Source organism: Notamacropus eugenii, chromosome 4, assembly GCF_028372415.1.
Source record: "Notamacropus eugenii isolate mMacEug1 chromosome 4, mMacEug1.pri_v2, whole genome shotgun sequence".
Taxonomy (NCBI): Eukaryota; Metazoa; Chordata; class Mammalia; order Diprotodontia; family Macropodidae; genus Notamacropus; species Notamacropus eugenii.
The window spans coordinates 102858402-102930490 of NC_092875.1; the positions used below are offsets into that span (position 1 = coordinate 102858402).

General features: G+C 38.7%; 1 protein-coding gene, 1 long non-coding RNA gene and 1 pseudogene across 3 annotated transcripts; 2 read left to right on the top strand and 1 right to left on the bottom strand.

The window, feature by feature from the left end:
• Positions 1–22685: 22685 nt before the first annotated feature.
• Positions 22686–34174, bottom strand: LOC140500424 (uncharacterized). The gene is made up of 3 exons (XR_011965731.1): positions 34076–34174; positions 31011–31132; positions 22686–23016 (listed from the first exon to the last, which is right to left on the bottom strand). It is a non-coding gene; the product is annotated as an uncharacterized lncRNA (long non-coding RNA).
• Positions 34175–34391: 217 nt separating this feature from the next.
• On the top strand, positions 34392–40914 carry LOC140500422 (histone-lysine N-methyltransferase SETDB1-like). 2 transcript variants are annotated; one of them, XM_072602994.1, is made up of 2 exons: positions 34392–35065; positions 35268–35442. In XM_072602994.1, exons 1-2 carry the CDS (start codon positions 34392–34394, stop codon positions 35344–35346), a joined length of 753 nt encoding a protein of 250 aa, XP_072459095.1. In that variant the 3' UTR covers positions 35347–35442. The 2 variants fall into 2 exon arrangements, with proteins under 2 accessions (XP_072459095.1, XP_072459094.1); XM_072602993.1 differs by having other exon boundaries at positions 34392–40914.
• Positions 39615–40914, top strand: LOC140500423 (protein cornichon homolog 1 pseudogene; annotated as a pseudogene).
• Positions 40915–72089: the final 31175 nt, after the last annotated feature.

Consider the following 72089-nt stretch of genomic DNA (forward strand, 5'->3'; position numbering starts at 1 on the left):
GTACCACAATTCTGTTGGAGGTACAGGATTACATATGTGGCAAAACAATGATATGGATCAGCTGTCACTAGATGGGAAGTGGTATTCCCTCAATTCTAAAGGACTGCTCTGCTAGGCACACAGTAGCCCCAATCCTCAGAGGAAGTACATGATAAAATTAGTTTTGAAATGAAACAAGCAAACAACAACAACAAAACCTTCCCTGTAGAAATTACTTCAAAACTCAATTGACAAAAACATGTAAGATTACTAGGATAGCTGCCCCACCCCCACCAAATGGAACCCACATTTCATTTGACAAACATCAAAAGCTTAACATATATGAGAACAAATGTCTGTCTATTAGGTAGAAAAGTAGCCATAGAGTGTTGTTCAAATGTCTTTAATAACTACTTCCTCTACTAGAATCCTCCTCTGATTCCTCATCATGGTTTGGGGATTACTCTGGATTCTCGAAGGCTGGGCCAGCAGAGTATGGGCACTGTCAGGTCCCATTGATCTGGAAAGATTCCTGATGTGGGCTGGACCATAGATGATATTTCTCTCTGAGGACCGACCTAGTTAAGTGAAGAGAGGCTCATCACCAAAAGACTGACTGCCAAGTGATGAATATATTTGGACACATTATTAGAAGTCTATTGGACTAGCTACTCTTGGCGAAATAACTATTATCAATTGATATTCTGGTACATTCTAGTCCCTTGAAATGGAGGTATATAAATGCAGAATCTGTGGCTTGGAAAGAAAAACTTCTCTATCCCCAGTTCACCTTTAGTGAGAACAATGAGTCTGAAAGAAAAAAATAGAGTTAACAATAAGTCTTGTGATGGGTTGAGCAGGAGGCTTTCTATTGTTAACAAGTCTGTACCTCTTTTATTTAAAATTGAATTGGTCTTAATAAAAGGTTATAGAAAAGTATATGGTAACTCCACATGAAGGAAATGAGATATATAGCCTATCACAGAAATGGTGGGATAGAATTAAAAACCTTCTGCCCTTACTTTTCTAAGTTCTCTATGTCTGGTGGGCAGAACAACTGGTTAGTAATGTCTGTATTCCTGCTTCTCTGGTTGGTAAAGAAGAGGAAGGTAGCCCTCCTCATTTCATACCTTCAATCCTTCTCTCTCTGACAGATTCTCTCTCACATAGCTTCTTTATTTCTCTTCCTTCTTTCTCTCAGTAGTTTGGAACTATGTCAAAATAAGCTTCATTGGGCTTGGGAGAAGTGATCTGAGTCTATCCTTTTATCAGGAATTCTTGTGTGGCTATGCTTCTGAGATTACTGTTAAGAATTATTATCTCCATTTTAGAGAAGCAATTTTGATGCATTTGCATGTTTGTGCTGAGCTAGAAAATTCCCCCAAAGTTTGTGTGCATAGCAATCCCCAATAAATATTTCTCTCGCTCTTTTTCTCTTCAAATGATTGTTGCTATTTCTTTAGTGGAATTCATACAGTTCAGCATGATATTATCCATTGCCCACTCGAAGAATTGCTGGCTAAGGAGGGGAGAGGATCAGTCATGTGTGCCCCCAAATCCCTTCCCCGTACAAGGTTGTTAGCAATTCCAAATCATAAAGACTGTCTAATAAGGCATGGAAAGATAGTGTTTTGGGTCGGTGGAGGGCATTTCCCCACACTGATGAAATTACATATCCTTGAAGTTGAAGTGTTGAAGTAACAATTACTTGCCTTGTAAAGAAACCACTTTCTCTAAAACACCTTATAAAGTTTCTTTCTGAACAACCTTCATACATCTATAAATCACCTCTTTTTCACTCCCTCATGGGTCTCTGGAGGAAGAGAAAGTACAGTTATAATAGAGATACAAAGATGATGGGAATTCACTGGATTTTCTGACTAACCAGCAAACCCCACTCTGCCAATATGCTTAGTGTCAAAGCTTTCACTGTACTTATCTTTGGGAGGAGGGGGAAAAAAGGAGGTAGAAGCTAATGACCCACATCATACTGTGGCAGAGTTGGTAAGTGAAAATAGCTCATCTGATTGTCAGTGCTGGGCTCTGTCTTTTCTGACTTGCTCACAACTTCTCTCTTCAGCTCTATGTAAGACAGCTCCCTTCAGGGTGTCTTTGGTTTGTCTAGCTGCGTTAGAGGAGTAGTGATTCTTCCACCATTTCCCTTGGCAGATGCAGTTTTTATCTCCAATCTCAGAATCCACTATCTAAAAATATACCTGAGTCTGAAGTCACAGAGCTCCATCCAGGAATTCTTTCCCAGGTAGCTTAATTTGTTTTTCTTACTTTCCCTTGAAAGACAAGGACAACCTTTCAACAGCTCTGTGGAAGAGAAAAGTAAGGATAACTTAGGAGGGGCATGATTGCCTGCCTTCACATATGTAAAGAGCTGTCAGGAACTTGTTCTGCTTGTCTCCAGAGAATGAAATTAGGACCTATGGGTAGAAGTTACAAGAGAGGCAAATTTGAGCTCAGTATACTAAACATCCTAATAATAAGATCTTCTGAAAAATGGAAAGGGGCTATCTCAGTGTTGAGTGAGGTCCACATCACTGAAAATCTCGAAGTGTATGCTGGAACACAATCCTGTTAGGGATATTATAAAGAGGTGAATCATCTTGATTCAAGTATGGGCTGATCTAAATGACCTCTGAAAAACCTAATGAGGTAACAGATTATGACGTATAGAGTCTTGGACTTGGAGTCAAGAAGACATGTTCAAATCTCCCTCTCCCTACATTTACCAGTTGTGTGATCTTGAGGAAGTAACTTATCATTTGGGGCCTCAGTTTATTCATTTGTAAAATTAGACAATAAACTCCAAGTTATCAAGGGATTTCCTCCCAGTTCTTATACTTATGATCCATTCCATCTATAGATTCTATGATTATCTAAGTAGAAATTGACCAAACTATAGCACAAATGACTAAAAGTAGATAATGAGCCAGTTATGATTGATTGATTCTATGAAATAAAGATACACAAACTAGATTTGTATCATATATTTACAGTCTGCCCCGTCTAGGAACTGGTTGTGATTATTTGTATAGGTTTCCTTCCTAATGATTCAAGGAAAATCAGGAAAACAACATTACAAAATAACAAGGTTTCTTGGGAAGAGTTAAATAACCTTAAGGGACATTTCTACCAATTCAGGGCAATAATAATTGCTTATTTTTTATGTGCACATTTTTATGGGCAGCACATAATCAATCAATTAATAAACATTTATTAAATGTCAATTCTGTGTCAGGCACTGAGTGCTAGATATCACGTTGCTTCAATGTTTTGAAGTAGATAAATGTTAGTACTCCCATGCTACAGATGAGAAAATCAAGGCTTAGAGAGATAAAGTCAAAATCAAATAACTTTTAAGTGGCAGAATCAGGACTGGAACCCAATTCTCCCAAGGCCAGATCCACTGTTTTCTATTGTTCTACATTGCCACATTGCCACTTAACAAAAGCCATCCTTTAAAATGTTCTTACTAGTTTTCCAGAATCAGAGTTCCCCCTCCCACTTCCCAATGGTAATGGAGCAAAACTGATAAGGTTTTACTATTTGGTTCTCCTTCTTCAAGATCCTATCAAACTTATCTCTTATGAATAGGAAAATAGTGGAACATTTTTTCTATAACCCAAAAATCTCCAAAGAAGGAATCATGTACCAGATATAATGTAACTAAAGCAGAATTCACTTTTTATGGAAGCAAATAACTGGTGACAAAGTAGACATCTGTCAAATCAATGCTAAGTGCATTGTGCTATGTAAATGTAATGAAATATTGTTCTACAAGAAATTATAAATATGAAGACATCAGAGAAACATGGAAGTTATTTACATGAACTGATACAGAGAGAAGTAAGCAGATCTAGGAAGATATAATTCAAAAGTATAAAAAAAGAGATGAAATGGAACAATGCAATGGAACAAGCTTAGCTTCAGAGAGAAATTGAGAAAATATATTCTCTTCTCTTATTTGCAGATATTTGCAGAGGTTTATGGGGAACCATGAGGATGGAGCACTGTATTTCAGTTAGACTCAGGGAATGTGTTAGTTTTGCTTGACTTTATTTTCTCTTTCTTTTTTATTATTTGTTTAACAAACTAGATGAGTATTAAAGGTGAGAGATATATTTGGAAAGGGCTATTGAAAAAAATCTATAATATCTTTGTATTTCCAGTTCCTGGAAAAACAAGAAAAGGACAAAAAAATATATTTGCCTTCCTTCTCGGCTGTAAGTGAAACACCATGGTATGAAATATTTAATATGCCATCAGACCTGGTTGATGTGTTGATTGGTTTTGCTAAACTCCTTCTTTTCAAATTTTTGTTAGATGAGGTGCCTCCTGGGGTGAAGGCATCAGAAAAGATACATTTGGAAATGATGTGATTCAATACCAAAAGCTATCACTTAAAAAAAAAAGATAGCAGACTTTTTTTATAAAATTACCTCACAACAGACATAGTACAGTTAGATGACAGCTGAAGGAAGACAAGTCACTTATCCTCCCAAAGCCTCAGTTTCCCCATTTGAAATATAGAGATAATTATAATAATAGTCTTCCAAGGCTTCTGGAAGAAGAATGCTTTTGCACGTACGTTTTTGCTCATGGGATGTCCACCCCAAGCATGTGAAGATTTCCCCCAGTGGAATGAGCAGATTGGAACAATTCATTCCAATGCACATGAAAGAAGCAGGCACTGTGGAGCACTTAGTGTATTTTATTTTATGCAATTAAAAATATGATTCTGAGAAGGGGTTCTATAGCTTTCATTAGACTTCCAAAGTCACCAAATTCATCCCAGGCCATTGCCAGTCATTTTGACTCTTTTCTTGCCACTAAACTTTGATGATTCTGAAAGAGAGAAGGAGTCTGAAGACTGTGCAGTTCTATCTCACTTAAATCCAATTCACACCAATGAAGACATCACCTGTGAGGTCATTGGTCCTCTTCACAAACAAAGAATGAACAACAACAACAGCTTTTGCAGGCCTTAATGCCCACCAAAGGAAACCACTATCCTATACCTACATGAGGATAATGGACTCCAGGATGCTATGGTAATTTGTAACTGAACTTATCCCAAGCAGAGTTCATTTTAACCACAGTAACATCCAAACTATTAGGCTCTGCATTAAACCTCCCTCTATGTCAAGTATGGATAATATCTTGGGTCATTACCCTTGGATTCTATGCAAAATGCAGCTGATCCTGGGAGAAGAGCGCTACAACATGGCCTTTTTGCCAGGTTCCTGTGTTGACCACATAGTGTAATACAGTCTGGGTGTCTCAGCTTAACAGAGAGCTCTTTAAGAGGGAAGGAGCCCCCAGAAATAGACTCCTGTGAGTAATGTGGCAGAATTGCAGCCATGCTAAACCAAAGGATAAATTCATTTTCCATTTTCAAAATTGTCCTTTTTCCCTAGTGGGCTCTTTAGGAGACTTTGAAATTGAAAGAGGGAGAGAGGCACAGTGGGCTTTAAAAGGTCAACGATATTAAAAAATGTGGAATCTTCTTACATTAATGTTCTAATTGTTTTTATTGCTGGGTTCTCACTCAAACGTCAAACTTAATCTCTATGCTTTCTCTCTCCCAGGTCATAGATGTTTAATATTCCTGACTAAGACATAATGAACCTTTTTATTTCTCTATAATATTTGGGCTCTTTTAAACACGATTAGCTTCATCTCTTGTGGAATGGAAGGGTGACTAGGCATTCTGATGATGGGTTTCCATTAGGCATTATTGCAAAGCCAAGTTGGATGGGAGATTAAACCTGGGTGCAGAGTTCATTGATCATGAATAGTGCTGCCAGTCCTTCTTAGATATTCTAGAAATCTAATCATGAAAGAATTGAAAAAAAGAAATCCACAGAGTCTGAACTCTTCTGGGTCTCTTTGTTCAGGTCTGGTTTTCAAAGAAAGGCCATTTCATAGTGGTGACCCTCCAACTGGATACTTTTGAACACCTTGAACAGAAGCAATGCTAAGCTGATGATAAAAAGCTTGTCACATAATATTATTTCTGGGTTGGAAAGAAATGAGGAAGTCATCAAATCTTACCCCTTTCCTCATAGTCTGAATCCTACCTATCATATACCCAGTCAACTTTCCAGAAGAGAAGTCTATACAACTTATTTTAATTTAAAGTTCAGAGTTCAAATCCCTGTTAAGGTAGAACATGGTTTGTTTTTATTTTATTGGTCATGAAGAATTTTTGTTGTCATTTGGATCAGACTTATAATTTTATTGAGAGTTTCCTCTGAGGAAACTCCCTCCACTAATGCTAATATGCTAATATGCTTATTTTGTAACTATATTCTTAGAGCAGGAATGTTTAACCTTGAGTCCATTGACTTGTGTTTTTTTTAATACACTGATAACTGTATTCCAACATAATTGGTTTCCTTTGTATTTATGTGTATTTCATTTTATGCAATTAAAAATATGATTCTAAGAAGGGGTTCTATAGCTTTCATTAGACTTCCAAAGCGATCTATGACTAAAAACAGATTAAGAACCCCATCTTAGAAGTGTCTAGAGCACTGAGATTGTCAATTGTATGATGTCACACAGCTATTATGTGCCAGAGGCAAAATTGGAACCTTGACTCAGAGGTCAGCCTTCTAGACACAATGCAAGCCTGATTCTCAGGTAGAAAATAAAAAAGAAATTAATAAACAACACATTATGAATGACTTTCTAATAAAATCCAAATTCTTTAAGAGGATATATATATATATGTATATTATACATAATATACATGTGTATATACATTATAATATAATGCAATATAATACTATATTATTGTATGAATATGTATCTCCAGCACTCCAGTCAGTGCCTAGCAAACAGTAGGTGCTTAAAAAATGTATATAGAACTGAAATGAATCCTTCTAGGTCTCTGCAACTTGGTATAATGGAAAGTGAAGTGTATCTAGAGCTGGAAAACATGCATTCCTCATCCTAACTCTGCCACACACCTAGGCTTGAAGGAAACAAACTGAGATGGATAAAGGACCATTCTCTACCATCTTCTATAATGACAGAGGACACACCTAACATCAGTTCTTCCAGTTAGTCACTCACTCATTTATTCCACAAGCTGTTATTATTCATTCAAATCATTCACAATAATGATAACTTACATTAATATAATATTTTAAGATGCCTGAAGTTCTTTACATACATTAGCTCATATGATCATCGAAACAGTCCTGAAATATAGGTGCTTTATTATTCCTATTTTATATATGGGGAAACTGAGGCTGGTAGAAATTAAAAATGATTTGCCCAGGGTTACATACCTAGTTCAAAATGTTTGTGGCAAGATTTGAACCCAGGTTTTCCTCACTGAGAATCACCTTACCACATACACTGCCTCTCAGGAAGTTCTGTTTCTTAGAATCTATAAATTTAAAAGTCTGGATCCTACTACAGCCATTTCATTCCAAAATCAAGTTCTCTCCTTTGCCCCAGCTTCCAGTGCCCATCTGTTGAGCCTAGAAGAGTCTTTGTACAAAACTATTTAGAGAACTGGGATATTTTAGCAGTCCACAGTAGGGTTTTGAATGAGAAAATTTCCTTAAACACCACTGTCCTTTTGTGAAATCTCTATGTTGGGACTCTGGCCTTCCAGAGCCAGTGAATTCGAAACTAATTATCTAAGAGCTGACAAAAAGTTTCCAGGGTGAACCATGGGGAACTGGGGGAGGTGAGAAGCACAGGTCACCTTGATATGTAATTGCACGGAGGCAGGGTTGGAAACCAGCGACACATGGAGAATGGAAGGGGGCCTGAGCGAGCGTCGATATAAAGATACGCCAAAGTCCATGCTTGGCTAGTTTCTGACCTTCCTGCAACAGGAGACAGTGAAGCAGGATCTTTGATTTAACAACAAGGCAAAATGAGGGGTGGGGGCAAGAGAAAAGAGGGGAAGTCAGATGGTTTGGGACCTGTTTGTTTAGAGAGAGAAAATGAACCATAATTAAAATCCCTGAATAGCATTTGTAGATACATGGACATTTTATCGATGTTCATTCATGCTCTATGAAAACGCATTAAGCTATAGTTTTAGCTCCTGTATAATAATAATTCTTCTTGTTGTTCCAGTTCAATGATTTCACTGATGCAGAGAAGGACAGATAAAGAGACTTTCTCTGCCCACGTAGATCTGTAATTGTTCTACATCTTAGAACTTTAGAGAGATGCCAATTAATAGCATGAACTTAAGTTACTGCAGGAAGGTTATCTACTTAATGTGTGTTAGGGTTAAGACTTGAACTCAGGTCTTACTAACTCTGAAGATGATTCTTGATAATAATTATAATTAAACTAATAACTCTGATTAATAAATCACTTTCTGCCTTGTAAAGAATTTTATTTGAAGTTCTTGCATTCTGTATTCATGATAACCTTGGATAAATCACCTGACCCTCATAAGACTCTGCTTCCATATTTACATAAAGAGGAAACTGAACTAGATGATTATTAAGGTGTCTTCTCATTTTAAGGTTCTGAAATTCTGTGAATCGTCCTGCAAGGCAAGCAGAGCTATGGTCAAACGGTAAACTTTTTAAGCCACAGTTTTCCAATCCCTCAGATGGCGTGAATACTAATAAGAGCTCACATTTATATAGCCTTTTAGAGTTTCCAAATTCCTTTCTTCACAACAACCCAATAAGATAGGTTATTATCCTAATTTTAATTCAAGGCCGTAGAAAAAGATTAGAAAATTCATTAATTATCCCCTATGACTTTTGCCCTCATCTCCTCTATTATTATCTTCCTGTAAGGCTGAAGGATGATGATTTAGGGGGAGAATGACTGGTAAGGTGGTTTGTGATGATCTTCATACACAGACACACACACAGACACAGACACACACAGACACACACAGATACACACACACACACACACACACACACACTGCCCAAACTAGTTGCTCTCCACCTGACAATGGGAATTTGGGACTTGGGAAATACATGCTCAAAAAGACAGGAAGCTGGGGAGGAGCCAAGATGGCGGAGTAGAAAGATACACATATGCTAGCTCCGAATCCACAGCCCATAAAATACCTGTAAAGAAGAACTCCCAACAAATTCTGGAGCAGCAGAAGCCACAGAACAATGGAGCAGAGGAGATTTCTGTTCCAGAGAGCCCTGAAAAACTGACCTGTAAGGTCCGTCCTGCAGTGAACCCAGAGCAGAGCCCAGCCCTGCCTTGGTCAAGCACTGTGAAAAGCAGATCTGAGCAGGCTTCAGGGATGGAATCTCCAGCAGCAGCACAGGTCCTTCCACCCACAGGCGCAAAGGTCAGTGAGAGAGTCTTTTTGGCTTGCCAAGAGGGGAGTGTGATGTCCCCATAACTCAGGCCCCCTCCAGAGACAGCTGCAGAGGCAGCAGTGGAGGCAGCAGCAGACAGGGGTTCCCAAAGCAGGCAGGAGCCAGGATCCATTGTTGAAGGTCTCCGCATAAACCCCCTGAGGGTACTGAGCCTTGTGAGGTGGCCCTGCCCCCACCTGAGCATCTGAACTTAATCTCACACTGAATAGTTGCCCTGTCCCCACCAAAGCCCTAAGGCTGGGAAGCAGCATTTGAACCTCAGACCCCAAGCCCTGGCTGGGTGGATCTGGAGGAGAGGTGGGTGTGGAGAGGATACTCAGAAGTCAAGTCACTGGCTGGGAAAATGCCCAGAAAAGGGAAAAAAAATAAGACCATGAAAGGCTACTTTCTTGGTGAACAGAAATCTCGTCCCTTCCTTTCAGAGAAGGAAGAACAATGCTTACCATCAGGGAAAGACATAGAAATCAAGGCTTCTGTATCCCAAACATCCAAAATAAATATTCAATGGGCTCAGGCCATGGAAGAGCTCAAAAAGGATTTTGAAAATCAAGTTAGAGAGGTGGAGGAAAAACTGGGAAGAGAAATGAGAGAGATGCAAGAAAAGCATGAAAAGCAGGTCAACCCCTTGCTAAAGGAGACCCAAAAAATGCTGAAGAAAATAACACCTTGAAAAATAGGCTAACTCGACTGGCAAAAGAGGTTCAAAAAGCCAATGAGGAGAAGAATGCTTTCAAAAGCAGAATTAGCCAAATGGAAAAGGAGGTTCAAAAGCTCACTGAAGAAAATAGTTCTTTCAAAATTAGAATGGAACAGATGGAGGCTAATGACTTTAGGAGAAACCAAGAAATCACAAAACAAAACCAAAAGAATGAAAAAATGGAAGATAATGTGAAATATCTCATTGGAAAAACAACAGACCTGGAAAATAGATCCAGGACAGACAATTTAAAAATTATGGGACTACCTGAAAGCCATGATCAAAAAAAGAGCCTAGACATCATCTTTCATGAAATTATCAAGGAAAACTGCCCTGAGATTCTAGAACCAGAGGGCAAAACAAGTATTCAAGGAATCCACAGAACACCCCCTGAAAGAGATCCAAAAAGAGAAACTCCTGGGAACATTGTGGCCAAATTCCAGAGTTCCCTGGTCAAGGAGAAAATATTGCAAGAAGCTAGAAAGAAACAATTCAAGGATTGTGGAAATACAATCAGGATAACACAAGATCTAGCAGCTTCTACATTAAGGGCGTGGAATATGATATTCCAGAAGTCAAAGGAACTAGGACTAAAACCAAGAATCACCTACCCAGCAAAACTGAGTATAATACGTCAGGGGAAAAAATGGTTTTTCAATGAAATCGAGGACTTTCAAGCATTCTTGATGAAAAGATCAGAGATGAAAAGAAAATTTGACTTTCAAACACAAGATTGAATAGAAGTATGAAAAGGTAAACAGCAAAGAGAAGTCATAAGGGACTTTACTAAAGTTGAACTGTTTACATTCCTACATGGAAAGACAATATTTGTAACTCTTGAAACTTTTCAGTATCTGGGTAGTGGGTGGGATTACATACACACACACGCACACACACACAGACACACACACACACAGACCGAGAGCACAGAGTAAATTAAATAAGATGGGATCATATCTTAAAAAATGAAATTAAGCAGTGAGAGAGAAATATATTGGGAGGAGAAAGGGAGAAATGGAATGAGGCAAATTATCTCTCATAAAAGAGGCAGGCAAAAGACTTTGTAGTGGAGGGAAAAAGAGGGGAGGTGAGAGAAAAACATGAAGTTTACTCTCATCACATATGACTCAAGGAACGAATAAATGCACACTCATTTTGGTATGAAAACCTATCTTACAATATAGGAAAGTGGGGGAGAAGGGGATAAGTGGGGGGGATGATGGAAAGGAGGGCAGTGGGAGGAGGGAGTAATTTGAAGTCAACATTTGAAGAGGGACAGGATCAAAAGAGAGAATAGAAGCAATGGGAGGCAGGATAGGATGGAGGGAAATATAGTTAGTCTTACACAACACGACTATTATGGAAGTCATTTGCAAAATTACACAGATATGGCCTATATTGAATTGCTTGCCTCCCCAAAGGGAATGGGTGGGGAGGGAGGGACGAAGAGAAGTTGGAAATCAAAGTTTTAAGAACAACTGTCGAGTACTGTTCTTGCCACTAGGAAATAAGAAATACAGGTAATGGGGTATAGAAAGTTATCTGGCCCTACAGGACAAAAGAGAAGATGGGGACAAGAGAAGGGAGGGATGATAGAAGAGAGGGCAGATTGGTGATAGGGTCAATCAGAATGCTCAGTGTTTTCGGGTGGGGGAGGGGATAAATGGGGAGAAAATTTGGAAACCAAAATTTTGTGAAAATGAATGTTAAAAGTTAAATAAATAAATTTTTTAAAAAAGAGGGGGGAAAAAGGAAACAAGATATTCCACCAACTTTCCTTACCAATGCAAAACCTATCCTGGTACAAAATAGCCCTGCCTCCCAGCTCCTATACTGACTATGGAAAAGATTCTTCAGTATGGGGATGTCATCCCCAAGACATCAGAAACTTAGCTCTCTGCTGGGAAAGGGACCTATTTTGCAACTTGAAGTTAATAAATTATTTGTGGAACTCAAAAAAAACCAAAAAAAAAAAAAAAAACAGGAAGCTGTGACATAGGATTAGAGGACCTGAGAGCAGTACCTGGGTGTTCAGAACTAGCTGCCTCTTTTTCCTTCAAAAATCTCTGAGCTTCAGATTTTCTGGTTGCCATGGGAGGAACAGGACCCACCCATCCCCTATTGACACTACTGGCAGTAGCCTGAGATTCAATCACCCATTGACAAAGACCAGCTGAGATTAGTTCAGAGCAGATAATGATCTGGTAGCTGGGACACAGATGAGAGAGCCCAGGAGGGGGAATCCAAGGCACTGAGGCTTCCAGAAGTTATAATTTGAGTTGGATTGGTAAACTGAGAAAGGGAGAGTGATTTCCAGTATTGTCTCTCCTGCTTTACTTTTTTTGTTTGTTAACTAGGGATGGGGTTACACACACACACACACCCTTTCTTTTTTCATATTTAGTATTTGATTTTTCCCCAATTACATGTAAAAACAATTTTCAAAATTCATTTTTAAAATTGAACTCCATATTCCCTCTCTCCTCAACTTCTTTATTGAGAAGGCAAGCAATCTGATCTAAGTTATAAATGCACGCACCCTTTCTTAGTAGTGGTCTGGGAATTTCTTCCTGCCACCCTAGACATCAAGAAGGAAAAATAGATAGAGGATTATGAGATGGTTGGTGGAGGACTGAGTCATATAGAATCAGCTATTGCTTTCTATTGTATTTCTATTTTCAATAAAGGTAATGATAACAATCAATATGTTGTAACCAAGTCCTGTGGATGAGGGAGGAGTTGCAAAGAGACATAAGCAGAATAAGACAGGTGAAGTGGACAGTCTAAAGATGTATACAACAGAGTAGAGATTTTATCCAAAGTTCAGATAGAAACAAGCAAGGCAGCTTTGAATGTAACTGAATGAACATAGGAATGATTTGAGGGTGGTGCAGTGGACAGGGTTCTGGGACTGGAGTCAGGAAGACTTGAATTCAAATCTTGCTTCAGACATTTGATATCTGAGCATTACTGAGCAAGTTGCTTAACCTCTGTCTGCCTCAGTTTCTCAGCTACAAAAGGGGGATAATCTACCTCATAGGGTTACTGTAAGGCTCAAATGAGATAACATTTGGGAAGCATTTAGCACAGTCTGGCACATAGTAGGTGTTTAATAAATGTTAGTTTCCTTCCTTACATTTGGGATTTATCATCTTTTGCTTACTGGGAGATTTTGTATGAATTTTTTATATTTTAATTAACTATTATTTCAATTAAAAATATTTATTCTCTACTCCTTTTTACTTTTCTCCCCAAGTAAACAAAAGGAAAACAAGAAAAGAAAGAAGAAAAACCAACCCCTTATAACAAAAATAGTCAAGCGAAAGAGATTGCAAGAGATTCAGAGTTTCATTTTCTGTTCTGTTTTACACAAAATAAGGTCCTCTTACAGAGGGTCACTAAATTCAAAATTTTTAAATATATTATAAACTACTATGGCTATAAGGGGAATGGACTGCCTTTCCTTCATAGAAGCTCTTAATTTCAAGGCTGACTGATCCCCTAACAGTTACATTGTAGTGGGGACTTTTGTTTCAGGTATAATCTGAACTAGATGGCCCCTGTGATCTGGCCTGGCTCTAAAATATTGCAATCCTATGACACATTTTTCCAGAATAAAAACATTGCCCACAAGTCACATATGCTCATATGACTACTTTTCAAGTCCTTTCATAATTTTGGTGGCTCAAAGTTACACACCTCACTAGTGAATGAAGTGAAACTAGAATAATAATGGCTAACATTTATATCATGCCTTAACATTTGCAAATCATGGGGTGTGTGATTTCTTTTTCTTCTCTGAAAACAAAGCTAAGGAATATTACTAGACTTGTCCAGAGTAATCAAGCTAAGAAGTGTCTAAGGCAGAATTTGAACTCAAATCTTCCCTAATTCCACATTCAGCTCTCTTCCCCAGTTTACCACCTTGCTACCTGGAATCTCTAAACTGCAAGTCTTGCTCATTTTCCACATAAAAGCTAGTTCATATCTGTCCTCATGCACTTACTAGCTATGTGACCCTAGTCAAGTTACTTAACTTCTGTTTTTCTTAGTTCCATCATCTATAAAATAGGGATAATATCACCTCCATCTCAAGATTGTTATGAGGATCAAATTGAGATAATATTTGTAAAACGCTTTACAAACCTTAAAGAGTTATGTAAATGCTAGTCATAAATAATAACAAAGCTATTGTTATTATTAAGCTGCTGGACTTTCATGGTGTCATAGCTAGCTACCACAGAGTAAAGAATTGCTTTAGCAAGCAAGATTTTTTTTTTCCTGTTCTTCTTTTCAAGATGCCATAATTAGTTAAATAGAAAAGGTGACCAAGGTACTCTGTTATACATGATTTTCCCTTGTGGTGAATGCATCTTTGAGAGCTGAGCGTCATATCTCTTTCCTAAGAGTCATATCCCATCATTCAGACAGAAACACTAATGACTTAAAGGACTACACATTAACTGATCAATAAATTCGATTCTTGGCATCACTGCTGCTGTTGTTGAAGATCTGGGGCTAGTTAACCCTACTGCTTTTAGCATCATGATCCCAGAATCAAAAGGATGCTCTGGCCTGTGAACAAGTCAAGATACTAGAAAACTAGTGAGGAGAAATTTCCCAAGGGATTATGTACTGAGGAGAGAATTTCTCTCCCCTCCCTTCTCACGTGTACTGCACCAAATGGATTAGTTGGAAGGAAAGCACTATTTGAAATTACTACCAAAATTTTACCAACATCAAAACCAGCATTTCATAGCATTGCAGACATTTTCCAGGTGCTCATTTTTTCCTTATCGAGGCAAGTAGAGTAAGGAGGAAGAAAAGGGTGTTTTCTTCTACAAGAAAAATCATAACATCTTACCATCGACTCTCAGAGGCTATCTAAGCCAATCTCTCATCCATTACAGGAGTTTCTGATAAAAGATCTACAACATAGAATCAGTTTGATGGAAACAGATATTGAGATTATGCTATATGTGGATTCTTTGAAAGACCAGTGTTGAAAGAAAAACTGGAAAAAAAGAAGCCTCCAGGAGATCACTAAAACTGCCTTTATTCATTTAAAGGGCTCTCATGTGCAAGAGAGATTAGGCTTATTTTTCTTGACCACAGGAGTAAACAAGCTGAGTTACCAAGCCTTTATTAAGTGCTAAGCACTACAGTTACAAAGTCCCTGCCTTCAAATAGAAGGTAATGACTGTAGGAGGCATCAAGAAACAGAGAAACAGAATCTAAAGAATGAGAAAGTAGAAGAAAATGTAAAATATCTAACTGGAAAAACAACTGACCTGGAAAATATATCCAGAAAAGAAAATCTAAGAATTATTGGTCTACCAGAAAGCCATGATGAAAAATGAACCTGGACAATATCTTCCAAGAAATCATTAAGCAAAACTTCCCTGAGGTCCTAGATCCAGAAGGAAAAATAGTCATCAAAAGAATCCACTGATCACCTCCTGAAAGAGATCCCAAACTGAAAACACCAAGGAATATTGTTGCCAAATTTTAAAACTATTAAGTGAAGGAGAAAATACTGCAAGTAGCCAGAAAGAAACAATTTAAATATCAAGGAACTACAGTCTGGATCATACAGGACCTTGCAGCTTCTACATTAAAAAATTAGAGGGAATGGAATATGATATTCTGTAAGGCAAAGGAACTTGGGCTGCCGTCAAAGATCAATTACCCAGCAAAATTGACTATAATATTTCAGGCAAGAAGAAGGACATTCAAAGAAATCAGAGATTTCCAAACATTCCTGATAAAAAGGCCATAGCTCAATAGAAAATCTGATCTCTAAATACATGTCTCAAGAGAGGCATAAAAAGGTAAATGGGGAAAAAAGACAACTTGTTATTCTATATAAGCAAACTCTTTACATTCCTATAAGAATATGATACTTGTTAATCTTGAGAATTGTATATTTACTATTATATTTAAAAGGGATATACATAGATGGAGGAAGTGGGTATAAATTATATGATGTGATGATAAAAATGTGATTTAAGGGTGCAAAGGAATTGTAACAGGAAACGTGAAGAGGAGGAGGCAGAAGAAAGTAAATTACATCATAAGGAAGAGGCACAAAATCATGTTACAATAGAGGGAAAGAAGAAAGAGAGATGACCACTGTTTGAGATTTCCTCTCATCTGATTTGGTTCAAGGAGGGAACAACAAATTCAATTTAGTATGGAAATCTAACTAGCCCTGCAGACAGTAGGAGGAGAAAGGGGATAGAAAAAGGAGGGGAGGCTAAAGGGAGGGAAGAAGTAGTAAGGGAAAAGGGGAAATAAACGGAGTGGGGCTGATAGAATGGAGGGAAGACTGAGGGAGGTGGTGGTCAAAAATTAAAACTATTGTGGAGGGGATAGGAGAAGGGAGAACTAAAAGCATTAATGGGGAGAAATAGGATGGAGGGAAAGACACAGATAGTAATCACAGCTGTGAATGTGAATGGGATTAACTCTCCCACAAAGCAGAAGCAGATAGCAGAATGGATTAAAAACCATAATCTGACAATATGTTGTCTACAAGAAACACATCTGAAACAAGGAGATACACACAGGGAAAAGGGAAAAGGTTGGAGCAGAATATATTATGCTTCAGCTGATGTAAAAAAAAGCTGATGTATCAATCCCAATCTCAGACAAAGCAAAAACAGAAATAGATCTAATCAAAAGAGAAAAGGAAGGAAACTATTTCCTTGCTAAAAGGCACCACAGACAATGAAGCAATATCATTACTAAACATATATGCACAAAGTGATATAGCATCCAAATTCTTAGAGGAGAAGTTAAGACTGGAGTTACAGGAAGAAATAGACAGCAAAACCATACTAGTGGGAAAACTCAACCTCCCCCTCTCTGAACTTGACAAATTTTACCTCAAAAAAAAAAAAAAGTCAAGAAGGTGAATCGAACTCTGGATAAGGTAGATATGATAGATCTCTGGAGAAAACTGAATTGGGATAGAAAGGAATATACCTTTTTCTCAGTGGTACCTGGCACGCAAAATTGACCATGTACTTTGGCATAAAAACCTCACAATACAGTGCAGAAAGGCAGAGATAGTCAATGCATCCTTCTCAGATCATAATGCAATAAAAATTACATGTAACAAAAGGCCATGAAAAGATAGACCAAAAATTAATTGGAAATTAAATAATCTAATTCTAAAGAATGAGTGAGTTAAACAACAAATCATACAAACAATCAAAAACATCATTCAAGAGAAGGACAATTATAAGAAAACCTACCAAAACTTATGGGATGCTGCAAAAGCAATTCTTAGGAGAAGTGTTATATCATTGAATGCCTACATGAATAAAATAGAGAAAGAGGAGATTAATGAATTGGGCATGCAGCTGAAAAAGCTAGAAAAAGAACAAATTGAAAATCCTCAAGTAAATACCAAATTAGAAATACTGAAAACCCCAAAGGAGAGACTAATAAAATTGAAATTAAGAAAACTATTAATCTAATAAATAAAACTAAGAGTTGGTTTTATGAAAAAAATAAAATCGATAAACCTTTGGTCAATTTGATTTTTAAAAAAAAGAAAGAAGAAAACCAAATTACCACTATCGAAAATGAAAAGGGAGAACTCACCTCCAATGAGGAAGAAATTAAAAAAATAATTAGAAATTACTTTGTCCCACTTTACACCCATAAATTTGACAATCTAAAAGAGATGGATGAATATTTTAAAAATATAAATTGCCCAGATTAACAGAAGAGAAAGCTGAATACTTAAATAGCCCCTTCTCAGAAGAAGAAATTGAACAAGCCATCAATGAACGCCCAAGGCAAAAATCTCTAGGGCCAGATGGATGTACAAGTGAATTCTATCAAACATTTAAAGAACACTTAATTCCAATACTATATAGACCATTTGGGAAAACTAGTGAAGAAGGAGTCCTACCAAATTCTTTTTATGATACAAATATGGTTCTGATACCTAAACCAGGAAGAGCCAAAACAGAGAAAGAAAATTATAGACCAATTTCTCTAATGAATATAGATGCAAAAATTTTAAATGAGACATTATCAATAAGAATATAGCAACTTATCCTGAGAATAATACATTATGATCACACAGGATTTATAAAAAGAATTCAGGGCTGATTCAATATTGGGAAAACTATCAGCATTATTGATCATATCAACAATAAAACTAACATAAACCTTATTATTATCTCAATAGATGTAGAAAAAGCTTTTGAGAAAATACAAAACCCATTCCTCTGGAAAACACTAGAGAGCACAGAAATAAATAGAGCCTTCCATAAAAGAATAAGCAGTACCTACTTACCACTGTCAAGCATTATATATAATGGGGATAAGCTAGATCCATTTGTAATAAGATCAGGGGTGATGATCAAGGATGTCCATTATCACCACTGTTATTCAATATGGTACTAGAAATGTTAGCTTTAAGAATAAGAGAAGAAAAAGAAACTGAATGAATTAAAATAGGCAAAGAAGAAACTAAATTATCACCCTTTGCAGATGATATGATGATATACTTAGAGAATCCTAGAGAATCAAGTAGAAAACTTCTTGAAAAAATAAACAACTTTGGCAAAGTTGCAGACTACAAAATAAATCCAGATAAATCATCTGCATTTCTATATATTATTAAGTCCAACAGCAAGAGATAGAAAGAGAAATCCCATTTAAAGCTAGGGTAGACACTATAAAATATCTGGGAGACTACCTGCCAAGAGAAACTCAGAGACTATATGAATAGAATTGCAAAACACTTTTTTCACAAATAAAGTCAGATCTAAATAAATGAAAAAACATCAGTTGCTCATGGGCAGTCCAAACTAATATAATAAAAATGAAAATTCTACCTAAATTAATTTACTTATTAAATGTCATACCAATCAAACCACCAGAAAAATATTTTCTAGAGTTAGAAAAAATAATATGAAATTTCATCTGAAGGAACAAAATGTCCAGAATATCAAGGGAATTAATGAAAATAAATGCTAGGGAAGGTGGCCTATCCTTACCAGATCTCAAATTGTATTATAAAGCAGCAATCATCAAAACCACTTGGTACTAGTTAAGAAATAGAGTGGTGGATCAGTGAATGGTGGATCAGTGAAATAGGTTAGGTACTCAAGACACAGTCATGTATGAATATAGTAATCTACTGTTCAATAAACCCAAGGACCCCAGCTTCTAGGGGAAGAAATCACTGTTTGACAAAAATTTCTAGGAAAACTGGATAACTGTGTGGCAGAAACTGGGCATAGAACAATGCCTGACACTGTACACAAGAATAAAGTCCAAACAAATACATGATCTAAGTATGAAGACTAACACTATAAACAAATTAGGAGAGCAAGGAATACTATATTTCTTAGATTTATGGAGAATGGAGACATTTATGAGCAACCAAGAGATGAAGAACATTATGAAGTGCAAAATGCATAATTTTGATTACATTAAATTGAACAGTTTTGCACAAACAAACTCAATGCAACCAATATTAGGAGGGAAACAGAAAACTGGGAAAGAAGTTTTGCAAGTAGTAGCTGTGATAAAGGCCTCATTTCTAAAGTATATAGAAAACTGAATCAAATTTACAAGAATACAAGTCAATCCCCAATCCAAAGATATGAACAGGCAGCTTTCAGAGGAAGAAATTAAAGCTATCTATAGTCATATGAAAAAATGTTCTAAAATCCTATTGATTGGAGAGATGCAAATCAAAACAACTCTGAGGTACCACATCACACCTATTAGATTGGCTAACATGACAAAACAGGAAAATGATAATTGTTTGAGAAGATGTGGGAGAATTTGAACACTGATTTATTGTTGGTGAGGATGCAAGCTAATCCAATCATTCCAGAGAGCAATTTGTAACTATGCCCAAAGGGCTACAAAAATGTGCATACCCTTTGATCCAGCAGTATTGCTTCTAGGACTGTATCCCAAAGAAATCATAAAAATGGAAGGGGCCCCACATATACAAAAATGTTTATATCAGCTCTCTTTGTGGCAGACAGGAACTGGAAAACAAGGAAATGACCATCAATTGTGGAATGGCTGAAGACATTGCCAGAGCTAACTCAGTGTTTAGGAGGCTCTGAAGAAAAGTTTGGGAGAGAAGAGGCATTAGACTGACTACTAAAATGAAGATCTACAGAACCATTGTGCTGGCCTCATTGTTGTGTGCCTGTGAAAAAAGGATAGTCTACCAGCACCATGCCAGGAAACTGAATCGCTTCCATTTGAACTGTCTTAGGAAGATTCTGAGGATCACCTGGGAGGGTAACTGGCAGCTGAACTGCCAAGCATTCAAACTATGCTTCAGAGAGCAAAACTCCAATGGGCTGGCCATGTTGTTCGAATGCAAAATGAACATTTGCCCAAAAGACTATTTCATGAAGAATTCGCATGAGGCAGATGATCACATGGCGATCAGAATAAGCGATACAAGGACACTCTCAAGGTCTCTCTAAAGAACTTTGGGTTTGACTGTGCAACATGGGAGACACTGGCACAGGACTGCTCAGCATGGAGTGCCCACATCAGAAAGGGTGCTGTGCTCTATGAGCAAAGCAGAATTAAGACAGCATAAAGTAAACAGAGGATGTGCAAATTTGGAGTATCCACCCCAAATATTCACATGGACTACCTGTGCCCAACCTGTGGTAGAGCATTCCAAGCTCATATTAGTCTGATCAGCCACAGTCATACACCGTGAAATTTCACTTTATCTTGGTGATGTCATTTTGGTCTTCTTCAAGAATGAAGGATGACAATCATATGAATGAAATGGAATACTATTGTGTTATAAGAAATGATGAACAGGAACACTTCAGAGAGCCCTGGAGGGATTTATATGAACTAATGCTGAGTAAAAGGAGCAGAACCAGAAGATCATTGTACACAGTAACACCCACATTGTATGAGCAATTTTTCTGATAGACTTAGCCTTTCTCCACAATGCAAGGACCTAAAACATTCCCAAAGGACTCTTGAGGCAAAATTCCATCCATGTTCAGAGAAAGAACTATGGAATCTGAATGCAGAATGAAATAGAATATTTTCTCTTCTGTTATTTTTGTTTTGTTTGTATTTTCCTCATGATTTCTCCCATTCATTTTAATTCTTCTAGGCCATATGACTAATGTGAAAATGTGAGTAATAAAAATATATGTGTAGAACCCATATAAGATTACATGCTGTCTTGGCAAGGGAAGGGGGAGGGAGGGGAAAAAAATCTAAGAGTTATGGAAGTGATTGTAGAAAACTGAAAACAAATAAAATAACAACAACAATAATAAAAATGTTACTTGCATAAAAAAATAAATAAAACTTCAAGGATCCACAAAAATAATTATCCCTGCCCTCAAGGAACTCACAGTCTAATGAGGAAGATCCCATGCAACCAATTATGTACAAGCAAGCTATAGATAAAATAAAATGGAGATAATCTTTGATGGAAGGCACTTGGATTATTGAAGATGCAGAAAGATTTCTTAGGGAAGATGGAATTTTAGCTGAGACCAAAAGGAAGCCAAGAAAACCAAAAATTGAGATGAGAAGAGAAGGCATTTTAGGTATGGGAGACAGTCAGTAAAAATGCCCAGTCAGAATTAGGCTTCTATTAATGAAGCCTAGGATTAGACTGTTATGTTGTTTTTTTTAACCTGCCTTGACAAGCTTGTTGGCTATATTAATCAGAGGGACTTGAGGCCACTGAAAATCTCTGCATGATACAAATTTCAAAAAGTCTATCTAAAAAAGAAGTATGTGACAAAAACAATGCTCATATCTCATATGATTTCCAAAAGGAAATGGACATATTTATGCTGGAATTTCAAAAAGCCCTTTTGAGTATAATGGCATGGATCCAACTAGTAATCCAAGTACATCAAAACAGAGAAATTCCAAAATGCTCCCATTTGTTTTCTCATTTTTTAATTTATTTTCATTATGAACCTCACACATACCAAATGAAACAGGCATTTCCATAAACACAGAAGAGAACAGAGATTTTTACATGAAGCCTTGAATCTCTACTAATAAGCAACTTGTTTTTCTTTTTTAAATATATAATCAATTCAACATCTACTTTCTCTTTTGTGGTATCATATTTCTTTTGCAATTCAGTTTCATTTTATTTTTATTTCTAAATTATCTTCTTCTCCTGCCCATTTAAAAAGAAAAAAAATTAAAACCAATTACAAATATATTTATTAATGAAAAACCAATTCCTGTAGTAGAGACAGAGAGAGAGAGAGAGAGAGAGAGGGAGGGAGAGAGAGAGAGAGATGCATTAATTTGCATTCTGGGTCCATTGATTCTCTTCCTAGAAGCAGATGGCTTGCTTTACCATAAAACTTTTAGGATTGTGGTGTTGATGCTTGTGTTGATCAAAATTACTAAGTTGTTGAAAGTTGACTATCTTTACAATATTGCTGTTATTATATTTATTATATAATATATAACATTACATAATATATTATAATATTATATTATAACATATATTACATAATATAATGTTATATTATAACATATTATATTACATAATATATTATAATGTTATATTATATTACATATTATAATGTTATATTATATTATCTTGCATAATATATTATAATGTTATAACACAATATATTATATATAATAAATATATATTCATTATATAAATTGTTCTTCTGGTTTTGCTCACTTTACTTTCCATCAGTTCATACAAATCTTCCAAAGTTTTTCTGAAACAATTCTCTTCATCATTTCTTACAGTATAATGGTATTCCATCACATTCATATACTATAACTTATTCAGCCACTCCCCAATTGATAGACATCACGTCTGTTTAAAACTGTTCTACTCATCTGTGTTCCTTTGTGGCCTCCTTCTGTTCTCTTCCGTGCATTTAAAAAAAAAAACATTTCAATGACTTTTTATTTCTTTTAATTTCATCTTTCTTTTACTCTCTTATCCTAGCCTTCTTCTTCTCACTCCTGCCAAAATAAAAAAAAAATAAAAATAAAAAAATGCAAATAAACTTTTTTAACAAATTTACATAGTCAAAGGAAACAAATTCTCACATTAGCTATGCCTCCCAAAAATATTTCTGATTCTGCATTTTGAATCCATTATCTCTCTGTCAGGAACTGGATAGCATGTTTTATCATCAGTTCTCTGGAAGCATGGCTGGTCATTGTAATGACTAGAATTCCTAAGAAAACTGACATTTGTTATAACCATTATGAATGAACACTTGTTCCTATGATATGTCACAATGCATAGAAATGTTTCAGAACTTGTGCCTAACAGTACATGCAGTGTGATCTTTGACACAGTAAGAACCATTACAGGAAAGATGGAATTAACCAGAAATGTACTTAATTACAGATGCCAAAAACCATCATGACAGAACTAATACAGGTTTTGAAAATTACAACAATATCTAGCTGTTACATGTTGTATAAAACATGAATGCCACATCTCCAAATTTAAGGACAATAAAGCAAGGAAAACTTGAGTCCAGAAAACAAAAATCTATTGAAAATATCCATTAAAACATAAGTAAAAATGTTAAGATGATAAGGAGTCAAACCAATGCAAGAAATCAAATGAACATCAATTTTAAAAAAAATTATTGTAGACCCTTTAGGAGCAAGCAAACAAGAGAGATACAGACAGAAAATCTCCAAAGAAGGAGAATTTCTGGTTATCTTTTTATCTCTTTGGTTGTAAGAAGTCAAACACAATAAAAACAGTGGTTAGATCAAATGAGAAACAGAAAGACTGTGTCCTGTTAACATAGTGATCAACAAAACAATTACATCAGAGAGACGTCTGAAACTCAAGGTTTTCTATAAATCTCTATAAAGGGGAAGAGCTGGATAAATTCTATAACTATTAGCTCAAATAATTTAAGGTGTCATGTAGATTGCAAGCAAAGTGCTTTACCAGCTTCCTCTCAGAAGCAACTCTGATCCCATCATTCTTTATATTTTTATTTTTTTTTCATTAACAAGCATCTCTTTTTTCTCCCTTCTCTCCTCTCCCCAATGGAAAAAATAAAATGGAAACAAAGTACGTGTAACAAATATTTAAATATATATTATATATATATGTATTATATATATATGTGTGTGTATATATGTATATATACACTAATGTATGCATATATAACAAATATATGTATGTGGATATGAGGGATATATACATATGTGTGTATAGTTAAGCAAAACAAATTCCCCACATTAGTCTTGTCCAACCTGCCTCATTCTTCATATTGAATTTATCACATCTCTGTCAAGAAGCAAGTCAAATTCTTCATTTTCAGTTCTCTGGAATCATGGCTAGTTATTGTGTAATAAAAGTTCTTAAATCACAAAAATGTTAATTTTTACAATGTTGTTATAGCATAATTACTTCTCCTGTTTCTGCTTACTTTACTACATTAATTCACAAAAGTCTTCCCACGTTTCTCTGAAATTATCTTTTTTGTTATGTCTGATGGCAAGTATTATTCCAATACATTTATATACCTTCATATGCTTAGCCATTCCCCATGGTCCCATCATTCTTAACATAGCACATCTACTATCAAATAATGTGTATACCAGTGATTCTTCCAAATAGAAACTAGTTATGCATTTATGTATACTTTATACAATGCATCCATGGTTTTTATCTCCCCAAAATTACAAACACAAGAAAATAATATTTTGGCTGAGGAGAATAGAAATGAAGGGTGAACCAAAATACCCAGTGACTAAAAGGACAACTTTTAACCAACTCAGTGATTATTGAATGCCATAATGTCATTTATCAGTTACCAAAGGTTACAACTAACTACATATCTCCACATTATAAATACAAACCTAAAAATAACCTTCAGAATTCACTGGAAAACTACCCTGAAACCAGACCATTTCCACAATTTGAACTATTACCCATAACCACTTAGATTTGATATTAATCTATAAAAATTTCAGAATAATAATTTTAAAAGATGTTAGCATACCAATTACTGATAATCTCCAAGCTACATGAAGCAAAAAACTTTAAAACTATAGAGACCAAGTGGAAGAAATCAAGATCATTTAGGAACAACATTTGGCACATATCACTCCTGTCAGGCTGTATGCCATGGTAATGGGAATGAGTATCTTTTGATTAAACGTATAAAAAAGTTTTCATTTTAACACTTTTATTCAGTTACAATAGATGTCATTTAATTTACCTGTGCAATAGTATTCAAAATATTAAATATAAAAGAAAATATTAATATCATACTTTGCCCCAAGATAATTTTTATCTAAATTCTATAGAAAAAGGGGAGAATGGCATCTTATTAATAATGATAAAGATAATAATAATAATCTACCTTGCCAGGCCTAGAGGCCTGTGTGGGCTACCCGAGTCTTCTTACCTCACCTCCGAGGTCTTCGGTTGGCCAAAACCGGATGCTCATATGAGAGAAAGGACGTTCCAGAGTCGAACAAGGGTTGAGCTTTATTTCAGGGTCTCGGTTACAAGTGCAGGGGGGTCTTCCTTAGGAGGAAGAGGGGGAGATTTCCTAAGGAGGCTAAGATCTTAAGGGATTGGAAGTAGAAGTACAAGCGGGGAGAGAGGGGGAGGGGAGAGAGAAGAGAAGCGGAGCCTACTGTCCTCTTGGCTCCTCACGTGCTAAGACAGCTTTCAGGCTTCCTCAATCCTACTTAACCTTCAGCCGCATAGTTTGCATCTGAATACCGTGCTGTTAGGTAACTAGGTGTGCCCAGATCCGGGACAATCTCGAGGGCGGGGAGATCTCTCTCCCATCACGTTTCTCACGGGAAGAGGCGGAATTACTCGAAATAGCTCGGTTCACCTCGATTCCCTGCCGTTTCCTGGGGGGGTCTCGTGAGAGCTCTAAGATTTAGAAGCTCCCACCTTTACCCGCCCGAGACTGTCCACACGGAATTGAGCTTCCAATCCCAACACTACCTTACAAGGATATTCCAAGGTTGAAATGAGATGATGAATTTAAAGCATTTTTGTGTACTTTGTTGCCAAGTGGTATCAAAACCAGCTAAGATAAACTGTACACTATCTTTCTCAAGAATTTTGAAATTTCTTTTTAAATTTCCTCATAATAACCTTATGAGGAAGGCGGTTACTCATATGATTATCCCTCCTTTTACAAGTTGGAGAAACTAATATCCATAGAGATGAAATGAGTTGCCCAATACTACACAACTAGAAAATATTAATGCTAGGATATGAACCCATTTTTTTTCAAATATGAATTTGATTCAATCAAACCTTAGGAAGCAATATGCCAGACTCTGAGCTAGGCTCTGGGGGATACAAAACCAACAATAGTCTGTGCTCTCCAGAAGCTAACGTTCTACTGGAATCCAAGGATGGAAGTATTCTGCATCAATGTTTTATATGTAGAAAGAGTACTCGTCTTGAAACAAGAAGATCTGAGCTCAAATTTGAACCCTGCTACCTACATCTTGCGTAATCATGTAAGAAAGGTACTTCTCCTTTCTAGAGCTCTGTTTTATCCTCAATTAAAAAAAGAGGGCAGAAGGGAATTGAAGTAGATGATTTTAAGATCTTGTCCAGTTCTGCATCTTATGAACCTATGACCCTATATCAAGCCACCTTCCAAGGGGCTCAAGAAGCTATTACTAAATAAGCCTTGAAAAACTGAATACATCTTTTCTAGTGAGCCTCCTTAGGGAATGAGGGTAGCTACCAACTGTGCCATGGTGGAGTGAGATATGAGGCCAAAGGTCCAGGCATGATGACACACAATTGCAATTCCTGCTTTTGGAAAGGCTGAAGCTTGTGGATCATTTTATGTTAGGTATTTGAACTGTAGTATGAGTAAACCCAAGTGTTAGTTCTAAGTCTGTCTCCACTATAATGAGCAAAGAGCCACCAGGTAGCCTAAGGATGGGCAAATGGGCCTCTGTTGGAAAAATGGAGTAAGAGAAAGCTTTTAGGTTGATCAGTATTGAATCATCACTGCATGTCCAGCCTGGGAGAGATGAGAATAATTTCAAAAACAGAACAAACTTAAACAGAAAAATAAAATAAGACTAAAGACCATAGGGATTGGGAAGGGGGTCATTTTTGCTTTTTCCCAAATAAATGCTATTCTGCACAAAAAGGCCTTGCCACATCAGTACTTCTGACAATTGGCTTTGCAATGGTATGCAGCCCATGGGAAAGTATTTCTTGAAGTACAATCATTCTTCAAATAGCCAGTCAGCATGTGTAGGAAAGATATCCAGTTACTGTAATTTAGTGCCTACAAAACACAAAGCACTGAAAAGCTAGTCAATAAGAATATTTAATAAACAAAAGGCAAGTGGAGAGAGTACATTATATTATTGCTGGCTTGTTATTCTTGGAAGTCCTGTCTAATTTCCCCACCTTAAAAACTAATTTCAGAAATTAAGAGTTTGAAGAGATCTTAGAGAATGACTAGCCCACCCTCCCCATTTCACTTTACAAATGAGAAAACTGAGGCCCAGAGAAAGAAGAGATTTGTTTAAGGTTGCAGAGGCAGTAAAGGGCCAAGTTGCATTTCAAATCCAGGTCTTCTGATTCTAACTTGAGTATTCTTGTAACCACCCACTTAATTTTAGTGAGGCATTCAACTTTCCCTCTCAAGCCCATCAACTTCCCAGGTATAAATGAAATAGGAGAGGAGAAACAAAAGCACCTAAGCAGGAAAGGGATTCTAAGAAGGTAATATAGTCTGTTCAAAAGAGCATGGAAATGGGAGAGGAAAATAGCATCAATCCCACTGTTGTCATTCTCTGAGTAAACTTGTAACAGTCACTTCAATTTTCAGGATGTCCATTTCTTTGCTTTCAAAAGGTAAGGGTTAGGTTAGATGACTTTAATATTCCTTCTAGCTCTAACATTCTGACATTCATTCAGCAAACATGCTGAGACTACTATATGATAGACTTTATAGTAAGTGGTAAGGTGAAGATGAACATAAAACATGATACTGCTTTTTTGTCACCATAGAAATTTAGAACTGGTCATAGACTCAAAATGCCAATTGAAAAATGAAGTCCCTGTGCAAAATTCCCCCAGTGTGGTCACCTAGACTCTGCTTGAACATCTTCAGCTATGGAGAACTTACTATCTCTTAAGGTAGCACATTCCACAGTTGAATCACCTGTATTTTAACGAACAATTTTTTAAAATTATTCTGTCCTGTGTGCTTCTGGTCTCCCTAATTAGATTATGGACTATTTCCTAGATGTTTTATTTATCAACATTTCATCTTCACAAATAGAGTATACAGTTCTTAAGTAACTATTTCTTTGTGCATATGAATAATGATAGAAGTGTGAGGTCCTCAAGGACCTTACAGACTAAGTGAGACGTTACATATCAAAATAAGTACAATACCAGGGAGGATTTAAGAAGGGTATTGAGAGCTACTTAATTCCCTTCTAAAATGAACCCTTTCCCACTTTGTCCATTGCGACTTCATACCACAGTGTGGTGGATGGAGCACTGAATTTGAAAGGCCCAGATTCAAATTCAGCCTCTCACATTGTGTGATCCTGGGTGAACAGCTTAACTTCTCACACCTATAGGTGCTTTATCTATTAAAGAAGTGAATCAACAAACACGTATTAAGTGCCTACTAAGAGCCAGGTGCTGAGCTAATGGATGGGGATACAGAGAAAGGTAAAATACAGCCCTAAATTTCAAGAAGCTCACAGTCTAATGGGGAGTCCAATAATATCTTTAGCACCTACATTACATTCTGGTATTCTTCTCCCTTTGGGAGCCTCAGTATTATAAGACTCAGATGAGACAATATCTGTCAATTACTTCCAAATCTTCAAACTTTATAAATACCAATTATTATTATTAAGAGTATTGTCATTATTGTTGTTATCATAATCATCATTATGAATGAATGAAAGGGCATCTATCCAGACTTTATTTTGTACTGAACACTGTGTTGAGCTCTAGGAACATAAATACATAAATGAAGATAGCCCCTACTCTATCAGAATGAATATTCTAATGAGGGAGACCAAACATAGAGGAGTGGTGGTCAGGAAAGTCACAGAGATGTAGAAATATGGAAAGAGCTACATGGAAGGAGAATGATACATCCTTTCCAATAGCAACTGCAGAAACTCTCAGATAATGGTTCCCAAACTGAATAACAAGGATTGGGGGTGGGGGGATGGAGTCAGGGCAAAGGGCACACATTAAGCAGTAAAGAAGAATGGAAATTCCAGAGATTAAAGGTCTAATAATTTTATAACTTTTGTTTTGTGCAAGGCTGAAATGTGCATGATGAGGTCTATATCACCTTCAGCAGCTGGCACACAATTGTCCCTCCAAAATCACCACCCTAGAAGACTCTTCTACCAATGCTTCTCTTTTCCAAGGCCTCTATTTGACCTGAAGGTGATCCTGGGTTCTTGAAATCTGTGGCTGAGGAGATCAAGCCCTGGTAGGTTTATACTAATCTGGAAAGGCTTCAAGTATAAACCTAGTAACAAATTGTGAGTCTGTCACCTGAAAATGAGGCCAGTCAAATTCAGAGGAGCTGACCACTAGAATCTCCAGCACCAGATAATGACATTTCTCTTTTTTTGGCTAAAACAACTCACAAATACCATTGACTAACATGTGAAGGGAGTCCCAATCTGACTCTGTAGAGGAATAGACTATATAGATGGCAATAGGTATTTTTGGAAGTGCTGCAGATACACAGAACCACATATGTACCCAAAGTGCTAGTGAGAAGAGAATCTGACCTTCTTACCTCTGGGGGCTGTCTTTCTTAAATAGGTGTGTTTTCATTCTGCTTTCTCTTTTCCTTTCCTATAACTCACTACCTTCCTCCTGATTACTCTCTAATTTTTCTAGTATGTAGTTGTCTTTTTTTGCCCTATTCCCTCCTTCAAATCATCATGAAGAATTTTCTAACCTATTGCCCTAAGAGACTGTAGCCATGAAGGAAGCCATGCAAAAGTTTCAGGCCTTGGCTACCTGAAAGTAAATAGATCGGCCACTACAAGATGTCTCTTGTCAGTATGGGACTGTGTCACCCTAGGGGAAACAAAACACCTTTTTCATTTTCTCTCCATACAAAATTCTCCGTCCATGGAGGGAAAAGAGCCTAAACTTACTATTTCCTTGTGTTATAAATAACACAAAAAAAGAGTATGGAAAGAACTGTATAAAAGTTTTTCATGTTCCTAGGAAAAGGGATCTAATAACCATAGAAAAGGCAAACCTTTACAATGCAGAATTATGCCTTTAGAGAAGTGTTATTGTCTGTGATTCAACTGGAAACTTTCCAAGATACGTGTGTTTGTAGAGGAAGATAGAGAATGAGCACCAGGCTGGGGATCAGGTAATATGCTGAATCCTAAACTCCAATTTTGTAACTGTGTGTAACTTTGGACAAGAGGCAATAAAACATAATAGAAAGGAAGAAGAAATGTTATTCCTTAAACACTGCACCAGGCACTTGTTTTTACAAATATTATCTCATGTGACCCTCACAATAATCCTACAAAGCATGTGTTATTTTTATCACCATTTTGCAGTTGAAAAGACTGAGGTAAACAGAAATTAACTTGTTCAGATTCGCACTGCTGGGTAACCATCTGAGGCTAGACTTGAACTCAAGCGAGGGTTCCGTTCAACATGTCTCTGGAGAGAACTGCTTAACCAATAGTTCGCATCTAGCTAGAAAACATGAGTTCTGATCTAACCTCAGACCACTGGTAACTGTGTGACTCTGGATATATCATTTACCCTCTATTTGCCTCAGTTTTCTCAACTGTAAAATGGAGATAATAATGGCATCTCCCTCATTGGCTTGTTGTGGAGATCAAATGAGATAATATTTGCAAAATCACAGCACACAGTTGATGCTATATAAATGTTTATTCCCTTCCTCTCTTTCCCTGCAGAGGCAGAAAGATTTGGATTCAAGTCTTACCTCTGATCCCTGCTGTCTGTGTGACCTGGGCAAACACTTAACATCCCAGTGTCCCAGGCAACTCTCCCAAACTCTTCAGAACTGTTGAACACTTGCCAATCTTCTTCGGTAGAGGGAGATTTCTATATCAGGGGAAGACCAAAAAACAAACAAACAAACACAAAAAAAAAAAACTGGTCAAGATTACGAGAACCTTGGAAGTAACCTGGTAAATGTCAAAAACAAGTTTTCTCCTTCCCCATCCCTCTTTTATCCCTCAACAGTTCCTCTTCAGAGATGTGCCAGAAAGTCATATTTGGTCTGATGTCAGGAAATCAACTCAACTTGCTTCTCTTAAGTTATCTATAATTTATGGATAAATCCTGAGGTTTTGGCCAGCTCTCCTCAACCTATCTGCATGTTATATATATATATATATATATTCTTATTTATATTTATTATATTTATATATATTATATATATTTATTATAATTTATATATACATAATTTTAGTTCAAAGGCCTCTTAGCATTTAGACTAAGGTGTGACTGATGGATTAAGACATTCTCTCACCTAGTTAAGATATCTGGGCTAAGATGGGATAGGGTGCTTTCAACTTCACCCTTCCGTGAAATCTCCCAGACCTGCCCAACCAGATAATTAGTTTATTAGGGATGAGAACTAAATCTCATATTTCTTTGTATCCTCTACAACGCCCAGCACAATCGATATCTAAGAAATGCTTTTTAATGATAATTAAGATTCTGATCATGCAGTCACCACAATGAGGAGGACAAAAGAGACAAGAAACCCCCTTAATAAGCAAGCAGTTAATCTTGGTATTTGGAGATATGGGGTAGCCAGTGCAAATGCTATTTTAAAGTGCAAACTCATTTGTAAAGCAGTGTTGAAGAAGATGGTGGGTTCTCTTAGCTGTATCATCTCGCTAAAAAATACAAAATATAAGAAACTAAAACGAATTGCACATAGTGTGACTGGACACATAACTGAACCACTTTGCCCCCAAAACCTTTATGGATGAAACTAGAATAAGAACAATAAATGTATAGAAAATGGAATGAATTTGTTTATATTCATACACTGATCTATTTTCATCTTCAGAGACAGTGAGACCAACAGATTTGGACCCTAACACCTTGGGCTCTTGTGTGCTATATGAGGAATTTGAAATGGCACTTGAAAGATCAAGAAAACAAGGCTATTTGCACATACGTCATTGCCTGAGCACCTGCTGCACAGAGGGATGGGTGCTCACAGGTACACAAGTGAGTAAACACTTTATTTTTTTTTCAGGTTGAAATAGGCACACAGTCATTTGTAAAGTGTATTCATCACCCAATGCTGCAAGGAAAAAGAAGGCAGAACTATTTTTACACATAGGCAGCCTATATAGTTCCTTAGTAGTAATAGTGGTTCAGGGCAGCTGAGTGGATAGAGCACTAACCCTGGCATCAGAAAGATCTGAGTTCAAACCAGCCTCAGATACTTACTAGCTATGTGATCTTGGTCAAGTCACTTAACCTTAATTGTCTCCCCTCCAAAAAAAATTAGTAGCACTTCATATTTTTATGGTAATTTAAGATTTACAAAGTGCATTCCTCACAAAAATCCTGTGAAACAAGTAGTCTAACATGAATATTTCCATTTTACAGATGATCAATAGATAAAGCACAAAGAAGTGATTTGTTCATGATTCCCCATCTACTAAGTGTAGGACCTGGGATTCAAAACCAGGTCTCTTCTGATTCTAATTGCGATGTACTTTCTGCAATAACATATTATCCTTATGATATGTCAGGCATTAGAGGAAGGGGCTATGTTCCTCTTTCATGTCTCTTCCATATATTTCCTGAATATATAAAATCTTTATGAAGACCTATAACCTTTTATTTCATTGAAGCTTAAAATGCAAATATCCTTAGCAAGATAGTTTGGGTATTCTGAAAAGAACACAGCATTAGAAACTAGTAGATTAGTTCTAGTAGCAGCAGCAGTAGTAGTAGTAGTAGTAGTAAATCATTAATCTTAGCTCTGTCATTAAGCAACAATACATCCTTGGGGATATACTTAAGAACTTCTGTGAGCTTCAGTTCCTTATCTATAAGAGGTAAGTAAGATCAAAGAATTAGAGGTGGAGGAGACCTGTTTCCTCATCTGTCAAATGAGGAAGTAGGACAAAAGGATTTCCTAATTCCACATCTTTGACCTACTTCAACCTTTTCATTTTATACAGAGGGATTCTGTGGCCCAGGGAGTGAGTGTCTTGCCCAAGGTAACACAGGTAAGTAGAAGAACTGACTGCAAATCTGGCACTCTTTCCCTTGTACCTTATTCCCTCAAGACTAGAGGTCCCTACCAGCACTACCATTTGTCAGCTTACTTCCTAGGTCACTAAGCAATGGCTGAGTTGGAGAACTAAGACTTAAAGGCGCCCTGCTGAAACATAGTCCAAGGGACTATAACCTTCCCTGGGGGAGCCAGTCTTGCTCTCTGATAATCAATAAGCAATAAGAAAACCACTTGGAGAGTACTGTTGAAAATCACTTCTTTCCATGCCTCTCTGCCTCTGCACATGAAGATTTCAAAGTCCCAGCGCCTCTCCTTCAGCCTGCCCAGGAGGTACCGTGTCCTATTCACATAGAAACAAAAGAGCCTCAGGTCTCTGGTGACTTAATGGCTAAAGGAGCATTAACAGAGCACTCTGAAGCCTCCATAGGCCATTTGCTGAAGTAGTGAGCTCCCCGTCACTGTCACTGGCGGATGGGAGGCAGAGAACAGAAAGATATGATGGAGGGCATTCCTCGTAGGGAAGGCATGGACCTCGAGGACCAAAGAGGAAATGGAGGGTGGAGGGCATTTTCCTCTATGGTGGGGTCCCGTGGGCAGATCCTCCAGACCCAGGGGAAGGAGAAGCCGAAGGACACTCCTCTGCAGTCTGAAGTTAGGGGAGCCTGGAGTGAGAAGAGAATTCTTTTTAATCTATCCAGATTTTCTTCCGTATAACATTGCTCTAAGTGTTGGAGAAGTGACACAGAGGATTATAATATCACCCTCCAGAAGCTTACAGTCTTACGCAGGCGGGGTTTGGGCCCTGCTGGCCGCCATTGTCGGAACCGGAAATGCATGAGGGCGTACTTCCGGTGTCCGTCCTGCTTTGCGCTCCCCGCTCTCTCCAGTCTTTCCCCCGGACCCTCGCTCCAGCCTGCCTTTCTCTCGTCCCCTAAGCTCGGGCTTCCCTCGCATTTCGTGCTGCTGCCGGCCTCGAAGGGTGAGTCTGAGCGGTGGGAAGGGCCTGAGGGGTGGTGGTCGGGCCATCGTGGGAGGCCGGACGGGGCGGAAGGGGGAGTGGAGCGGTTGGAGCCTGAGGGGAGAACCTCAGGCATGGCTCCCTTTCCTGGGTGTTTTGGTTTAGGCGCTGCTGCAGCAGCTGCGATGGAAGCTCAGGAGATTGCGGAGCTGCAGCAGGCAGTGGTGGAGGAGCTGGGCATCTCCATGGAAGAACTTCGACAGTTTGTTGATGAGGAACTGGAAAAGATGGACTGTGTGAAGCTGCGCCAGAAGCAGCTAGCCGAGCTGGAGAGCCGCGTGGTGCAGAAGGAGTCGGAGGTAGCCCACGTGGACGAGCTCTTTCAAGAAGCATCCAGGGCAGTGACCAACTGCGAATCTCTGGTGAAGGATTTCTACTCCACACTGGGGCTGCAGTATCCGGAGAGCAGTTCCGAAGATGAAGCCTCCAGACCCACAGAAATCATTGAGATTCCTGATGAGGATGAGGATGATGTCCTCAGTGTTGATTCAGGTGATGCCAGGAGTAGGACCCCAAAGGAGCAGAAGCTCCAAGAAACTATGGCTGCCCTGAGGAAGTCAACCCAAGATGTCCAAAAGTTCATGGATGCTGTCAGCAAGACTAGTTCCCAGGACCTGAACAGAGGAGACTTGGGTCAGGCACCTGTTGAGTTGAGTAAGGATGGTGACCTAGTTGTCAACATGAGAATCCTGGGCAAGAAAAGGACCAAGACATGGCACAAGGGGACCCTCATTGCCATCCAGACAGTTGGAACTGGGAGGAAATTCAAAGTCAAATTTGACAACAAAAGGAAGAGCCTATTGTTTGGGAACCATATTGCCTATGACTATCACCCTTCAGCAGACAAGTTGCATGTAGGCAGCCGTGTGGTGGCCACGTATAAGGATAGGAATCAGGTGTGGCTCTATGCAGGTATTGTGGCTGAGATTCCGAAAGTCAAAAATAAGCTCAGGTTCCTCATCTTCTTTGATGATGGCTATGCATCCTATGTCACACAGTCTGAACTCTATCTCGTTTGCAGACCACTGAAGAATGTGTGGGAGGACATCGAGGACGTTTCATGCCGAGACTTCATCGAAGAATATGTCACTGCCTACCCCAACCGTCCCATGGTGCTACTTAAGAGTGGGCAGCTCATAAAGACTGAATGGGAAGGCACTTGGTGGAAATCCCGGGTGGAACAGGTGGATGGGAGTCTTGTCAAGATCCTGTTCCTGGATGACAAGAGGTGCGAATGGATCTATCGAGGTTCTACCCGACTGGAGCCCATGTTCAGCATGAAGACATCCACAGCTTCCACACTGGAGAAGAAACAGGGGGGGCAGCTCCAGATACATTCAAACATGGGTGATGTGAAGAGCAAAGGTCCTGTAGTACAGTATACTCAAGATCTCACTGGTACTGGAACCCAGTTCAAGCCCCTAGAACTACCTCATACTACATCCTTGCCTGCCCCAACCCTGTCTCCTCAAGTGACCGATTTGGAAAGTCTGAAGAGTCAGCTTACCCAGGAACGGAAGCAAGTGGCCAAAAAGAGCACATCTTTCCGACTAGGTTCTGTGAGTTCTGGTCATTCATTCCCTATGTCTCCTGGATTTAATGAGGCAGTCCCTGGTGGAAAGTCTGCAGTGGACCAGAAAGTCAGATTATCACTAGGCTCTGCAGCCCTTGGCCCAACCTTCCCAGCTTTTCATGGCATACTGGAGTGGGCTTCAGCCAAACCCTCCAATCAGTCCCTGAGGGAGAAGCTCTTCTACTTGCCTCATGCCTGTAGTCACACCTGCCTCACTCGAGTGAGGCCAGTGAATAATTTGCAGTACCGGGGCAAGAATCCCCTCTTGGTTCCTCAGCTCTATGATTTCTGTCGTATGATGGCCCGGCGCCGGGTCAACCGCAAGATGGCCTTTCACATTATCTATAAGACACCCTGCGGCCTCTGCCTGAGGACAATGAACGAGATTGAACGCTACCTCTTTGAGACAACATGCGATTTCCTTTTCCTGGAGATGTTCTGTTTGGACATATATGTTCTTGTGGATCGGAAATTCCAGCCCTATAAGCCTTTTTACTACATCCTGGACATCACCCATGGCCAGGAGGATGTTCCTCTGTCATGTGTCAATGAGATTGATACCACCCCCCCACCCCAGGTGGCCTATAGCAAAGAGAGAATCCCAGGGAAGGGCGTCTTCATCAACACTAGCTGGGAGTTTCTTGTTGGCTGCGACTGCAAAGATGGTTGTCGAGACAAGTCTAAATGTGCTTGCCACCAGCTTACCATCCAGGCAACAGCCTGCACCCCAGGAGGCCAGATCAACCCTAACTCTGGCTACCAGCATAAGAGATTAGATGAGTGCCTACCCACAGGGGTATATGAATGTAACAAACGCTGCAAATGTAACCTGAACATGTGCACAAACCGCTTGGTGCAGCATGGGCTACAGGTTCGCCTGCAACTCTTCAAGACACAGAACAAGGGCTGGGGCATCCGGTGTTTGGATGATATCGCCAGAGGTTCCTTTGTCTGTATCTATGCAGGCAAAATTCTGACTGATGACTTTGCAGACAAAGAGGGTCTAGAAATGGGGGATGAGTACTTTGCAAACCTGGACCATATTGAAAGTGTAGAGAACTTTAAGGAAGGCTATGAAAGTGATGTCCCCTGCTCCTCCAACCACAGTGATGTGGACTTGAAAGACCAAGAGGATGGCAACAGTGGCACTGAGAATCTTGAAGTGTCTAATGACGACAGTTCAGATGATAACTTTTGCAAGGATGAGGACTTTAGTACCAGTTCAGTGTGGCGTAGTTATGCCACCCGGGGGCAGACAAGAGGCCAGAAAGAGAATGAGTTATCTGAGACTGCCTCCAAAGACTCCCGCCTCCCAGACTCCGGCCCCTCCCATCTTTCTGCCCCTCCAGCTTCCATAGGGGGATGTAAACTACCTCCTTCCTCCGAGGACACACCCAAGAACAAAGTGGCCACATGGCTAAGTTGCAACAGTGTCAGTGATGGCACCTTTCCTGACTCAGATAGCCACTCCTCCTTCAGGACCAGCGAGGGTGGAAATGGGAGGGCTGGGGGAGGCCATGGGTATGCAGAGAAGCCCTCCATCTCAGGGGTAGGGGTCAAAGAAGAGGGGTATGTTAAGCCACCCAAGAAAGGGGAGCCTGATGAACAGAACAAGATTTTGTTTCGTAGTGAAAATTCCAGAAATTTTGGTTACAACCCTTCCCCCTTGAAGATTAAAGGTATCAAGTGCCCACCTAGCAAGACCAATATGCATCAGGCCCGGAGGCATATGAGGCCTGCCCAAGCCATCCCTGATGATGTTTTGACACTGTCCAGCAGCACAGAAAGTGAGGGGGAGAGTGAAAGAAGCCAAAAGCTCATGGCTGGTCAGGCTCCCACTCCAGCAGCATACAGTGATGACATCCAGACCATCTCATCTGGCTCTGATGGTGAAGATTTTGAAGACAAGAAGAACATGCATGCTGGCCCAATCAAACATCAGGTGGCTGTGAAATCTACACGTGGTTTTGCTTTAAAATCAACACATGGCATTGCTATCAAGTCAACCAACATGGCATCCACAGACAAGGGTGAGAGTGCACCTGTCCACAAGAATACGCGCCAGTTCTATGACGGTGAGGAATCTTGCTACATCATTGATGCCAAGCTAGAGGGTAACCTGGGCCGCTATCTCAACCACAGCTGCAGCCCCAACCTGTTTGTCCAGAATGTCTTCGTGGACACCCATGATCTTCGGTTCCCCTGGGTGGCTTTTTTTGCCAGCAAGAGGATACGGGCTGGGACAGAGCTGACCTGGGACTATAACTATGAGGTGGGCAGCGTGGAAGGCAAGGAACTGCTGTGCTGCTGTGGGGCCATAGAATGCCGAGGACGGCTTCTTTGAACTTCCCTGCCATGTTCAGGAACCTCTGAGTCATCTCAAATGCTGATGCTTTTCAATGGACTTGATCCCTCCCCCTCTTCCTCTAGTAGATAAAAATAGGAACCCTGCAGTTGGAGGTTCCCTTCCAGTGTGGTGGTATCAAGCAGGGCCCATCCCCCAGTCTTCCCTCCCAGCATGTCAGTTTGAGAAGATCACAGCTTGGGGACAGGGCCCTTCCACTCTTGTCCCATCTTCACTTTCCCCTTAACTGAATTCATATGAGTATGGTAGACCTAATCTGTTCCTGACAGGGGGGTGATTTTTCCCACCCCCGCTCCCACTTTGTATTCTTCCTTGAAAATCTTTTAACAAGGAGGTAAATCGCATCTCTCCGGTTTGATTTTTCTTTCCCAGCTCCCTTCTCCAGACAAGGGAGTCTGATCCTATGATCTTAGTTTGTTTTTCTTGCCCATACACACTGTGCTAAGTGTCTTGGATCATCAGTTAGTCCTTTCCTATGTCCATGTGCCAGGTGAAGTTTAAGGGGGATGGGAGTGGGGGGAATGTGTGTGGAATTTTAAAATTAGTTGTGAAGATAAACTGTTTTCTCGTTCTTCACCAAATTCCCATGTTCTCACGTTTCTTACCATGTTTTATTTAATCTTTATTATATTTTAATTAAAAAAAACACACACATACAAAAAAGAAGCTTATAGTTTAATTGAAGAGACAGAATGGACATTGTTTAATTCCACAATGGAACTGTGGTCTCACTGATGTGAGTGTTTCCTAGCAATTCACCTATTCTGGGCCAGGCCTAGCTCAGACCAGTAGAGTGATTCGGTTTGGGATTGGAATGCAATGCAACACTTGCAGACCTGAAGTTGCAATTAAAAATATATTAGAAACCTTATGCAGAAACAGATTTAAAAGGCTACATTTCTTAGTTAATGATTCAAATAAAACATTACTTCTCTATGCCTTCTCATTCACCACAATAACAGCACTAGGTCAAGAAGGCATCCCTGCAGGGAAGTGAGAATTTCAGTAGATCTTGGAGCTCCAATTGCCGATAGGTTGAGTTTTTTTATGCATTGGGGATCAAGGAAGCAAAACCAGTGATTGAATCCCTAATCCAACCAGAACTCAGGGACAGGCTGCCTCCCCAAGTCTTTGAGAGAAAAACAGTCTAGACTGCATAAAAAAGTACAGTTCCTACCACATCACCCAGGCCTTCTCATCCTGTGTTGTTCTTGTCCACATCTGTGCTTGCATCTGTCCATGTTCCCGGACCTTCCTCTAGATATTTTTTACATTTTGTGAATATTAATGCACAATTAAGATTGCTGTCCTTAGCCTTGGTCACATCAGCCATGGCTGTATTCGTCTTTCTGGTGGGCCATGACATTCACATTCTCTGCCTTCTGTGACATGCCGGCATTGCTGCTCACAGCTACGCTCATCTTCTTCACCATCTGAAACATTATAGCATTTGATGAACTGAAGATTGATTACAAGAATCCCATAGACCAATGTAATACACTTAATCTTTTTGTACTTCCAGAATATCTCATCCATACTTTCTTCTGGGTCATGTTTCTCTGTGCAGCAGAGAGGCCTATACTGGGTCTCAATATGCCACTCTTGGCATGTCATATTTGGAGGTATCTAAGTACACCAGTGATGAGTGGATTAGTACTCTATGATCCTGCATCATGATGAATGCAGATACTCTAGCAAAGAAGGATGGTGCAAATTATTTTTTAACCTTCTATCATTTTTTTACTACTTATATAGCATGATTTATGTTTTAGTGAGTTCTTAAGATAATATACAACAGACTCAGTCCAGTTAAGTGCATGCAAAAGCCACAAAGTAAAAGGATTCTATATAACAAGAACCTGTTTTCAAGATTAGCTTATGGAATATATGATCAGTAACCTTAAAAAAAACTCATTTTTTAAATGTTTCCAAGTTTTTGATTTGTGGAAAGACTGTTCGCATATGTTTTCATAGACAAATTAAATGGAATTATGTATAAATGAATATAAAAGGATCACTTCTGGTATTGACAGATTTGAATTTATACTCCCTAGGAACAGCCATAATTTTCTGAATAATTGTATTAATTACTGATCATCCTTAGTCTGTTGGAAGTTTTGGTTTACAGGAACTTATAGCAGCTTATTTTGTGTTTTATTGAAATATTGATTATGAATTGGCTATAGAGATAAAGTGCTTTTCAAGGACTGAAAATATTTGTATATGCGACCTTGTGGGAAGCCTTATGGGTTTCTTTATATATCATGTAGAAAATTGCATGGATATATTTGTAGAAGTAAGGATGGTGGGATTTTTTTTCTTAACATTTGAATATTAGCCTTGTATATTGCATGACCTAGGAATTTCCCATAATAGTTTCATAAAATTCATATGCTTTAATTCTTAAGCATAAGTGAACCTATTAAGAATATATACCAAATTATCCTGGAATACATTTAAAGTTATTTTCAATGTTTTTATTTGTAGCAGTCACTTAGTAAGAAATTCAGTATTCTAATTATTGTTACAACCTAGTGATAAAAGATATTCTTAAGGACTTGCAAGTTATACCTTAGCTGTTCAGAACAGAAAATAAGAGAGAACATTGTGTAACTGCTCTGCTGTTCCTTAGCGCAATACAATAAAAGTCTAAAATTAAGACTTCTTTTCAGTGCATTGTTTTAAAGATTGCAGATAGCTTAATCTACAATAAACACATATTAGTTGTATTTTTAAAAAGATTGCTATGTCATTGTCCCATCTCCTTTTAAAATCGTGATATCATGACAATGTCCTGTATGTCATTTCTTATGTTCATGCAGACATACATGCAGCATTGTTCAGTCATGATGACACACCCTCAGGCAGTTATTCTCACTGTCCTTTCCTCTTTGGGGAGGGAAAACAGTACATACTCTATGCACACTTGCATCTGGGTCATTGTTGGAAATATGTTACAAATTCCTTGCATTTACTACGCATCTTTCCATTGTTCTAAGTTACTGTCAACTTTGATTCTTTGAAAACTGTGTTATTCCTCCTAAATGAAGACTTTCTTGATGATCCTTCACCCCCAGGATTTAGCTGTCTCCCTCTTGAAATTGTTTTCCTTTACTTTGTACATGATTTGTACTTACCCATCAACTTGTTATAACCCCTATGTCTTATACTCTAAATACCTAAAACAAAGCAGCTTCTTAAAACATGGATTTAGAGTGGAATGGAATAGAAAAGTTTAATGAAATCCAATTAACTAGAATAAAATTTAATTTAATTTAGCTTTTGGATCCTGATATTCAAGGCAGTCCTCTAAATCTTCCTGAGAAACGGCATAGCAGAATGACTAGGCTGGAAGGAAGACCTTGGCTGTTCTGTTTCTAACACATACCGACTGTGTGACTCTGGGCAAATCGCTTAACCTATCGGTGTTGAGGCAACTTTATAAGACTATACGTTGTAGAGGGAATTTCCTTACTAAAAAGTTTCTTTTACCAATGACATCACCAGCCCCATCATGAATGCAGTTTCATGTATCTTCAAATAAAGACAAAAAGAAAGAAGGAAGGAAGGAGAAAGGGAAGTATGGAGGGAAGGAGGGAGGAAGGAAAGAAAGAAGGAAGGAATGAGAGAAAGAAAGAAAAAAAGAGAAAAGGCAGAGACAGGAAAGAGAAACAGAGAGAGACACATAGAGACAGAGACAGAGAAAAAGACATTGCCCAAGAAGCACAATGGCATATTCTTTCAGGAGAAACACTCTCTTTATATCTGAAGCCTACTTTATCATAACTGTCAAAACAGACTCAAGCAGTACATAATTTATAACCCTTGGGTGGCTGCTGGGGGAGGAGGGCTAAAAGATTGGTTTATTTTTCTTATTAATATTTATTGGGTAAGAAGGAGCACTGCTCCACTGGGTTGGAATACCCATGTCATTATAAAGAGAAACATTTTATTTTTTTAAATTCATTTTTTGAGTATTCATTCAATTGCCCTACTTTAGTGCGGTCCTGAGCAGGGACAAGTTAGATAAGACCAGGTTAGACTTAAGGATTCTAGATTTGCATTAAAGAATTGAATGGCATGGAAAAGGACAGATACAGGGACAAAGAAAATAAAACTGAAGAAAGAGAAACCAAGCTGATTGTTTTTCTGGTAAGTAGACAGCAAACCTTCATATCCACACAGCAGTAAAAGAAATGTTAGGGGATTCATTTATTTCTTTTAACATTAGCTTGTTAAGATGGATGCAAGAGAGAAAGAAGCAATATTTTCAGTCATCACTGATATGAACTAATGAACTAAACTGAAGTAGGGCTTGAAGAGAGGAATAGCGCAGAAGAATATATCTTCCTATCATTGACTTAACTCTAATCATACCCCCAAAATTTATCCTCTCTAGATCCATAATTCACCTTCACATCCAATCCAGTCATCCACTTGGACCATCTCACTATCTCCCACCTACTATTTAGCTGCTCCTACCCACTTGGACCAGAACCTTCCAGGCTAGACTTGAGACCTGGCCCTCCACATGAAAGCCTTCTTGAATTCATGCCATGGTTCCTGGGAAAGTTAATCTACTCATCTTTGGACTTGCTGCCTTGGAGCTCAACCCAGTTGATTGGAGTGCATGCCCACAAAATCCACAGTGTCTAATGGCTGATCTTAGACATTATAAAATATCTCAACTTCATATTCTATCCAGTTAGCTGTCCATCAGCCAGCCAGTGGCATGCAATGCCCACCCACTCACCCCACCCATATCCCAGAGCAAAACTCCTTTCCCTTTTATATGTTATCTTCCTTGTCTGAATGTAAATGCCATGCTGGCTTGTTGACTGAGACTATTTTAGTCTCTCGCTGTTTTGTTATCCCTTTCTGTGTTTCTCTCTTCTACGTCTGTCTCTCTCTCTCTCCCCCTTTCCCATACATATTAGTATCCCCAAGATTTAGCGTACAGTGCCTGACACCTTGAAGAACTTAATAATGTTTTTATTCATTTGTTTAATTATTCTCGGTTTCCCCATCCAAAATTTTGTGGTTCCTTGACTACATAGCTTCTAAGGTCCCTTCCAGCTTTATAATGAGGGATTCTATATTCTAATACTTTCTAGGCTAAATTCACCCTTAATCTTAGTGCCTTCCCCCTGAGATTAATTACAATTCATCCTGCTAATATCTTGTTGTACATAGTTTGCATTTTGTCTATCATTTTAGAATATGAGTTCCTTGAGGGCAGGCAATATTTTCATCTTTCCCTGTATCCCTAGGACTTAGTACCCTACCTACCCCATAGTAAGTACTTAGTCAATGTTTGTTGACTTGACATGACCCACTCTTTGTTCTAAGATTCCTTCCAGGCCTAACATTCTATACGCTATATATCTTTTTATGTATTACATGTAACTTTATATATAATATATATATTCTCTCTATATATATCTCTATCTCAATATATTCTCTACCAATGCCTTCATTAGGCCTTTAAAGAAGAAGAGAGAGAAAAGAAAGAAGAGTGGGAAATTGGAAAGGAGTGGAGAAAGGAAAGGAGAAAAGAGTGGGAGGGGAGGAGAAGAGGAGAAAAAAGGGAAGGATACTAGGAGTGCTATGGGATATTTGAACCCACTCAGAAACAGAGGAACGTAATGAACAGCCTCAAAGACAGACTTCAACTTTTCTCCCACTTTATGCCCTTCAAGTTCCACAAATCTCAGATCAGTCTTATCTCCAGAGTCACGACCAGTCTTTTGTGCTCCTATAAACACCATCTTCTTTTCTCCCTCTTTTTTTTGTTGTTGTTGTGTTTTATTTTTTCTTTACCAAGAATCCAGTCAAGATGGCTAGTGGAAAGGCTTCTCTTTTTAGGTGTGGTTTTCACAAACAGCTTTTAGACCTTTGTTTTAAAAACCTTTTCTGGGAAAACTCACTCCAAGATAAAAAGTCTATAATCAGAGAAGGAGAATTACAGCCACCTAAATCGATTCAGATAGAATCAGATTCCCTAGCTCCAGCCCTCCCTGCCACTTTCTAATCCCAGAAGGCTTTATTAAAAACCTTTTCAGACTAAGCGAAAGGTGCATTGTATTGTGGCTATCAGACAAATGAGAACTTTATCTTTTCACCTTACTTTCCATCAGTGTGCCTCTGAACTGAACAGAAGAGAAACCAAAAATAGCTGAAGTAGGAGTGGGTGGGAGTGTTGGTCGTGAATTGGGGTGGGAGGTACATCTGTCCTAGTCTTAGTGTGGCGGCAACAGCTCTCATGCCAGAGAAATTATGAAAGAGTCTATGGAAGCTATTGGATTCCAACAAATTAGTTGGGAAATGTTTACTCAAAATGCCCTGTATTAGATCCTCAGGTTCTAGGCCCAGTTTTACCACTGATGGACTGAATGACCTTAGGGGAATTGTTTCCCATTTCTCATACTCAGGATCCTCAGCAGCGTAATGATGGGGTTGGTCTAGATGACCGCTGACCTTCCAGGTCTAACGTTTCATGGTTGATGTGCTAACACTCTGTGTTCCTGTTATAGCTGCCGTGAGGAAATAAGCATCTGTTTTTTTCAGCAGATGTACATTGTTCCCTTTTCAGTCCACTTAACTCTTACCTTACTGTGTTTCTAGTGATAATGGGAAGCGTCTTAGAGCTTCAGATCAATTTATATGGTCTAACCATAATCATTCAGCCAGTCAAGCATTTATTAAGTGCCTGCTATGTGCCAGTCATGGTTCTAAGTGCTAAGAATACAAATAGAATCAAAAGATAGTTCCTTCCCTTGAGGGACTCATGGTCTATTGAGGGACATAATGTGCAAGCAGATGTACAAACAAACTGTATACAGAATAAATAAGAAGTACTGAACAAAGGGAAGGCACTAGAATTAAGAGGGATTAGAAAAGACTTCCTGTACATGATGGGGTGTTAGCTGGTATTTGAAGGCAGACAGGAAAACCAGAAAGTAGACATGAGAGAAAATATTCCAAGCAAGGGAAACAGAGAAAATGTCTCAAACTGAGAAATGGTTTGTATTGCTCCCAGAACAACAAGGAAGGCAGTGATGGAAAGAGCGTTTACACAACGCCTACTATGTGTCGAGCTCTGACACATATATTATCTGATTTAATCCTCACAACAACCCTGGGAAGTTGGTGCTGTTACCACTTGATTTTACAGTTGAGGAAAGTGAGGCAAAAAGGGAACAATTGTTTGGGAATGTAAATGCACAAATTATTGTTGTTGTTCAGTCATTTCTGATTCTTCGTGACCCCTTTGTGAGATTTCCTTGGCAAAGATACTGGAGTGGTTTGCCATTTCCTTCTCCAGCTCATTTTACTGTTGAAGAAACTGAGGCAAACAGGGTTAAATGACTTCCCCAGGGTCACAAAGCTAGTAAGCATCTGAGACTAGATTTGAACTCAGATCTTCATGATTCCAGGTGTATCCCTCTATTCATTGCACCCCCAGCTTCCAGTGTCACTGGATGGAAGAGTATATGGGGGTGGCAGAGTAGTTTAAGGTGTAAGAAGACTGGAAGGTAGGCGATAAGTTGTGAAGGGTTTGAATGCCAAACAGGATTTTTGTATTTGATCATTGGAGTCATTGGAGTTTATTGTTTGTGTCTGTTTCAGTGGCAAGGAGTTTGAGGGAAGAAAGGTAGAGTGGCATGGTCAGATCTCTGCTTTAGGAAAGTACCCTTTGGCAACTGAATGGAAAATGGACTCAAATGGGGAGAGGTTTGTGGCAAGTAGATCAACCAGTGTGTTATTGTACTTACTGATCCTGGCATGAAGTGATGAGGGCCTGCACCTGGGTGGTGGAAGAATCAGAGACATGTGAGCATATTGGGGTGGGAGAGGGCATAGAAATAATGAGAATTGGAATGGTAAATAGAAAGGGATGAAAATGTTGTTCCTCAACCCCAAAAGCACTCAATGGGAGGTACTAACCATTTGGAAAACATATTCCTATACCTGAGTCAGGTAAGAGGTGAATAAATCCAGTGACCCAACAGCTAGGAATGAGGACTTGGGACCAGTTAAGAGATCTGTACAGGAACTTGAAGGCCTTTATGCATGTCATACAAACTGGACTGAGAAGTAAATAACAAAAGCATTGGAGATATGTGGATTCATCCTGAAGCTTGTTTTCCAGGACTGGATCATTTAAAAAGAGCTCTGACTCTTTGCCAAAGAAGAGGCCACAGTGGTTCCAGCAGCAACAGGAAGGAGGTGGCTGCTATGGAGGCCATAGTATTGGCCACAGCAGCAGTAGGGACAGCTGTGAATATGGATAACAGGGTCCCTTAGAAATCTGTGTGGATGAGGATCTTGAACTCAAGGTGATATCAGAGGAGAGTCCAGGACTGAAGAGAAGTCATAATGTGGAGGAGGGGAAGGAGGGGGAGAGAGACAGAGAAAGAGAGACAAAGACAGAGAGGAGGGAGAGATAGAGAGAGAGAGAACGGTTCTACTTGTCCCAGGGACCATCTAATGGATGGAAATTGAAAGGAAGCATATATTTTGGATCAATTTGAGGGAAGGGGAAAAAAACCTTCCTAAAAATTAAATCTCTTTCAGTGTGGAATCAGATGCCTTGTGAGATAGTAATGTCCTGATCATTAGAGGTATTCAAGGGGAGTCTAGAGGGCTTCTTATCATTAATATTCTGCAAATTATTTCTGTTCAAATATGATCTCTGAGGGCTCTCCAACTCTGAGATTTTCTGATTCTGACAAAATGTTCATGTTCAGTCGTTTTCAGTCATGTCCAACTCACCATAACTCCATTTTGGGTTTTCTTGGCAAGTATACTAGAGTGGCTTGTCATTTTCTTCTCTAGGTCATTTTACAGATGAGAAAATTGAGGCAAACAGATTGAAGTGACTTGTCTAGGGTCACACAACTAGTAAGTATCTGAGACTAGATTTGAAATCAGGGAGAGTAGTTTTTCTGACTCCAGGCCTGTCACTGTATCTACTGTGCCACCTAGTTGTCCCTGACACAATAAGAAAAATTCAAATTTTTATTCTGCTGACATGAACACTTCCTCTCTTTTCCTCAGTCTCTGTCTGGCTTCAACTATTCTATGGCTTTCTCCATGTTCTCAATATATCTTTGGCTTATAAATTCACTCTCTTACTCTATTAATATTATATCATTTTTATGCTATTGGGTAACACAAGCAAACAAAAGTCTCCAGTTCAAACGCTGTGTCCAACTGGAACACATGTTTGTTATCAGTCAGGGAAAAAATCAAATCCAAATAGACTGCTTGAGAGGTACCAAGAATCAGTGGACAGGTGAACAGGAATCTAGGAATGTGTCCATAGAATGGACAGAAGGTCAGAAAGTACTCAAAAGCCCAAGAGCAAAGAAAAGCAAGAAGATTGATTAAGGGAAACATTTATTTTTATTGGTGGTAGCTGGATGGCTCAGTAGATAAAGTGCTATTCCTAGACTCAGGAAGACCTGAGCTCAAATTAAGCTTCATATACTTACTAGCTGTATGACCTTGGGCAAGTCAGTTAACCTCTTTTTGCCTAGTAGATGGCTCAATGGATAAAGTGCTAGGACTGGAGTCAGGAACACCTGAGTTCAAAGCTGACCTCAGATACTTAATGGCTGTGTGACCCTGGGCAAGTCACTGAATGTCTGTTTGCCTTAATCCACCAAAGAAGTAAATGGCAAATCACTGTAGTATCTTTGCCAAGAAAACTGTATGAACAGCATGGTCCATGGGGGTCATTAAAAATCAGACATGACTGAACAGCAATATTTTTAATATTGGTTTAAAAGGGATGTTTGCATATGTAAATAATTCACATGGACATATGTACATTCATATGTACATACTCACAAATACACACAATTGTATATATGTGTGCTACCTGTGGAGGATTTGTGGGAGAACATAGCAGTTGCTCCTGATGAGAGATTATGAAAGGGGTTGTGATCTGCATCGTGGGGCGTGCCTAGATCAGTGAAATCACAGTATCCCTGAAGTGTTGAAGTGTGTGTGTGTGTGTGTGTATGTGTGTGTGTGTGTGTGTGTGTGCGCATGTGCGCTGACTCCATTTCCTGAATAATTGAGGCCATGGTCCAGCTTTCCTCTGCATGGCTTGCAGCATATCTAACAGAGCGTACTCAGTTCTGGGCACCATATTTGCTAAGGGACGTTGAGGAACAAAGTTCAGAAGGCACAACCAGAAGAGTGAGAGGACTGCAGAGTGGGTTGGTTAAAGGAACTGCATATATTTAGCCTGGAGAAGCGAACAAAAGGTGTGACACGAAGCTGACTTCATACATCAGAAGGGCTGTCATGTACAAGCAGTGCTCTGTTTGTTCTGTGTGTGAGCCCAGAGGCCAGGACTAGAAACAGTGAATGTGTACAAGTCACATGAAGACTGATTTGGGCTCAATATATTTTTTTAAATAAGCTAACAATGACAACTATTTGACAATAGGGTTGATTATTGTCCAGGCTCTTGCATTTTCTTGCCCCGGAAGTGTTGAGGTGGCAGTTGGGCAATAATTTATTAGGGGCACTGAAAGAGAAAATCTAACCTTGAGATAGAGATTACACTAGATGATTTCTGAGAATTCCTCCCATTGTAGCCTTCTGTGATCTTGGCACAGCAGGCAAAGCATGGATTGGGTTGAAGGAGGCCAATCAAGTGGGTTCAAATCTGAAGTTTTAGCTGCATGTCTTAATTCAAAACAAATAAATGATTCAGCTAATACTCATTCCCAGAGAAAATTTTCTCTGTGGCTACCACTAGTTATTGCAGAGAAAAAATATAGGAGGTGAAATATAAAAATATCTTCTACTACCCTCAGGAAAGGTTCAAACTAAGGTAGAAGAAAGAAGAATATGGCTGCTGTAGATAAAAAGCTGAAAGAAATTAAAGCAATAAATCTTATGCACCAACAGAAGGAAGGGGCAACCTGTCATCCAGACAAAGCTCAGTGGCCAATGATTCCACTACCTACCTCCCATGAAGCTATAGGTCAGGAGGGTCTAATGGAAACAGGGCTGAACTGGGAGGCAGAAGATCTTGATTCCAGTCCAAGCTCTGGCAATGATGAGTTTGGTGACCATGAACAAATCACTCATCTCTGTGTCCCTCTATTTCCTCATTTATAAAATGATGATCGTTATACCTGTCTTACCATGCCTACCTCACTGATTATTGTGAGGATCTAATGAGGTCGTTTTAGGTGTTAAATAAATGCTTGTTAACTACTGTGGAATAGATGAAAATAAACTTTGAGAAAATAAAATAATAGTCAAATGAACACTATTGTTACTATTGATTAAGATAAGAAGCTGAGAAGTTGACATAACTTCATCTGCCCTTTTTTCCCTCTGAAATGGATAGTATCTGTGTTGGCAGACATGGATGACAGATGACAACTGACCCTAGGCATAGGCATGCAGTGCACATAGAATTTTGAAGGAATAAAGATAGATACTTAGAGACAACAGAGGTGTCAAAGCACATCTCCTTCATTTGCAAGTCAGCAGCGTCAAGATGGGGAGGTCTCTGCTTCAACAGACTATTATGGGCTATGTAGATGATGGATAGACCCTCATGTAGGCCACAGATATTGGTATTCCAAATAGACCATGCCCAGGAAGCTTGGGCCAATGGAGTAGAAAGCAGACTCGAGATGTGGCTTTTGGTTATAAGGATCACCTACTGTGCACAGTGAGAATCAAACAGGATTTCAGAATGAAGCATCTGCTCTGTCTTACATGGCCTGGTTGTCTGTTACATTCCCTTGCTCCTAAGATGCAGAGGAGTTTTATTAAGTAAGTAAACTAGGCTGACTCTTCTCTAATCCCATGTTATGGTAGTTGAAGAAGGAGAATTGAAACTGAGAGAGTTTGAGTTTTTGTTGTTGTTTTTTGGCCTGGTTAGTTCAAATGTGAAAAAGTAAACTGTTGCATTTTATGTTGTATGGAACTCTAGTTTTAAGTATAATGTTCTATCTAATCTAACTAAAATTCTTGCTCAACTATAATCTTTAGTGGGATTAAGTGACTGAAGCAAAATAGTGGGTCTGGAAGGGGAGGGTGTGTCAGTAAGTAGGGGGCAGAGCTTTGTGAATGATCTTGATTTCTACGTATAAATTAGGTTATTATTACTAAATGAAGGTCCCCAAATTTAGCAGTGGGGGATTGAATGCTGGGTGACTGATAGCCATTTTTGCTGCAGGTCCCTCACTTTGCCAGTGGTGAAAAAGAAAAGCAACCCTATGTCACTAATAACAATGAATCTTGAAATCTATTTAGACATCTTCTCTAGATTTATAGAAAAGGCTTTGTCCTGGACAGACCACCTTTTTAGGAAGGATGTTGATAAGATGGAAAATATTCAGAAGAAGGCAACTAGCATGGCGAAGGGTTTTGAGATTGTGCCATGTAATGAATCAGTTGAAAGAACTGATATTTAGTCTGCAGAGACATAGAACTTGTTGAGGACATGAAGACTGTGTTCAAGGGCTGGAAAAAGAATTAGATTTATTTTGTTTCACACTAGAGGAAAGAACTGGCACAGATGGAAGAAGTCACAAAGAATGAAATGGAAGTTTGATATAAATAAAAATTCTGATCAATTAGATCTACCCCAAAATGGAACAAGTTGTCCTAGGAGGTAAGCTACTTTTCATTAGAAATTTTCAAGCACATGTTGGATGGCCATTGTGGGGGTGGGATAGGTTATGAAAGTGATCAACTCTGAGGTTCTGTGAAAAAATAGATGGATGGATGGTCAGGCACCTGAACAGACAGATGGACATATAGACATATGGATGGACATGCAGATGTATGAATAGGCAGACAGATGAATGAATGGATGAAGTATTATGTATATGTATGTAATATGTGTGTAAATATATACACATATATATACACACACATCTGTATATGTATATCCTTCACCAAAGTTCTATTATAATATGATTTTATATACATATATTTGTGTATATACATATATACATATATATATATATATATATATAGAGAGAGAGAGAGAGAGAGAGAGAGAGAGAGAGAGATAACTAAGGACACCAATATAGAATGTAAAGTCTTCTGTAAAACTTTACAGACAGAAATGGTAGAAGATTATGAACAGTATCACAGCAAGTAGGGGAAAGATGGACAAATTTACAGACATCCTTGCAAGAAATCTAAACCAGATTTTCCTAAAAGTACTTTAGGGTGAAACTCTGACAACAAAAAGAAGAAAAATAGAAAAGATCTGTCAATAGCATAATAACAAATTTTATCTCTATCAATACTAGTGGAACGACTCTTTTCAAATTTTACCATCAAAGATCCTCATACACTATATGAGAATATCAAAATGGTGCTAAAGAAAACAAGGACAGGGAAAGGAGATGGACTCAACTGAGTTTGCACTGAGGAGACCCAGGCTGGAAACAATGCAATTCTCAGGACATTGAGGAACCAATTCTCATTATTTTCAAGGAAGAACTTACGGTGCCAGGTTTTTGGGAGGGAGACATAAATATTACACTGATAATATCAATTTAATTGAGAAGATAATAAATACTGTATTTCCTTCTCTGTAAAATATTTCTGAGAATACTCTATCCATGTATTAAGGGCATCCTTGATGAAGGCTTGAGAAGGAAGCAGGTAACTTTTTACCAATAATATTATGTAGCAGACCACATCTTTGTAATCACACAAGTGAGAAATACAGAGAACACTTGATCATATTCTGCTTATTTTTTGTTAACTCTAATCCCTGGTGCACCCAGCCCCCAGGAAAGACTCCATCATGTACCACCTCACTCATATCTACACTCACTCTTCAGACTTCTCTTCACCTGCCAGCCTTCTCCCCTTTCCTCCCTTTCCAGCTCTCCTGTAAATGTTAGCTTTCCCCATTAGAATGTAACATTAGTCGTAGGAACTGTTTTGCTTTTTATTATTTGTGTCTCCAGAAATTAACATAGTTCATGGCACATATTAAGCGCTTTAATTCCTTATATATCTCTCAAAAATTCACTTGGTAGAAAAAAACACTGACTTAAAAGATCCTCTACAATAAGGCATGGCCCATTCGAATTTTGAAAATATGTATCATTCTTTGATAGAGGCAACAACAAATGACTTCATCCAATGATCTTCAGATTGTAAATATCAAAGCATAAAACAAGGAGACCTACCCCCAAGAAGAGTGTTTGCCACCATCATAGAGGATGACTTGAGCCAAGTGCAATTGAAAAGGGGATAGGCTACAGATGATGAGACTGCCCAGATGTTCCTGTTTACAGATATTATTTTGCTAATGGACAAAATTTCACAACACTGCAAAGCCTCCTAAATGAAATCTAAAATCATTCAAAAGAGTTTGGCCTACTTTACTTCTCTACAAAGAAAAACCAAATGGATAAGGAAAGCCTACTGACCTATAAAATTAAGTTGGAAAGCAGTGCATAGAGTTGGTCAGTAGTACCAATACCTGTTAAAGTTACTACAGATGAGCAATGAATTGGGACCAGAATTAAAAAGGAGAGCATGCTACAAAATCATACAGTTCTTTGGATAACCACATACTTTTCTGGGAAACAAAGATCAGTCTTCAAAAAAAAAAAAAAACAACCTTCAATGTTTTCAGACTTTATATGCCTGTAAAGCATGGAATACCACAGTCTATAAAGAATTAGATCTAAAATTCATCCAAAGTACAATAGAAACATACATATGGGTATGTGTAGACTGAAATGTATTATGAACTAAGAACTATACCAGAAAAGTGGAATAAAAATATCATTTCAAAAATGTAGGACCAAAAAAGGAATTGGGATAGTCACCTCATCAGCTAGGTTGCACAGTGGTTAGAACCCTGCACCTGGAGTCAGGAAGAACTGAGTTCAGATGCAGCTTCAGACACTTACTAGCTATGTCATTGGATCATAGGCTGTTTGGTACATAGGGAATGGGGTCAATAGGATCATTTACTTTTCAATGTAGAATGAAAGTTTGAAGGCCGAGTCTATTTCCGTCTTTATAAACCACCATGTAGCATGATGCTCAGTACGTAAAGTCCAAGGATCATAGATTCAGAGCTGGAAAGAACTTTAGACTCCATATACTGCAACCACTTCATTTTACAGACAAGGAAATTGAAACCAAGATAAGTCAAGTGACCTATCCAAGGTCACACAAGTAGTAAAACTCAGAGGCAAGATGAGATCTTTAATAGATGCTTGTTGAATTGAATTATAGCTTTCTTCAGATAGCAAAAACAATGAACAAATTAATGAAGCATGGATTTATTTGTATTCAGTTCTTCTGAGAAGGATAATCATTGATTCACTATGTTTTAAATTGACATATCAGTCCCTGAAAGTATTTACTGTTCCTGCATCCCTCAAGAAATGTAGCTATTTAAACACGTTGCCATTTGTTCATGGGCTAGAATGGTTCTGTGAAAACAGAACATTTTCCTTAAAACAAATGAATAATCAATTCTTGACAGCAGAAGGGAAAACATGCTCCTAATTCATGGATTTGTTCATTTTTCTCCCCCACTTCAGCCAGCAGCCAGCATTCTATCTCTAGTCATGACATGTATTCAGCTTACACAGCACAATTAATTGACTCAACAATGCAGCAATCCAAAGCAGCTGTGATGACGGCTAGAAGCACCCAGGATCTTGATCTGACACTTTACATCACATGCTGATGTCTCCTGTTCCTGATTATACAGCCCCCTCACCTCCTCTCTGCCCTCATTTGAAAACTGAGCACAGCAATGCCATCCCAACTACAGTGGTCTCTCTCGTTAATATGTAAATTAGCATTTCAAAAAGACTTTCAGTAGAACCTATTTTTTATTCCAAATGTAAAGTATGTGTGTTACTCATTTAGATTATGTGTTTTTGTCCTCATGGATTTATCTAAATGTGCCTTACAGGAGCCATAAATAGAAATCCCTTAGATTTTGTTCCCTCCTCTCCAAAGGGGGTTTTGAGCCCAGCCTGGAAGAAGGCAGGAGAAGCCACATGCTTGGCTACTCTGCTTAATTCAGAAAGTGAAGTACCAGACTGTAATTATATTTACCTTTGTTCAATTGTTTCAGTGATGTCTGACTCTCTGTGACCCCATTTGGGTTTTTCTTGGCAAAGATACTGGAATAGTTTGCCACTTCCTTCTTCAGCTCATTTTACAGATAAGGAAACAGAGGCAAACAGAAATTAAGTGATTTGCCCAGGGTCACACAGCCAATAAGCGTCTGAGGCCAGATTTTAATTTAGGAGTTTTCCTGACTCCACCCCTTTAAAGATTGCTAATCTAAGGGGTAACTGAGGAAAAATCAAGTTCAATCTGCTTTGCTGGTCACTGTCCCAAAGCTTATATTAGAAGGCTTGACTCTTTCCCTCCAAATCCCTCCAAAAGACCATCATAAATCATGAATAAAAAGTAAACTCATTTATCCAAGTAGATAGCAAATAAAAATCAGATGAGTTATGCAGATTAGAATATATTGTGCAATACATAGAGTGAATGAATTCTTCACTACGGAATAAGCTATCACAGCTCAACAGAGAGGAAAAGAGAGAGAGAGAAACAGAAGCAGTTAGGTGGTAGAGAAAAAGAAGGAGAAAGGGAGGGAGAGGGAAAGGAGAGAGACAAAGATATGGGAAGGAAGGGGAGAGTTGGGGAAAGAAAAAGAGTCCTTTATCTCAAGGGGAAATTCTCTCTAATTCCAAAGTCTGTAGGAGAGAAGCTAGAAACCGGAGACATGTGGACACACCAGCTCCTCTGCACATCTCTTTTCCAAAACCTGCTCTTTTTCTCTCTGAATTTCTCCTCAATGGAGTCTGAAATCTTTGAAAAATGAAGGAGGAAGAAGGTTTCTCCTCTCCCACGCTCTAGTACCAACTCCCAATGAGGAGAGTTTTATGCAAACCCCCCAGGTTTGAGCCCAAGTTTACATAAGTTTTATTCCAGCCTTAACATCTTCTATGCTCCATAATATCCTTGTTCCTTTCAATTCTAACATCCTATGGTCAAAGGTCTCAAGCCACTTCCAAGATGGACCCTCTGTTTTAATATCCTTTGTTCTAAGATGTCTTTCATTTCTGATATATAATACTTCTAAGTGTCACAGGACTTAATTTATACTGAGTAATAATGATTATCATAAATAACGTAATAATAACTAGCATTTATATAGCACTGTGTGCCAGGCCCGTTAGCATTTAAAGTCATATCTTATTTGATCCTCACAACCACACTGGGAAATCGATGTTATTGCTGTCCCCATTTTACAGAGGAAGAGACTGTGGCAAACAGACTTTAGTCCAATTAAATTTCACCGAACAAATCCCCTTAATAAAAAGATTTGTGCTGTAAAACTTGGACTGAGTCCAAAGGCTGCACCCAAAGACCTATAAGGTCCACATGTGGCCCGGGGGTCACAGGCTCCCCACCGCTGGCTGATTTCCCCAAGATCATAAAGCAAGTTAAACTTGCATTCAGGTCTGTCTTCCTGACATTTAGAAATGTCTTAGAGCATATTTTTTCCTGATAGAAAATTTTATTGGAATACTCCATGAGCACATTAAATGTTCTGATACTGTGTTACTTTGACCAAGTCACTGTTCCTCTCTGGGCCTCCGTTCCTCATCTAAAATATGAAGAACTTGGACTAAGATTTCTTCATCTCCTGACATTGGATGATGTCTGTTATTTATACATCGTTGGTTTAGTTGAGTAACTTGACTAAAGTTTTACAGTAGCAAACATTGTAGCACAGCCTGATTTGAACCCAAAGCTTTTGACATCAGAGGCAGCATACTTTCCAATAGACCATGCTGCCTTTCAATGATACCAAGTATCAACAATTGTTATAGCCTTGAGATCATATAGTTAACCCCCACCATTTTTACAAATGAGGAAATAGAGAACCAGGCAATTACTTGCCTAATTCAAGGCCATAACTAGGGCATTACAAAACCCGATGTTTCCCCCTCATGGTGCTGACATTTAAAAGGTACCTAAAGCATTTCCCTGAGGCTTGCTTCCTCCCCCTGATGTGCACCCCCTCAGTGAGTTTCTCCCCTCCTAATGATGAAGTCTCACTTCAGGCTACACATGATCTCCTACCTCTTGCCCCTGGCCCACTGACCCTTCTGCCGCCATCTCCCTAAGAGTCTTCAGTATGTTAGGAAGCTCAGAGTGTTCCAGGGTATGATTGCTTGTAGAGGTGAATTGTGACACCACTGTAACCTTTGTGCCTTTTCCCAGGGACAGGAATCCCTCATTATAGCATTGGTCTAAGAGTACACATTTAGTAGAACATCCAAGTTTCCAAACCAAATATGACTCCAAATCCAATACTGCCTCTACTATACCATAAGGCCCTCTCTTTTCTGGATTTCCTCTGTCTCCTTGCTTCACAAAACTACATGACATCTTCCTTCATATCTTCAGTTTTACAAACAAAAAAGCTACTGTGCATGTCACCCAAAGTGGATGTCACCATTCTAATTCATTGAATCATAGAATCTTGAAACCATAGAGACAGAAGGGACCTTAAAACAGAATATGAATTCAAATGCTGTGCCAGAAACTTTCTAGTTGTATGATCCTGGGCCAGTCACCTAACCTCTGCCTCAGTTTCTGCATCTTTAAAATAGGGTTAATAATATCAAACATCTCACAAGATGTAATAGAATAACATATATAGATCACATTGAAAAGTAAAGCATTATAGAAATGTCTTTTATTAAAGACTATTAAAGTTTGAAGAATCTTTAAAATTTAGAATTCTAGAATTTCCCTAGAACCTAAAATATTAAAGAAAGACATAGCAGAAAGAGTGCTGAACTTGTAACTGGAACTGGATGCAAATCCCACCTCAAGTTTTCCTAGCTGTGTGATCATAGACAAAACTCTATCTCCTGCATCTTCTTATGGAAAATGGGTGTCATAAAACTTGTACCACCTATATCACAGGGTTGTTAAAGGGAGGAAGAGGGAAAGAAAGAGAGGTAGGAGGGAGAGGGAGCAAGAAGAAGAGAATGAGGAAAGAAAGAAAAAGGAACAAACATTGGTTAAATACCCACTACATGCCTGGCACTGTGCTAAGTGCTTTACAAATATCATCTCATTTGATCCTCATAACAGTCATGGAAGATAAGGGCTATTGTTATCCCCATTTTACAGATGAGGAAATTGAGGCAAACAGAAGTTAAATGACTTCCCCAAAGTCACATAGCCATTAGGTGTCTAAAAGATTTGAAATCAGATCTTTCTGACTCTGGACCTAGCACTCTATCCACTATGCCACCTCGTTGGGAAGAAAAGGTGGAGAAGAATGGGGAGAAAGGAAGAATTGTGAAAGGAGAGAGATGTGAAAAGATGCAAAGAAAAGAGAGAAGAGGGAAGGAAGGAAGAAAAGAAAAGAGAAGAGAAAAGAAAGAATGGAAAAAAGAAAGAAAAAAGAAGAAAGAAAGAAAAGAATAAAGGAATGAAGGACAAAAGGAAGAGAGAGAGAGGGTAGTAATCACGGCAGTTTTGTATGTACTGAATCCTGGTTTGACACAGGCTGTCAAACAAGGTATAATAAGATTAAATAAGGATGTAATAGGGTGGTTTGAATTCTATTACCACCACCACCCCAACCCCACCCTCACACACAACATATATACTAATATAGGAAGAGGAGAGATACATTTTTTGTCTGATTTTTCCTCATGGAGTTTATATGAATCTGTCATTTTCTGACCTCATTTTAATCTGTTTGGGGAAGAGAGTGGAAATATAAAGCATGTGTGAGTGGTATAACTGCTCCTTGTTACCCTAGCGTGTAAACCGTGGACTTCTAAAGTTGGAAGAGACCTTGGAACAGAATGTTGGAAAATGGAACCTAAAAGATTAGCACTGGAAGCAGTCTTAGAGATTATCCAGATCATCATCCAGATAACAAACCATGCAGGTGAAACAACTTTGTAGAAGACATTGGCAAAGGGCTAACCCTGAGCAGGATCACTCAGGCCCATGTAACATCAATATATATTCCCCAAGGTCTGGAAGAAAGGATCACTGAAAATGCAGATTACTAGTTGCCATTTGAGAGGGCTTAATTATCTGGCTCTATAAGAAACCTGTGTCAGTTATATGAAACTGAAAGTTCAATATTTCCAATCGATGTTGGGGCCATTAAAAACCCATGGCATTCCAGAGACAGCCTCCAGCTCTACTCCCAGGATTCCTGGGCTACAAGACATCCACGTTTCTGAAACAAGAGAAGAAAACTTTTAAAAACAGACAGCCTAGTTATTGACAAGGCAGCCATATTTAACCACAGTTATCAATAAGATATAAAATTAGGTTAAGACCTTTCATTTCAAATGGCCAGAAGGTTTTTACATTTTATCACCACAAGAAAATGAGAATGCATTTTTTTCAGACCTGTTTGGTCCTGGGTTTCCACCTTTAAGGTTTCTGAACAGTACTGACCAGGGATGTGGTGGGAAACAATTACCAATTGAATCTCAAAAAAAAATAAGGGCACCCAACACACTTTTAAATTTAATCTTCATTATTAACTTTTCTCTATTACATCCTTAAGCAGTCCTGACCAGGAGTGTGGTGGTAAACAATTACTGAATGAATCTCAAAAAAAAAAAGGGCACCCAACATACTTTTAAATTTAATCTTCATTATTAACATTTCTCTATTACATTCTTGAGCCTAGACAATCAACAAAACAATAAATTAAAATTCATGTTGTAGCATTTGCCGATTTCTGAGTCATAAATGCTCACGCTGAAAATGTAACAATTGGTTCTACTGGTCCTGACCAATGCTAGTAAAAAAGTAAAAATAATAACAATAATAGGTAGCACTTACGTAGCACCTTAAGATTTGCAAAGGGTTTTTACATATAGTGTCATTTGAACTTCACAGTAACCTTGTAAGGTAGGTGCTATGAGTCAAGAGGCCTGATTTTGAGAATAAACAACCCAATGGCATTTGGCTACATGAGGCCAACTAATTTGACTAATTATTTTTTTCTTGCCGAACTGACCAATTGTTTTATGTTGTGTAAGCATCGTTTCCTGTTCCACCGATTCTGTAGGCAGCCACATATATAATGTAGTTTGAGTGGGAAAATTTTGAATCCTCCCTGTGCACTGTCCAAAGACATCTTCCCTGTTACACTGATGTCATACCACTAATTCCCTTGTCAGCAAGGGCCTCCATAGACAGATTCAATTCAACACCGTATTGCAGACCCACAATTTGCAAGGTGTTGCGCCCTGCACTGGGGAGGCAAAGTCAAAAAAAGAAAACCATCCCTTCCCTCAAATAGTTTTCTGTGATGTCTGAGTCTTTTGTGGCCCCATTTGGAGTTTTCTTGGCAAAGATACCAGAGTTTTTCCCATTTTCTTTTCTAACTCATTTTTTTACAAATAAGTAAACTGAGGCAAACAGGGTTAAGTTACTTGCCTGAGGTCACACAGCTAGTAAGTGTGTAAAACCAGTTTTAAACTCAATAAGATGAATCTTCCTGACTTCAGGTCTGGCACTCTAAAACTGCACTGCCTAGCTACCCTATATCTTCCAATAATACCCATTTAAACCAGGTTCTCAGAAGCGTCATCCTGATGTGCAGATAAGCCCAGTTTCTGGAAGCCTATGTAGTACAGCATGGGTAACTAGGTGACCCAATGAATAGAGTGCTGGGCCTAGAGTCAGGAAAACTTCCTGAGCTCAAATCTGGCCTGTGATACTTACTAGCTGTGTGACCTGGCCAGGTCACTTAACTCTGTTTGCCTCAGTTCCCTCAACTGTAAAACAAGTTGGAGGAGGAAATGGCAAATCACTCCATTGTTTTTGTCAAGAAAACCCCACATGGTGTCACAAAGGGCCAGACGTAATTGAACAACTCAACAACAACAACATGTGGTAGAGCACAAAGAAGGTCCTTCCAAGCAGGAAAAGCTCTGAATACCAGCCCAGTGATCAAAGCAAATAATATATGTAAAAATACTTTGCAAATTTTAGGGCACTACATAAAGGATGTTGTTATTGTTGTCACTATATCTGAAGGAAGTGGGTTCTTCCTTACTAAGGGCCTTAAAACCTATTGCAGTTGACCACACTCATCAGGGACATTTTGAAGAGGATTCTCATTCAAGTATGCATTGGCTGAGTTGGCCTCTCCAAACACCCTTCCAAGCTCAGATCTGGGGATTTTGTGACTTTATCTTTCCTTCACAAAGTACCTGCTCCCCCGTTTTTTATTCTAGCTCTTCATGTTTGGGTGATATGGGTGATGAGCAACTCCCCAGGCAGGCGGCTCTGGATGGGAAGCTGAGAAGAAGTAAAGCCCTGTAAATGCCAAGTCTTCTCATCCAGCTTTGAAAGCAACCAAATCTTCCCTGGAGCAATAAATGAGATATTCTCGTTGAGGAGAGCCAAAAGCTTGGAGGTGCCAAATTGGATGCAAGAGATGTACAGGCAGGATGAAAAAGTCAAATTCCATGAAGAAAACCCTGTGATTTGTGTGATATTGTAAATCTTTCTCCTATCTGTCTGGAGCCCCATGCTCAAAATGGGCCATTCCAATTCCAGGGCCTTAGAATTCCAGCTCTTCTTAAAATATTCTGTGGAACATTGGGCAAGCTGCTTGCTATGTCAGTTCTTCATCTATAAGAAGAAATAGACATTGTAACCACTCCCACCTGCCTCAACTAAAAACCCTCTTAACTAGTAAAGAACAATTTGTTTTTAGCATCAACTAATATTGAAAGTGGTCAAAATACTGATGATAAGACATAACCTATTTTGTTGACTAGAGAAGGTAAGAGTCAAGAATGTGGATGTAATTACAACCCCAAATAATTCCAAGCATATTGTTAACTTATGCTTACAATAGCCACAGTCTTAGCATTAGCTTTGGAATTTAGATTCAGTGGAAAAGAAGTAGAGATAGTAAGAAGAGAAGAATGAAGCAAAGAAAGAGGAGGAGGAGAGAAAAGAGGGGAAGAAGAGAAAAGAAAATAAGAGATATGGGAGGGCAAGATGGAAAAGATGAGGGAGGAAATAAGAAAGAAAACATAGAAGGACAATAATGAAGAGGTAATGGAGAAAGAAGATAAAAAGAGAGAAGGATGAGTAGAATGTTTCAAAAGAAAGGACAGGTGGAAGAAAAAGAAGAAAAAGTAGAGGTGAAACTATCAGTTTGCAAATTTAGGCTATTTCTTACAGTGCTCCAAAGACTCTATTTCATTTCCTCTAAGGTGCTTTGTATGCCAATAAGGTATGCTACAACAGACAAGTGAGGATAGTCTTATAACCACAAAGGTAGCATCTTCTAGTACAAGGAGTACTGACCTGGTGCCAAGATTTGAAACCAAGCTCTGACTCGTCTGGTTGTGACCATCAGCAAGTGTTTAAGCTCTCTGAGTCTTTTTTTCCTTATCTATAAAATTTGAATACTGAACTAGTATTCTAAATCTAGAAAGGACCAAAGAGGTCACCTGGCCCAACTCCCTCGTTTTGCAGTTTAGGAAACATAGGCCAGAAATGGTAGATAAGGTCTTTAGCTAGTAACAGAGACAGGATATGAATCTGAAGTCCTCTGCCTCCAAATCTAGTACTCTTTCCCTTATATATGATACAGGGGAGTTGAGAAGAAAGCGCTCAATAAACCTTAAGGTCCATATAAATATGCATTATTATTGTGATCCAGATAGTAGGGATTCAGAAACTAGGCACGGGCAGTTGAAATAGATCAGTCTGCTTTTCTACTCAATTCTTTTTTTTTCTACATAAGATAGAGCTTTTTATCACCCAAATATGTGCTTTAGGAAGATGACTTTGGCAGTTCAGTGGAGGAGAAACTTGTGGCAGGCAGACCAGCCAGCAAACTTGCAACAGTCTTAGGGGTGAGGCATAAGGGGGTGTATCAGGAAGGTGACAGTTTCAGAGTACAGAAGAGGCACATGTGCGAGATGCTGTCCAGGTGATGTCAGTAGACCTGGGCAACTGATGGATATAGGAAGATGAGAGAAATGAGTTGAGGAAAATACCTAAGTTGCAAGCCCAAGTGAATCTACAATTGAAATGGACAGATAGTAACCAACTGAAACAACCAATTTCACTGTTTGATAACTATTAGGATGATCTGAAATCAAGTTGATCTTGACTGTGCCATCCAGAAAGTTGCATAATGTTTGGACACTCTTCAACAGGAAGATCTCTCGAATATTGCTTATTTCCCCTTTGGTACTAGCTGTCACCTCCTCCACAAGATCTTTTCTGATCTTCATGAGTATCAGTGCTCCCTTCCACCTTTGGTTATCTTGCATTTACTTAGGGGTTGACATGCAAGCCCCTTGACAGCAGGAACTTTTTGTTCGTTTGTTTTTGTCTGTGTATCCCCAGTATCTAACACCAATGTTTGGTTCATAGTAGTGTCTTAATAAAAGTTTATTGAATGAACCAAACAGCAGGAAGAATGAAGGAAAATATTTGGATGAGGGTTGAAGGAGGAGGAAATAGAAATTATTTTATTCTTGGAGATGACTAAAGACCACTTAGACAGAAAGAAGAAATAGACAAGGAATTTGTGAAATCCTAGCACAAAGGAATGATTACAGCAGTGTTAGGGGACTTAGCTTACCCAGACCTCTTCTGGAGGTTTTACTGACAAAAGCAAAACAACTATTTTTTTTTACTTGTTTTAGTGATCATTTTATCCTTCGAAAAGTGAAGGAACCAAAGAGGGTAAATTGTCTTCTGGATCTTGTTTTTTATTTTCAGAGAGGAATTTGGTTGCTGGAGTGAAAATGATAGGAACCATGAAGGAAATGACTATTCCATCTGCAAATTTATGATAGAAGAAGAAAGGAAAACTGGGTATAATTTGACATATCCCCCAGATTTGTGGAAAGTAGATTAAAGAGAATAGATAGGTTGGATCCTATGAACTAAGTCAAGGAAGCTCAGAATACAATAAAGAATGGAATCCTGAAGACAAAAAAGTAAACCACTCCAGTGAGGAGGAAAAGTGGCATTTGTGTGGAGATACTAATGTGGATGCATAAGGGACTCATCAACAAAGTTAGACTTTTAAAAAAAGAATTGTAAAAAAGATAGAAGCAAGGCCAGAGAATGAATGGGAAGAGATATTGAACAAGTGTATGAAAAAGACTAAAGCTCAATGCATCAAAAGTGTGATAATGTGACCAAAAGACATTTAATTCCATCATAGCCTACATTAGTAGAAAAATAATGCCAAAATGAGGGAATACTAAAGCTGTTATAAGTTTACATTGGTCAGACTATAATTATTTTTTGGTACATTTCTTTTGGAAAAGACCTGGGATTTCAATGGTATTGTGACTCCTCATGAGGAAATTCTCTTTACCAAGATAAATCAGCAACTGCTCTATAACTTCTGGTGTTGGAGAACTACCTAAGGCACTGAGGGGTTAGGTTCCTTTGCCAGTCACACAAGCTAATCTGTATCAGAGGAGGGACTCGAATTCAGATCTTTCTGACTCTAAGATTGGCTTCCTCTCTCCTACACTATGCTGCCTAACAACAACAGACATTTATAATGTTCTGTGTACATTTTTTTTATTTGATCCTAATAACCATCTGACGAAGTGGGTACTAAAGATCTTATCTTTTTTGTTCCTTTTTTGGCAGATAAGAAAAGGAAAGTTCAGAGGCAATTAAGTGATTTCCTCATGGTCACATAATTAATTACTGCTAAGACCAAGAAAGAGGATTCAAACCCAGATCTCTTCTGAGGAAGTCTAAGGCTCATTCCCCTATGCTACACCACCTCCAGTTTTAGCAAAGATGTTGATAAAATGGAGCATGTCAAAAGGAGGAAAATATGCCATAGGGATGATATAAATATAGAAATTGACTACTACAATGAACCTTAGAGCTCTCTTGGTCCAACTGGTTGCTAAGTTAAGAATCCCCACTGCAAGATGGGGTGATATAGTTTGAAGAATACTAGCTATGGAGTCAAAAGGTCTGGGTTCAACTATCATTCCTGACACTAATCTATTTGACTTTGATCAGTCAAAATCTTCCTGGGCCTCATGTTCATCATCTACAAAATAATTAGAGGACTTGGCTAGACTCAATCTAAGGACATTTGGAACTATTTTTTTTTAAATCTTGAATCTATCACTCAATATATCACCTATCCATACCACTTATACATCATTGGAAATCTAATAAGTATTGCCATCTATGCCTTGATCCAAGTAATTTATTAAAATGTTGAACAAAATAGGCCCAAGGACAGATCCCTGGAGTATTCCACTAGAGACATTAAGTCAGCATCAATCACGATCTTTCTAATATCTAATTCACAGTGACTCCTTGAAGAAATTTCAGATCTAGAAAGCTGGGCACACAAATAATCACAACATCAACGGATGCCAAAGTTAGATGGAAACTGAGGTTCTCTGGTGTCCATCCTGCACATGAAAAAGAATCTCCATGACAACCCATCCAACAAGTGATCATGAAGCGTTTGCTTTAAGATCTCATGTAGCCCATTCCTCTTTGAGAGAGCTCTGATTACTGGGAATATTTTCCCTGCCATTAAGTCTAAATCTACCTCCCTATGTTCCTGTTCATTGTTCCAAGTTACTCTCTCTAGAAGTTTAATCTCTTCTTCATTTGGTAGCTCTTCAAATACTATCATGTCCCCCAAGAGTTTCCTCTTCTTCAAGCTAACCATCCCCACTTCCTTCAATAGATCCTCCTTTGATATGATTTCATGCCTGTTCACAATTCTGGTTGCCATCCTCCAGATAGTTTCCAGCTTATCCATGTCCTTCCTAAAATGTGAGACCCAGAACTGAATACAATATTCCAAATGTGGTCTGACCAGGCAGCAGACAGCAGGACTACCATCTCCTTACTCTTTCATATACCTTCCGTAATCCATTTTAAGAAAGCATTAAAGTTTTTTAACTGCTGTATTACATTACTGATTCATCTGTTTAAACATTTTTTCTTAGAAAAATTTCTATTTATATATACTTTTTGTTGTTCAGTCATTTCAGTGGTGCCTGACCCCTCTTGACCCGATTTGGGGATTTCTTTGCAAAGAAGATGGAGTGGTTTGGCATTTCCTTCTCCACCTCATTTTTTTTTACAGAAGAGGAAACTGAGACAAACAGGGTTAAGTGACTTGCCCAAGGTCATAGAGTAAGTGTGAGTCCATTGTCTGAGGTCATATTTTAACTCAGGACAATGAGTTTTTCTGACTCTAGGTCCAGCATTCTGTACATTGCACCATCTTGTTACTCCTTGACCACACCTTCTCCATTTCCTATTTATGAAGTTGACTTTTTCTGGCCCAGATTTGAGGCTACATTTAAATTTCATCTTATTAGATTCATCCTGATAGTCTAACTTCTTAAGATATTTTTGGATCCTGACTCTAATATCATGTTAACTATTCCTAGTAGTTTTGTTTCATCTGTAAGCTTGATAGCTGCAACTTCATCCAAGTTACTGATAGAAATATTTAATGGTGCTGGGTCATGCATGGATTGCTGGAATCCTTTAATCTGCCTAGGGGTTATAGCACATATAATTCTAAAATTATGATTCTTTTTACTTTTTATGATTTAACTTGATCTTCTAGAGGGATGAAATTGTTGATCTTTATAAAAATATGACTCACCTTTGTAGGCAACTGGGCATTTACATTCATGGCACTATATAGAGCTCATGGTCCCAATTCAATTTGCCCTGAGGACAGCTCTGGGAGAACTGTTTAATGATTAAAAATAGGTTTTAAAGGCAGCATAGTGCTTTTCATAGAGTTGGTGAGTAATAAATTTTTGAATGAGCGAATGAAACATGGGTCCAGGATCTTATACGATATATAGATATTCAGGTGACATTCAGATCAGGACACCTGAGTTTCAACCTCCCAAATGCCATGATTCTGCTGTAAGCAACCTTATCCAATGAAAGTAGCACTGACCTAAAGGTAGGAAAAACAGAGACTAAGAATTTTAGAGTTGGAGGAAACGTCAATGATCATCTGGTCTAAAAGTTGTCAAACTACAGCCCATGGTCCCAATCCTGTCCCACTTCCATTTTTGCATAACCCACAAGGTGAGAGTTACTTTTATATGGAAAAATAAAAAACCTAGTCTGACCTAGCCTAACTCATATTTGAAAAATAAGTCTTCTTTACTACATTCAAACAGATATCCAGCCTTTGTCTGAAGGTCTCCAGTGAGGAAGACCCACTAGCTCCTGAAATAATCTGTAATACTTTTAGAATGTTCTAATTTTTAGGAAGCTCTTCTGGACAGTAAGACTAATTTTTTTCTAACATCCACCCATGTTGGTTGTTTGGCCCTATAGGGCCAAGCAAAACAAATCTAAATTCTTCTATGATAGGTTTTCAAACCCTCAAAGACAGCTATAATGCTCTGGCTCTGTGTCTCTTCTTATCCAGTCTAAAAATTCCTAGATCTTTCAACTGCAACTATAGCCCAACTGCCACTTAATGGGCAGGAAATCTAGCCTAGTTAAAGAAATAAAGCACCCTGAGGAAAAACAGGAAGTGGCATGTGCCAGGTGAGGGAAGTCACAAACTTGACAAATACCTCCTATCAGACCCCCATAGGGACAGCCTAAGACCAAAAGCACTGATAATTACAGTGCTTCTAGCCATTGGCCCTTCCCATTTCCATCCCACTCCTAGAGCCACCAGCCAGGGGAGCAATCCCTATGGAGAATGTACCTTCCGTCCTTGCCACCACTAACATTAACCACTAACCAACTAATGCCAATGGACAAGAAAGAAGGACAACCTAGAAAATAGCAAAGCTCCCCAGTCCATCAGGTCTGCATCTGGCCTAACTACTACAGCCATCATCCAGGAAAACAATTCTGGTGGAGATTCAGCCTGGCAACTGTCTCTGCGGGTGGTGTGGCCCTTGCCTCCTCAGCAGTCACAGCTATGAAGGACCTGAAAAAGAAAGCTCTTTCCAACCAAGTTCTTGGCACTGTCAAATGGTTCCACATCAGAAACAGATATAGTTTTACTAACAGAAATTACGTTAAAGAAGATGCATTACCATCTGTTTTGCTGCTGCATCCTAAGGACCAAGGGGTCTCTTTCATTCTGACTTGCAGCTGAAACTTCCTATATATATTATTTCTCACTATTAGAATATGAGCTCTTTGAGTCTGTTGCTGCTTTTCTAATTGTGTCTCTAAAACTTAACGCAATGATTTTATATAGTAAGTGTTTAATAAATGTGTTTTCCTTTATTCAGTCATTCATTCAGCCAGTCCTCATGGGGCATAGATTTGAGGTCCCTTTCCATTCTTATTTGCCTCTCCCGGCTACCTCTGTAGCTTATCAATGTCCTTTCTAAACTTCAAAATGAATGCAATACTCTAGATGTGGTCTGCTCAAGAAACCTCAGGGTTTTAGTCCCAGGAAAATTAACTAGATAACCTTGAACAAATAAATTTCATTCTCTGGACCTCACTTGTTCATGAACAAAATGAGTGGGTCGGATCAGCTGATGTATATAGTTCCTCCCAGCTTCAAAGTTCTATGAGGTTGTAATATTAAGAGAGGAGGAGGAGAGAGAGATTATGAGGCTTAGGAAATATCCTTGGGTTTTCTTAGAGTGACTACAAAATAGCAGCCTTTGCTACATGTCACTTCAGTGAAAATATGAGCATATGTATGAAATTGATTTAGTGCCAGCAAAAGGGGCATTAATCTCACTGCAAATTTTCACTGCGGGGACAGGAGGCTGTAAATTTCAGGTGGCCCAACAGCAGCTCTGATTTTGCATGAAATATGATGCTGATTTTTTTCAAGAAAAGAAGCACTTTACTAAGCTTTAATTGACAATCACATTTTTCCATTTATGAACGAGAGTAGATGATGAAACCAATCACACAAACATCCACATTTTTTGGTCCCTGTTTGCACAATAAAATGTTGTGGATAATTGAACAAATACTTTGATTTCCTGTTGGGAGATTCCTGGAAGATTCTATGGTCAAAACTGGATTTATTCAAAAACAGTATTTATTTAGTTTTACTATACTGAGAGGGCACATCGAGGAGAGGAGAAAGAACTGAAGTCCCTAGAATTAAGTTCAAACCCCACCTTTAATGCTAGTGTGTAATATACAGTAAATTTAATTTCTCAAACTCAGTTTATAATATATGAAATATATGCATGGGCAGCTAGGTTGCACAGTGGTTAGGGCTCTGGGCCTGGAGTCAGGGAAACTCATGTACAAATCCAGCCTCAGATACTTACTAGCTGTGTGACCTTAGGCAAGTCATTTAACCTCTGTTTGCCTCAGTTTTTTCATCTATAAAATGAGAATAATAACCTACCTCTCAAGATTGTTGTGAGGACCAAATGAAATGATTGTAAAGCACATAGCATGGTGTAAGCATATAGTAAACATTGAATAAATGTTAGCTAACATTACTCTTTGGGCAGCTAGGTAGTACAGTGGGTAGAGTGCTAGCCCTGGGGTCAGGAAGACTCATCTTTCCAAGTTCAGATTCACCCTCAGATACTTACTAGCTGTATGACCCTAGACAAGTCACTTAACTCCCTTTGCTTCAGTTTCCTCTTCTATAAAATGAGCTGGAGGAACTCAAAGTTTTAAAAACAAATGTTAAAAAAATGTTTTTACATGTAATTGGGGAAAAAATAAAGTACTGAATAAAAATAAAGTTAAAAATAAAGTAAAATGAGCTAGAGAAGGAAATGGCCAACCACTCTAGCATCCATGCCAAGAGAACCTCAGATGGGGTCATGAAGAGTCAGATATGACTGAAACAACTCAACAACAGCAATATTGTTGTTATTATTACTATCATTAATTTACATACTTCACAGGCTTATTGTGAAGAGAGCACTTTATAAACCTTAGAGATCTATTCAATTTTATATTCTATTTGATTTCCTTTAGGACTGGGACCCTGTTTTCTGTATTATTGTGTAGCCAAAAAAAAAAAAAAGATTAGAACATATTCCATTTAGTGCACATGAGAATGGCCTCTTCAGTCCCATCTCCACATGGACTCCATGGAATGTGGTCTTATCCTGACCTGCCTACATTCGTCTCTCCCCTGGCACCTGTTACGGAATGGTCAACAGGATTGTCAGGATGAAAGCATTTTGCTTTAGGAAAAAGAATGTGGGATTTGAGAGACAGAGGAACTGGGTTCAAATCTCAGCTCTTATGCAAATCATTTAAATTATCTGAGGCTCATTTTCCTCATCTGTAAAAGATAAGGATTAGTCTAGATTTCCTTCTAGGTTTCATCCATTTCTGGATCTTTGATCCCATATTATAGTTCAATACTTTCAATAACATGTCTGCTTATTGGTAATTGGATAAGGATCTCATGTTCAGAATAGTAAGTTACTTACAGATGGTCTGAACACTATATAAATGTTAATACCCTCTTGCTCCCTTTTCTACCACCGCCATTGTTACTGCAAAAACAGAAGGAGGGATGTCATACTGAGGCCTCTTCTGTATTTTCCATGACTTCACAGAAGCTTATGCTTCTTTCAACACAACCTAAGATTGACTTAGCTGTATTAACCTCCATGTCGCACTTCTGACACAAAAGAACTCTGGTTCTTTTTCGTAAACCTGTCTGTCATTGATGTTTTAAGATCCAAGGATGGGACTTTATATTCATCTCTATTAAAATGCATCTTAATAGACTTGTTCCAAAGTTCTAGTCACTCCTCCTAGCTTATTGTTATCTGAAAGTTTGATAAACCTTCCACTTATGCTTTAATCTAAGTAAAGCATAAAAAAGACTGAAAAGGATACAGTCAAGAATAAATCCCTGGAACCCTGAACAAAGACCTACCTTCAGGTTATCCTTGGGTCATTCATTGGATTCTTTTATTTAACAAGTTTCAAATCCACCTAACCATGTAATTGTTGAGCTCATGTCTCTCTATCTCGTATATGCAAGGATATCATGAGACTTCTTTTAAATACTGTGCTGAAATCCAGGCATCCTATAGAAAAATAATTCCCCCAAATTACTGGTCTTGGCAACCCTATCAAAAAAGAAGTAAAGTTAATATAGGATAACCTATTATGAGGAAACTATATAGGCTCTTAAACACTGCTTCCCTCTCTAATTGTCACATTAATTAGTAAACAAGAATATGTAGAGTACCTACTGTGTGCTACTCTCTACTAGGATATGAGTATAAAACAACAAAAATGAAAGAGTTCCTGACTTCAAAGAGTTTACATTCTGTCTACACTTCATTCATCATTCCCCTCCTTTGCTTTGAATTTTCTGGACTTTGCCATCATGCTTCAGTCGTTTCAGTACCTGAGGCTTCCTCACCTTAGCACAACCATTGATTCCTGTGAACTTCTCACTGTGGAACATCCTTTCACCATGCCAACCCCCTTCCCCTCTTGTTGAGCTCCTCTAGGGCCTCCATTTTATAGAAGGGCCTAAGCCCATCATCCTTCATTCCCTCCCAGGTTTACTTTTGACTTTCTGGACTTTTGCCACCATGTTTCAGCTGTCTCCTCATCCAGGAACACTGCTCCATCATTCTATCTGCTTTCTCCCACTAGTGAGTTTCTCCAGGGGAAGTCTCCACTTTTGAAGAGTTAGCTAAGTTCAGCCATGCATGATTCCCCTTTCATCTTTGCTTCTGACTTTCCTCATGTTCAACACCATGGTTAGCTCCTCCAATACCATCGTATTTCTGTTCCCTTTTGGTCTCTGTCTTTCCCCATTAGAGTTTACATAAACTCCTTGAGCACAAGGGACTGTCTTTTTTCCTGTATTTGTATCTCTAGCACTTAGCCTAGTGCCTGATATATAAGCGTTAATAAATGTTTGTTATCTTGCCCTACCTGTTAAGGAAGCTAGTCTGATTGCCTTAGTCCCTCATCTGTAAAGTGAGCTGAAGAAGTAAATGCAAACTACTCCAGTATCTTTGTCAATAAAAATAAAAATATGGTCATGAAGAGTCACACAGCTGACGCAACTGAACAGCGGCAATAGTGTATAAGTATATACGATATAAATACAAGGTAACTGGGGGAGAAGGGGAAGGTATTAGCACCTGAGATAGAAGGCAGAACTAAGGGAAGTAATCAGTCAACTAATCAACAAGTTTTTATGAAATTGCTACTATGTGCCAGGCACTGTCCTAGGCTTTTAGGGTACAAATGCAAAGAATTAAACAACCCTTACTCACAATGGGCTTATGCTCCAATGGGAGGGACAATAATTCAATTAGTAAGGCAGTGTGCATTTATTAAGTGCCTAGTGTGTGTCAGGCATTGTTTTAAGCACTGGGAACACAAAGAAAGGCAAAGAAAAAAAGTCTGGTCTTAAGGAGCTCATAGTCTAATGGGAGAGATAGCATGCAAACAACAATGTACAAATGAAATACAGATAAGATAAGTTGGGTATAATATCAGAAGGAAAGTGCTAAGGAAGACTGCAGAAGGTGGGACTTTAGCTGAGATGAAATCCATGGAAGCCAGGAGACAGAGATGAGGAGGGAGAGAATTCTGGGAATAAGGGACAGGGAAAATGCATGGAGTTAGGAAATGGAGGATAAAATGGATGAGGAAAAGCAAAGAGGCCAGGGTAACTGGATTGCAAAATAGAGAGAGAGGAGAGTGAGTAAGTGTAAGGAGAACATAAAGGTAAGGCTTTGAACTACAAACAAAAGATTCCATATTTGACCAAAGAAGCAATAAGGAGCTGCTACAGTTGATTAAATG

Bases quoted from the DNA above. Each gene is read 5' to 3' on its own strand.
- LOC140500422 (XM_072602993.1), top strand. From the start codon at position 34,392: ATGGCTCCCTTTCCTGGGTGTTTTGGTTTAGGCGCTGCTGCAGCAGCT.